Genomic DNA, 72,089 nt, shown 5'->3' with positions numbered 1-72,089 from the left:
GACAATAAACATCTTGCACTCAGCAGATGTTGCAACACTTGATAGGCCATATCAGGCTGGGCACAGAGTGGCTTGAGAGTAGCCAGGCAGAAAAGAACCTGGGAGTTTGGATTGACAGGAAGCTGAACATGAGCCAGTAGTGTGCCCAGGTGGCCAAGAAGGCCAATGGCATCCTGGTCTGTATCAGGAACAATGTGTCCAGTAAGTCCAGGGAAGAGATTCTGTGTGTAACTAGAGTTATAGTAACTAGATCAAGATCTGAAAGAAAAGTCACAGCTGTCTCCTAGGAGACTGCTTTACTACATTCCAAAAAGGTATGGAGTTGATTTGGGCATCCAAATTCTAATCTGGGTACTTTTAGTACGAATGGAGAGGGGAGAAACCTGAAGATGCCATAAATAGAATTGGCAGCTGAACAGCCTACATTTCCTGTGAAAATTGCTCTTTATGTGAAAGCAGAAGTTTCCCCACACCTGTTTTGCATTGCTGACTTATCTTTTTGGAAGCTTTTCTTCAAATTTTGTCACCGAAGTTTAAGCAGATGAACTTCTCAACTGGCTCACCAGGGTAGACATAGGTTCTTAAAGAGCTTTATTTCCCAGAATAATATCACTATATCTGTCTAGTTTTATCCATATATTGCAAGCTATTTCCACTATGATGAGTCTAAACATAAAAAAAGGAGAAAGAATTATCTGTCTGTTTATGTTTTCAGCATTTAATTGAAACAAGATATTATGATGTCTTTGAACCAAAAGTAAACTTTTGCTGCTTTGACACTGCAAAATGTAATGCCGTAAACTAACTGGATCTTTTCCAGCTCTACCTTATGTGCCTGCGTTGGCCTAGAACCAGATTTTAATGTTACTATTGGGACTACATTTTCAAAGTAATAAACAATTAAACAGTAGCAATGTGGTAGTGAGTAAATTTTTTTACTGTAAGATTTCAGTTGGCTCAGGTTTCTATTTCCAGTGCTTTTACAAGCAAACACTAAATTCCTTCTTCATTCTTTCCTTGGATGACTTACAATCAAAACAGAGCAAGAAAAGTCCAGTATCAAAATTTTATAAAATAAAGTATGTTTTATTAATGATTTAATTCTGCGATTCTCTGTCAATTGCACTGACCTAGGCTTTTTCAAATAATGGTTTCTCTACTATTATTTTTATTATACTTTCTGTTGATGGAAAGACAGGACTGAGGCTACCTACTATACCAAGTCTCAATGAACTCTAAGTTCTATTAGTTTGATTGTTATGGACTGCAATAGTCCTGGAGAAAATAATATAATAGTGAATGAGAAGAAAACTTTAAGGGAATTTTTGTAACAACTATCCAACACTGACTTTCACACTCTTGTGGGACAGGAAAACGCATATGAAAAGCTGTCGCCATCCTATAATTTTGTGCGTTCTTGGAGACTTATGTTCATACTTTCAACTCAGATTTTCTCTCTCCTGTATCTCAAATGGAAAGCTCTATGCTGTCCAATATAATAAAATGACTGTAGGAATGTTCTGTGTAAGTGCCACATAGTGTCTGTGCTCAAGAAGTAGTATCTGAACTTCAACCTTGTGGTGTGCTAAATTTAATGATAACTTAATATCCAGTCTGAATAATCGATGGGCTCACTTGTAGAGAGAAACTTTTAATTCAAAACTCCTGAAGGACAAACATAAGAGCAAAAAGACAGAGACAAATATAAAAACAAAAGAGAAAAAAATCCAAATTTCATTGGCAAGAAAAACCTTACCATCTCAAAGGTCTCATCCTATACTTTGGATACACTGTTTATTATCAGTGGAAATGTTAGACAGTGCTGGACAGAAATCTGTAAATCCTGAGAAGTGGTGATTTTTTTTCTGGTTGTTAATTTCTTTGATCTTCACAGGTTTCAGCAGCGTGGGCCTCAAGACACACATGGTGTACCAGTGTGCTCCCAAATCTGTGGTACATAGGTTGCTGTTCTGAGCTCCAGAATGGGCTCAGACAGTGCCTCTACCTCAGCAGAGATCACAGACATAGAATCATAGCATCATAGAATCATCTGGGTTGGAAAAGACCTCTGAGATCATCAAGTCCAACCCTTGATCCAACACCACCATGGTTACTAGACCATGGCACTAAGTGCCACATCCAGTCTCAGCTTAAAAACCTCCAGGGATGGTGAATCCACCACTTCCCCGGGCAGCCCATTCCAATGCCTGATTACCCTCTCTGTAAAGAATTTCTTCCTAATATCCAACCTAAATCTCCCCGGCACAGCTTAAGACCGTGCCCTCTTGTCCTACTGCTGGTTGCCTGGGACAAGAGACCAACCCCCACCTGGCTACAACCTCCTTTCAGGTAGTCGTAGAGAGTGATGAGGTCTCCCCTGAGCCTTCTCTTCTCCAGGCTAAAGAGCCCCAGCTCCCTCAGCCTCTCCTCACAGGACTTGTGCTCGAGTTCCTTCCCCAGCCTTGTTGCTCTCCTCTAGACCTGCTCCAGCACCTCAATATCCTTCCTGAACTGAGGGGCCCAGAACTGGACACAGTACTCAAGGTGTGGCCTCACCAGCACTAAATACAGTGGAAGAATATATAGCTGCTTTCAGGTGTCCTCCTGTAATTACAACACTGGTGAATATTACGCAAGGTATTTTATTTCCTGTTCTAACCCTTTCTTACACTTGATCCAGTGCCACAAACTTTCAGTAAGCTTCATTCTTGCGCAGATGAAATAAAGCAATGCACAACTGAGATCAAGACTGTCCCACAGGTAAAAATGGTATAAGATAATCCAGGAAGCCCTTTCCCTCCTCACTTTTAAGTAGGCCTTTTTTTTGTGTACTTCTTTCCCAAACATTTTTTCAAAGCATCCAGCTCTAGTGTTACATTTTAAATCCTTGCACAGTTGATGTTCTTTCCACTGACTTTAAAGAGCTTTAGAACAGGCCCTAAGTAAATAATGAGAATTTGTTCCACCTTAATTTATGTTTAATTTCCAAACTAAGCAGTTATGTCTTTCATCTTTATTCTTTATATTTTTTCATGTTTCTTCTTGTTATTTTAACGAAGTGGTAATATATACAGCATCTATATACACAGACTGCAATATAAGTATACTCTCTGAAATCCAGTGGATTGTCTTTGTGAAGGAATATAACTATAAGAAGCTCTTTAGAGTTCATCCAAAATGCATAGTTGCTCGTTACATTGTAGCCTGGATTCAGTCAAAGGTATATTTAATAATAATTTAAGATTTTTTTTTTTACCAGTGCAAACCATGATAAATGGTTTAGAAAAGATGCATATTCTGGGAGAACAAAAGCACTCTGTTAGTATCCAGCTTGCTGCTTAAGCCTGCAAATATAAGGAAATGTAAATACATGTTCAATAGCAAGTTAAAAAATAAAGCCAGTTATCTTGTCTACTGCCCAATGCAAAGTTGTTCCCAACTGTACATTTTCTAGTGTTCAGTCCCAAAACTAAGTGTTTTTAATTCCATTCCTGTGCATGTGCGCATTTGTGAGGGCCTTTCAGTACAAAATCACATCACACTAGAAATATTGGCTTCTCCCTTCCAGTTTTCAAATTAACTGTTGTCTACAAATGATATCATCACTGGCATGCTGTCTGTTGGCTGTTTTTGTCATGACATGATGTGGTTTGCATCATACTGTACATTTGATCACACGCTAGCTTTCATGTTCATTTCTTAGTAGAAGGATAAATATTGTCTTTGGAAAGAGTGGCAGCAGAGGAAAGAGAGCACCACACATCAGAGATTATTGTGGTTGTCATGCCTCAGCAAAGAGTCCTGTGAGATGTCAGTCTGGATGCACCTCACTGCCCCGTGAAGGTGGAAATTAAGTCCTTCATTTGAAGTAACCTTAGTTGAGACAATGTTACCTTAACTTTGAGGCTCACAACTGATAGAAATCTCCAGAGGCAAAATTGTGTTCCAGATGCCTCTCCCCACTGCTGGTGGAGAGGGTAACAGATACCTCAGGGCCTATGTTTAGCTGATGTTTTGGCAAGGTTGGATGTATCAGAATTTTGTGTTACTGAGAGGAGCAATAACAATTTCAGGGAAAAAATAGTATCTAGCTATCATCCATGTAAATGTGACCAAGGCATATTTATGGGATACCTATGAGAATCAGAGGAGGGACTGTTACTTTGGTACATAAAATCTTAAGTATATAGATCTTTTGACTATAAGGCTTAATGCTTTCTTTCATGTCTGTACTAAATTTACTTTTGGAATAAATTAGGACAACTTGTTAGCCTTTCCACTTCTTTCAGTGACATGCTGAAGTGGTACTTGATGCCCTTTTTCAGAATGTTGTTTGGTTGAGTTCTCTTCAACTCATAAATATTTTAGTAACATTTTATTATGCCGCTTATGTGTTTTCCTAGTACCAGCAAAGCAAATAAGAAGATCAAGGACTAGAAAATCCAGAGGACACAGGAACAAATGATGGTTGAAATACGTTCTTTGGATTTGAAATATGGCTCTTTGGGAGAGGAAGAGCAGGAAATAGAAAATACTGCCGAGTGTACCAACTCCCTGGAAAGTAGGAAACGGGGGGTATTAGCTTTTTAATTTAATTAGTATTAGCTTTTAACATGAGATCTGTACTGTCTGCTCATATGCTATCCTCTTTGTACAGACCTCAAGAATTCAAATTGAGTCACGTGGGGTTTATTTAAGAAAGGAATGAGACAAAAAAATCCCTCCTGGATTTGTAAGAAAGTGTTTAACTTCAACAATCTTTAAAATAAGGAGCAGAGGAAACAACCAGAACAAAAAACCCTGATAGATACTCTGAATCAAGAGTGCACAGCAGCCTCTCTCCAGATGTGCCACTGTGCAGAACCAGACTGGAAAAAAAACTTCACTTGAATCCTCTTTGGTCAGTTTTGGGCTACAATTTTATTTCAAAAAATAAACCAAATTAACAGGCGACTCTGCTCAAGCACCCGGTGTTTAAATATTCCCCTTCAGATTTCACTGTGGTCTTTCTATGGGTAGGCTTCATGGCTTTTATGTTCACTTAAGAATACTAATGAGTGAATAGTTTCAGTTTGTGCATGAATTGACTGGGAAATACTTTGTTGCTACTGCAGCAACTACCTGTTCTCATGGTCCTGCTGAAATACAGACTTAATTCTATGCAGCTGTTGTTGCAGGCCAATATGTACTTTTAAAACAGCGGCCCTGTGGCTCTAATGAGTTCCAGTATTTGCTTTTCTGCTGATAGTACTTTACTAAGACATCTCATTTAACCAACCAGTGAACATATCCATATCATGCTATTAAGTTCTGGCTAGCTATAACTGTATAAACAATTCTTTATGCAAAATAATTGAAAATTAACATGGCCAGTGACTTAGTGAGAACATCCAGGCATCAGGTTTGAACTGCAAAAGAATTCAGTTGATCTGTTTCAATGTAGAATATTTATTAATCTACTCTTTTTTCTGTTATAAACCCAGAAGCCGGTGTGGCCTTCAGATTCAACATGTGTATGTCCATTTCTGATCATTCAGTGAAAGTAACTGAAAAATAGCAGACACTGTAAACAGTTATTTGAGATTTGTCTGAACACTAAACCTGTACCTAACTTTTTTAGACAATAGAGACATAGATCCTTGAAGTCATGCCCTATAATATCTATTTCTTTTATTCAGTGTAAAAGATAACCAGACAACAGCTTTTGATGCAAATGTAACTGTGAACACATAACAAGTATTTAAATCTGATCAGACAAATCCCTTCTGGATAAGTTAAATTAATAAAATACAACACACAAACAACATTTTTTGTTGTAACAAGGAGTCTGAGAGGGTTTATGTGTATTTTAAAACTGAAGAATTATAGATGATTTGAGGTAATGAGCTTCAGGTGGAAAGTATCTTGTCTGCAGGATAGCAAAACAGCAAGGATTAATTTGTCATGCCCCAAGAACAGACATGTTTGGGTTTCTGGAGCGTATACCTGTAGCTGTCAAAAATGAATTTTACTGATGGGTGGGGTCACTGGAAAAATGTTTCCTATCCTTTTATTTGAACTGTTGCTGGACATGCAGGTAACTGCCTGTAACTCAGGTATGGATCAGCAAAAAAGACTTCATAATTATTAATAGTAAGGTCTAAATAAATCTGCAAAGTACTCCATTAAGCTGGATGTGAGTGAGGCAGGTGAAATTGGGTATAAAAACATGAAATTCATAGCTTTGCATTCAAAACTGGGCTGGAAAACCTGCCTCTGTCTAATGCTTAAGCATACAATCAATGCAGAAGACAAAAAAATGCAGTATTATGATTTCATCAAATAATATAGGAATTCTGTTGCAAATCTAATGCAGGATCATAGAACTAAAGCTGCATAAAAGTGCTCTTGCATGAAGAGGCAACTAATGTAGGTAGATCACATGACTTCAGGCAATATTATTCTGGCATTTCCAAAGAAGCCACCAGCCTTTGTGTTTGTTAGGTATCCTCTGTATTTGTTAGGTATACAGCGTTTACTCATTTTGTACAAAGTGTTGTGAAGAGTTGGCTTTGCTTTTACCTATAATAGTTTGAATATTTAGATTCAGGAAAGGAAGGGTGATTTCAAGTAGAAGCTGATGCACATGATAAGAACTCCATCATTCCTTGGCATCCTTTGGTTATAATTAATCATTTTGCAGTTCTGTTAGAGATTATCTGCATCTAAATGCATAAAATATTTGTTAATGTTGAAATGTATGATACTACTATTAACACTCATTGAACAAATGTATAGACCTTTGAAATATTTAACTATCCTTGTATTGTACTAGACCAGAAACTCATAATATACTGTTTGGGTCCTTTAAATTCCACTTTTGCACAGACTAGATACTGAATCTGAGACATTTGATACTAATAGGAAATAAACGGCAAAGCCTGAATCAGGAAAGCATCTGAGTGTCTCTGAAAACCAACTCCAACCACATTCTAGCTTCTTTTGAAAGAAGGATCCTCCCAATCCCTCTTACTTCTGTGACCTAGGAAGGGAAAACCTATACACAGAATTCAGATGAGAGCTACATCTTTCTTCTAGTCTTCCCTTTCAGATGAACAGGGGGACCTTACTGTCAACTCCCACATACTACTCTAAACATATGTTACTATATCTGGTGTGACTCTTGTGAAATCTTGTAAAGGAAATTAGGGAAACTGTTTGTTTCCTATTTACCAGAATAAATGATTAATAGTCCATATGCACAGGGGAGGTGTGTTGTTCTTTATTTGTATTCTTGTAGTGCCTTAATTCTAGATGTTGGCCATGAGACATTGCAAAAGAGGATACTGCGTAAAACTACAGCACTTGAGCCAACTAATATACTATGAACTTGAAAATCATGCGGTTTCTTTGAGGTTGCACTTTTGAGAGTGATGCTTAAGTTCTTCCCTACAGAAAATTTAGCAATTCATTTTGTCACTTTAGAAATACCATATTTGCATAGAGAAAAGGTTGAATTACTCTGAAATGTGCACGAAGTGCTTTCCTGCATATGGTTTTGGCACATGATATGGTAAGTAAGTATAACACTACTGTTGTCTTGATTCTGTACCCTGGTGAAGTCAATAGAAAGCTTTTATAGTTACGCAGTGCCTCAGGATTTGTATCAAAGTTTTCAAAATTTATCCTGAGAAAATTAAATATATGGGTGTACAAATAAAACTTAGAGAACTGTGGATAGCAATATCTGTGTAAATCCAGACTGTGTTTCACCTCTTTCAGTTTCATTTCCATGCACAGTGTACACAGTATACTCCTTGATAGTCACACACATAGTGTGGCCTGTTAAATTTACTGGTATCATTTTTACTTTCTCATAAACATGAGTTTTTTTCATGAAAGTAATTAATGAAAGTGAGATTACTTTGCAGAATCTTAGCTGGCGAAGAGATAAGAAAAAAGCTGCAAGATAAATATGTCAATATCATTCCTGAAGCAGAACGAAAATCTGAACTTCGGCAATGTCAACAAAAACATGTTTCTCTTCAGATTTAATTTCCATGAGAAACTATGTTAAATTAAAACCTTCTAGTGCAGTGTCCTTCCATTTTTCGCATTTTTACTACCTAGAGATCAAACAGTTTGACACAGCAAAAATTCTAGTGAGTTAGGAAGAAATGCTGATTGGTTTGTTGGCTGGTAGCCGGGGGAATGTTATGACCGAGTAATTATGTGTTCTGGACAGATGTATTAACCAGGCTTCGAGCTGGAGCCACTGGATATTATTTTAGTCATAAGACTAGAGGAACTGAATCATTTTCAAAGACTTGGCTGGCTGACACTGCTTTAGTGATGCCTGTTCCAATGATTCTTTGGCAACAACTTCCAATGCTGCACTTATGACACAGTAAACAAAAACTACATTAAAGGTTTGTTTTTTAATCATAGAGAAGTTAAACATTTCCACTGAGCTTTTTTTGCTATTTATCAAGAAGCACTGAAGGTTATTGTAAAGCTCCCATCCTTGTTTCTCTTACCAAAGAAGGGGAGCCATTTAGCAAAACCATTTTAGATTTGGTGATAGTAAGAATACTTCAAAACACAAGGTTTTTATCAATTAGTTGTCTTCTTATCTCTAAACCTGCTGTGTCATGTTCGTTAAATCACTGACTTTGTGAGGTAACAATGGGGTTTTTTTTATTGGACTGATGGGAGTAGGATGAGGAAGGCTTTCATTGTCAGCCTCAAGTTAAGAGATGGTGAGATTTCTCCTGTTCTGGTAAGTAATAACATTATTTTGCAAGATCCTGGAGTATTATATTGATAGATGAAGAAAGAAATTGGAAGGAAAAGAAATCTGTTCTAAATGCAGTCTTTGATGAAAAAAAAAAAGTAACTTTGACAAATAAAAAAAGGCATAATGTGTGCATATATCAATATTTAATATGTTCTAAATGTGATTTGAGACACTTCAGCTAGATTTGTCACCTGATAATCAAGTATTAAAAGGCCTTTGAGTATTGGAGAAAAATTGTTTTATCAATTTTTAAGCCACTTGATTTTTGCGTTTTGTAAATGCGCATTGCCAAGATGCAACTAATTTGCAAATGCACATTGTCAAGGGGTTTTCTGGAGGCGGGGGTGTTCTGTGTTTTTCGTAGTTCTAAACTGACTTCATTACTGCTTCTTTCCCAAGGACACAACATAGAACAAGAGCAGCTCTTCATAATGAAGCGGGAAAGAGTCTGTTGTTTTGATTTCCCCGTGCAGTGATGGATTATGAATGTAAACTGTTATGTAAGGTCATTTTGAACACTGCCCTGAAGGCAGTATGTCAAAGAAAGCACAGCAAACAAGTCAAAGATTCTCTTTCTTGGAATTGCAATGGATTTAAATGAAGAAGGTTCTTTTCTGCCCTCAGATTCTAAGGGCACAATATGTGACTGGGAAAACACAGATCTATACCTAGAGCCCGAGAAGCTGCCTTGAGAAGAAGTTTTATTTTTAGGTCTCCTACTTGCTCCTTTGACTGTGGTAAATGGCAGACTCTCTGTGTTTTCAGGTTCACCTTTTGTAAAGCACAGGTGATAAATGACAGCTAGCATAGTACTAAATGTGTGAGGCTTGTGCTTTGTTTGGTTTGGGGCTGCTATGAATAAATGAATAGTAAAAAAACATGACAGAAAGTGTGCACTATGGCAAAATGTAAAAGAGAGATCAAAACTCTCCCTTCAGATTTGTGCAGGGGTAAATTAACCCTGTCCCTGGTGATTCATGGTGTCTTTTAGTGGTGTGTGCATGCTGGAGTGCCTTATAATTTGTATACCCTGACAATTACTAAGGATCAAGTTGGCCTGCATGTTTGTCTTACTCCCAACTCCTGTTGGCAAAAGAGGGGCTTGTCTGCAAACTTCCTTCCCATATACCTCAGCTGCCAACACTCCAGAGTCAGCTTGCTAAGCTGACTGAAAACGTATTTGTTCTCTTTCTTCATCAGAGCAGTACAATGTTTCAGAAAAGCATAATGTTTCTCCCTGAAAAAATACAAAAGAGGGAAAGATACAGTAACTGGGCTCCTGTACAAATACATGTTCTATAGTTGCTCTGTTTTCTTAATATTTTAATAAGCCATAACTTGTTGCTAGTGCAACATCAAATATTACAAATTTCTATGGATTTTCTAGCTCGATAGAAACTTAACAAACAGCAGACAAACAGATGCTTCTTTAACATGTAACCACTGAAGGAAGACTCAAGGGATACCTACATACTTCCATTTCATTGTCAGTTCAGTCATGAATTCGGTCATTGCTCTGATTTGGGTCTCTGAAGAATCTTTTTTGTCCTGAGACTTGAAAGAAAGCAAATATTTTTTTCCTTTTCAGGGTCATAAAAGGGAATCAGAAAAGCATACACTTAATTTTCTAAGTAAGTCTTCATGCTCTACATCTTTGTGTATGTATGTGCATCTGTCTAGGTGTGTGCATAAATGATTCAGATGATAATCTGAAAGCCATTCAGTGGAAGACTAACAGAAAAAAATTAAAGCCTTAAGTGGCGCTTAAACTTTGTTCAAAATTCCCAATGTGTCTGGATCTGCCTGAGACAAAGTCTGAAAAGGTCTTCAAGACCTGTTTTCTTCAATAAGCCAAACCCAAAACACCTTAAGCCAATAGGAGACTCTCCCTTTGCTTTTGTCTGATTTGGAATGGGCCCAATGGATCCAGCAGGTTGATGTAATGAGAAGCTAAGTGATTGTATATGCAATAAATAAAATCCTACTGTCTTACATGTCTAAATTATGCTAATTTAAATCCCCAGAATGCATCTGAGTGCTCAACAGTTATTAATTCCTTTTCTGCCATAATGAGCTTAAATTGTGAGCTGAGGTCCCTGGAAGATTTATGTAAGTTTCTTCTTTTCCTTAATTGGAAGAATTTGGCTTTTTTTTTTTTTTTAAGACTAAAAATAAAACAAATCTTTCTGATTTAGTCATGATTTGTTTTCTTGTAGTTACATCCAAGATGTTAACACTAAAGTGTACAGCCTAGACACTGAAGTCTCATGAGGCAAATATGGTAATGGTTTATAGATTACAATAGTTATTACCCCATTTACTCTGGGAACAAGCTATGAGATCCAAAAAATGAACAGCATAATGAATAAATATACTGTAACCTAGACCAAAAGTTGTTTTCTAAAGATGAAAAGTGGAAGGTCACGGGACTTCAGGCTGGCACTATTTTAATAATTCGTGATGACAATTGTGTCAGTTTGCTATAATCCTTAGACTATACTATGCATTATCGTACAAATTGCTGTAAATGGAAATAAACAATGGTGCTCAGGGGGACTGGCTCAGCCTACGCAGAGTAAAATAACCCACTGACACTGCAAGAGAAGATCATAACTTTTTTTCCTTCCGTTAAATGCTTTAAAGTGTGTGTATACTACTAAGTCTATGAAAAAAAAATTGAAATGTATTCTCCATTGGATATATGGGTGCACACACAGAAATGGGATGGATAAATGCCCTCAAGCATTAGGACCAGAAATCCATGATTGTTGTGATTTTGAATGGTAAATGGTCCACTGGCATAATTCTAGGAGCTGAGAACCAACAGCATATTTAGAGAGTGTTTACCAAGAAGTGACATTTCACTGCTTCTTTGATATTTGGAAGTCAGCAGGAGGGAGAAAATGCTACCTTGAGAGAAATTAAATCCTGCTCATCTGCAAGTTGGTGACATCTTTATTCCTTCAATCACAACAACTCTTGAATCCTGGTTGGCTTATGATTTTAGTTTAAAAAATGTAATGAATACAACATTCAATACCACCCTTAAAAGCCAAAGCATTTTCATCCTGTGCACAACACGCAGTTGAAGCCAAGTGCCACCTCTGCTCGCCCTGCTGTGTGCTCTAGCTGTAACACACATTAGTCTGGCTCTGGGCTGCTGCGTTGCTTTTGAGGGATTAGACTAAGTGTGTGATTTAGAGGCTGATTTGCTTTGCCCTGCTATCTTACAAACTAAAACACTTTTTTTGGTGTACTGGCAAAACTCCTGATACAGGTGTGTTATGGATACAAAGGAAAGCAGATGTGAATTAAGATGTTTTGTTTTCAAAACAAAGAAAAAATATGAATCTTGGTTTAGGGATGAGGATGTTTACAGGGTAATTTGAGTGGGGACAAAAACAAAAGGAATGTTTTCATCCTTTTTGATTAACAGATGTTTGTACAGCACCATGAAGATGAGAGGCATGTTAAGTGTTATTAATTAATATTATTTCAATATATTTATAAAATATTTACAATATTTATGTATTTATGACAACAAAAACATTTCAATATCAAAGTGAATTATCCCAGAAAAAATGCCAAGCTTTTGATCTACTTATACTTAAGGTCACTGCAAACCTTTTCCTTTCAACCTAGAGTTACATTCAAAAGCAGAAAGATATACAGCTGACGTTTCAAACTGAACGACACTACGATAAACTAGGGTTTCTCTAGAAGATAAAATACATCATAAATCGGCGTAACACTTACCTCATTTTAAATATTACTGTCTCCTTTTATCAGGTAACACTATATAACCTCCCTTTACCTCCTTTCTTCCCATATTTTATTTGGTATATTAATTCTGAACAATGATCACAACCAGAATTTTTTTTTAATTAAATTCAAATATATGGCTTTGGAGGCTTAGGTTATCTGATAAAAATATTTTAATTAAAAAGATACCAATTCTTTTGGCTCCCTGATGAATTGATAATAATTGAAACGTACAGTGTTAATTTTAATCTGCAGCCAGTTGTTCAAAGAAATAATTCTTACCCTTTTTCAAAGTCAAAAATAAATAAGTGAAAAGAAATCCCTTAAGGGGAAGAGGAAACTCTTGGTCTTTTTATTGCAGATTGTCAAGAAATTACCCATCATTGGATAGAGCTTATTACATTTACTTATAAAGTTATTTTATTTTATTTTATTTAGTTATTTAGTTATTTATTTTATTTTTCTAAGGATAAAGACATAGTTATCTGACTACAGTTACCGAGTTGTTTCCACTTTCATTTCACTCTACCTCTAGAGGAGCTTTATATGTCTTGCAAATATACTTTCTTTACAAAATGATGATTCCATTGTGATCAACTGGGAAAGATACTTCACTGAAGTGAAGATTCACCCCTGGGCCTTGCCCCAAGGAGTATGCACGTAGCAAGGACAAATTTCAAACTGAGAAAACTATCTGTATGACAGGAACGCAGGTATTGTGTAGCAGCTCTGCAATATCCGATTAGAGAAATGTGGTTTGACGATAGGAAATAGCATTCTAAGACTTAAAGAAAAAATCAAGGTCATATAAAAACCAAGACAGAGAAAGGAAATGCCGATTTTAAAATATTTTTATTTATTTATTTATACTGTAAACTGCTATCAGAACAACTTTTTTCAGGTATTTTTGGGAACTTCTGGGTCAAAATTCTATATGAAAATTGATTCTAGTACAAGCTTTTTAAGGTGGATCAGAAGTTTAGAAGTGGTTAATTACTATTTTAAGTGGACATACAGTGCAACACGAATCCGAAAGTTGGGACTGAAGCAAAAATATAGCTCTTGATTGGCAGCTACTATATAAGAGGTTCTATATAAGAAAAGTTGGAAAGGATGGATACATGTGCATAAGTAACTAAAGTTTTTTCTTTCCTTTTGAGATTGTTGAACTTAATTAGATACTAATTCCGGGTGGGATGTTTCCTGGAATTCTTTCATTTACAATGATTGATTTTTAAGATCTAATCCATTTTTATAAATCACTGTATGAGCATGACTCCATTCAGAACAGTGATTTAATTCTGTTGTGACTGTTCTGACCTTAGATATTAAGCTAATATGGGATAGTCAGTAAAAGCTATTATGGAATATTCTTTTAAATAAACAAATAAAATAATTTAAATTTTTACAGAAATTTCAAGTGTCTTTATTTTCTAAGGCTGCTGCTGATTACTCAGAATCAACTAACCACAATCAAAGTCAACTGAATCCAAATAAGCTATCATGTTTCGTTTAGGTTTCTAATGTATCAACTTAGGTTGATCTACACATTAAAATGAAGCAATAATAATAAAAGTCTTGCAAACAGAGAGAATCTGTGTATGCCACTGAACACCACAGAAGAATGAAAACTGTTATGGGGCTACCCACAGAAATAATAGCATCAAGTATTCACAGTAGCAGACCAAGTACACTGAAAGTGTGTGCGCCAAGTATCAGGATATGGGGGGTTACTTTCTCCATTTATTGTGCCTTCTGCCTAGTCAAGCACCTTATTTAGGTAGTTTAATAAGTATTGCAATTTTCAGAAGTGCGGGACACTTTCCACTAATATTAGTGGAAATTAGTTCATTAGGGGGCTAAATAAGATCCTGAGGGTCCAATCGTGGGCATATATCTCTAACGATTTTGTTCTGCAGCTTTAACTTTCAAAATTTAGTCACCTCTGTGTAGTTGATTACTGTCATTCTTTCCAGGTCTTGCATATATCCCTGGAGTCAAGCTTATTTATGTGAGTTCAGTAGATAGCAGTTAAATATTTTCTCATGTATCAGTTTTTACTTTGCACATGTTTTGCCGTGATCCTGTAGTAGGGAAAGGAGGAAGATTTTTTTTATGCATTCTATGGCTTATTTATATGGTATTTCTGCAAAAGTTTCATATGTTTTAACAAGATTTGTAATTTTTTAATATTTCCTGAACATGTAAGAGTAGTGTACGAGAGAGGATGAAACTTGAGTTGGCAAATCAATGAAATCAGAAAAGAGAATTTTAAAAACAGGTAACTAACTGATTTTAATTCCTTGACATTAAACTAAAAACTCTAGGTTTCTGAAGTGGTTGTGTTGTTTTCTCATCATTTAATGTTACAACTTGACACTTTTGCCTTCCTTACATATACCTAATTACCATTAGGTAACCATAATAATGGAATTAAGGAGGCATTCTGCATAGATCTTTTAAATCAACACTAATCCTTGGTGAATGGTATTCTTTCTTTGGGGTAAAATGCATTTGCTATCAGCTCTTCAAAAAGCATATTCAGTTGGTGCTTTTTAGTCCTTCTTAGCTCTGTAGTAGGAACAAATAAATGCAAATCAGTGTAGAAAGCTTGCCTCCACTAGGTCAAAGGCATGATTTAGAAACAGGTTTGTGGCAACCAGATATCAAATGGCTTTTACTTGTTTTTTATCTCATATCTATACTGTTTGCTCCGTAAGACAACAGTAAGAGACAATATGAAGAAATTTGGGCAGCTTAAATGTTATGTCAGCCTGTGCTTTTCTTGAGTAGCTTAAAACAACACATTTTTTCTCTCCTCTGTTTGTGGTGTTTTTTTTTTTCCTTTTTAAAGAATCAGTCTTTTATTATCTTCCTTCACAGAAGGGTAACATTTGTTTCTTTATTTTTGTATATGAATTTACTACAACAGATAACAGGATATTGCAGTCTTTGTGATGATTTAGAAGCAAGGGGGGGTTCTTTCTTTTTCCTTTTTTTTTATGTGCTGTTTCTTTACCTCCTTTGCTTTTGGTTTTGCTCATGTTGGATTGACCTGCACATGTGCCGTAGACAGTCTTCTGGCTTGCATGCATGCACGCACATGTGGTGCATATACCAATAGGCCCCACCATGAGAGTCTGCATGTATTCCTGCAATTATAACTGCTCTCTTTTGAAAAGAGGGCTTATTGACACGTGTCACTACAAACAAACAAAAAACCCACCAACCTCAAATTCAGCATATCCTGAGAGAGGAATGCTCAAAAGCAATGCTAATATCTGGGAGAGCGGTCTGGTTTTGTGTCTGCTTTTCACTTCCTGTTTCTCTACAGGAGAAATCCTAGTACTGTGTGGGATAGTCTTTCAGCTTTGAAAAACACAGTGATCGCACCCTGAATACGTGCTTACTGCATATTTTGATGATGAATCAATACGTGTTGTTAAGACCTTTTTTGGTTTTCTGATATAGAAGCAGAAATAATCATATGGATCAGAGAAAAACAGTATTTCTAAAAATTTACATATTCACCAGTTAAAATGGCAGTGGAATAGTCTGCTAAATGAGTACACTGGACTGTTTATTCTTAATTTCTGTACATCCTTTTATTGTATTGGAAAAATGTCTTAAAAAATTTCAGAGGAAAATCATACGAATTCTTTCGAGATAACATTGATCTTATGTAGGTTATATGTAGAAAAAAATGAAAACTCATTAAGTTATGCCTGAGTAAATATTTTGTTCAGAAATTAGTTGAACTAATGAAATAGTCTTTTTCTTAAGCAGGAAAAAAAGAACTCTTAAATACTACAAATATTGCCACCAAGCTTTGCATTCTATAAGTCTCTATCTTTCTTTACATAATTTTACTCCCTCATCAAAAAACAAAAAAAAAAGATCCACTTCTACTGTGCTTTACTCCTAAAGGTAAGAATTTTTTTAAAAAAAGAAGTATAGCATCAATTTACTGTTAAATGTATTACAGAAGCAAAATGTTGAAATGGTGCAATGGTATGTTGGAAGCATTTAATTTTGATAGGCATGATGTATAGCTAGGGAAGTAAATGTACTCAAATAATTATGTTGTCTTTGAAAGACTAGGTAATTTAAAAGTAGATTATCCAATGAGACTGAAGTAGCAGTTTTCAAATTTTCAGGAAGTAATTAAACAAGCAGAGGGTCTCTCTTTTTTACTGGCCGTTTCTGGATTACATAGGGATTATGAAGAGAGACAAGAAAAATGACAGAGCAGGCTAAATAGCACATCAAACTTCCCTTGAAGAAAGCTTTTTTTTTTCCCCCCCTTAGTGGCTTTCTGAATCACAAATAAGCTAGGTAATGTTTTGTGATATTTTTGGTGCAGGTATCTGAGAAAACATGCCCTTTAGAAAAGCAGGAGACACCATAGGCAACTTATTTTTTTAATGCCTCTCAATGAAATATGTGTTACCTCAAAAGACTACTTCCCTGTTTAGAGTTTAGGATTTTTTTTCCCCTTTTTGTTGTTGTTGGTGGTGGTAGTTTGATTTGGTTTACTATAAGGTTTTTGTTTAGACCTCGGCTCCTCTGGTTGGCTGCCACCTGGCACTCTGCCTTTTCTTTCCAAAAGTAGGGCCATGATTGCTTCTCCAGGTGCTGTTGATGCTGCCTGAGACTTCAGACAGCTCCACACCCCTCGCAGAGCACCTCAGTCTTTGTCTGATGAGCCCCACTTCATAGTGCTCTGTTTTTTTCAATTTCCATACTGCAACATGAAATAGCTACCTCTGGGTTTCTCAGCAATAATACGTCAGGTAATGAGCTTCGGTCTCAGTTTCCCTGGCTAAGATATTTCAGTGTCTGCCCTTTGGAGCAGAAAGAAAGAGTCCGGAGTGGGGATGCAGTTAGATGACCAAAAAATACCCACGGAACAGTGGAAACAGGGAGGGCAGGGCTGTGTCTTTTTGTTTTGTAAATTCTTATGTAGCCATCTTAGGAATCAGCCCTCTAGTATCTAGGTAATAAGTGCTGTATCAAATCAAGAGGTTTTCTGACTTCAGGAAGATGAGAAAAATGAGTGTCCAGCCATTAAAATGGCTTTCATGCTTATTCTCAAATTTTCATCTGTCTTTCTTTATGTATTTCAGTAGAACAAATGCGAGAGGAGAAATCACAACAGTAGCATCCCAGAAGGTGAGAAAGTAGATCAGATCACTGCAGCAGGTTTCTTGGAGAAATAGGCAGTAAAAACCACTCCTGACCTTGCATGAGACTTTGGGAAACCTCCCGTAGTGCCCTGTGTCCAGATTCACCAACACAAAGCAGTAAGGGACCACCTGGGACCACTTGAGGCCAATCTGACTGGCTCTCAGAAAAATGGGAGAGAAATCTAAGTATTTTGCATAGCCAGACTGACACTACAATTGCCTACAAGTAGTCACTTCTCTCTTGACTTTTTCCTGAGGCATGAAATTTCTCCTGTGAGCATTCTGCTGATCTTGCCCTTTTCAGTTGCCTAAAGAGTTAATTCTCACCCACACCAATCAGTGTTTCAGCCACTGTTTCCCCTAGTGCTAGGGCTAGTGTGGAAACTTTCCATATTGACAACAGAGTCATAATGCAAGATTTCTCTCTAAGACATAAGGATTTATATGTGTTTACCTTCCCCGTTCACTGCTTTAAACTGCAGGATGTAGACTCCTGATTAATGTTGCTAATTACTGAACAACTGCTGCTGTGCTCCCTTAGGAGGACTGAAAGTCACTGTTGGGATCTCTCAGAGTCTACAGTTGCCTGTGCAGCAAATAATCTGATAACATTTCCATAACTAAACTTTATAAGTTAACTGTAAATTAAATTTACACTTTCATTTTAAAAGGGAGAATTTGAGAAATTGAGTAAGAATAATATTTTTTCAGTTTTTTTTAACAGTCACCTTAAATATTTTTGGCTCCACACCTCATGAATGGTTACATTTTTATTTAAATTACCTTTTTTATTATTATTTTATCAGCTTTGTATTTCTACATGAAAACCGCATTTTCAGAACACTGTATCTGGAGCTGGAAAATGGAGATAGTAGGAAATTATGACAGTAGATGAATGTGATAGTTATTTTTCTTAAGACTCTACAGTCACAGATGCAATGGCCTGGAGTAATCTGAGAGGCCATTGCTTTTCTGCAGTTACTCCGTCTGATTAGCAGAGTATGCATGACACTAAATAGTGTTGATGACACTAAACAGGGCCTTTTCAATCTCTCCATTCCTGGTAAAACCAGATATGCACCTGCACATCAAGAATATTGCAGACCAGTTTTAAGACACTTCTGACTGCATCCATAATGTACAGGACAGGTATTAGAAAAAGTACTGATATTTGTTAGATATGTGCATATATGTGCACATTAATTGAGTTTTAGGACAGATCTGTTATAACAGACTGCTTTTTTTTCTTAACTGAAACAGCTGAATGGAAATGATTGTACTCTCTCTGGAGTTATCAGACAGAAGGTTTTTGGGGAAATGATGTCGGAATCAGTGTCCAGTGAGAGGCTGACTTGTGGAGAGGCTGAATTGTTGCAAACGAGTTTGGGACCAGTGGGGAAAGTATCCTCTTGATATCCTGGAGAGGGGTACCTGAAAGGTCACATTTGAAAAAAGAAATGGTTGAGAGTTGTTCTGCATATAGTAGTAACACTGAAAACTGCATACTGTAGATCATCAGTACACTTTCATGTGGAGAGCACTATAAGACATTAAATTGAAGTTGTTAATCGCAGTTGTTATTAATTACTGTGGGTGAACAAAGAATAAGGTTGATTTGCAGTCTGAAAGCATGTGTCCAGAGTGTCCTTCGGTACTACGCACCTTCTCAAGTAAAAAAGACCTAAATTCTTCAAACAAGTGCAGTGTGAGTAAGTTCACAGTTCCAAGATGCATTATCCTCTACATTTGGGGAATTATTGGGCATGATTATAAATGTAGGGAGAAAAGCTTGTGGGCATATATGAGACACCAAAAAGCCTTCTCTTGAGATTCGTTTTCAGTTCATTCTCATGTTAGGTCAAAATCACAAAGTATCAGATTTGTCCCCAAATAATTAAATATAACTTATTTTGGAGACCCCATTTGATCCTTTGGCTTCTAGGCACAGAAACGTGTACGAATACCCTTGCAAAGTCACTTAGTTTTAAAAAAAAATCCAAAACGCGAAACCCCGTCAAACCATTTTTTTAGCCCGCTAAAAAGCTGTGTTCCTTTGTTAGTCCCGTTGCGTTCCTGCAGCAGCACAGACTATTTGCAGATGGGAGGGGGCGTCGAAAAGTGTTATTTCTTTTAATTGTGTTTTATTTACACCTTTCCAGCCTTGTTGCCCGTTTGCCACTGGTGCTGCAGGAGCGGCTCGCTCCCAAGCCTCCTCACCGCCAGAGGTAATCCCCAACTTCACTCCCCGCAGCGGGGGCAGCTCTCCGTGCCGCTCAGCCTGTCGCCCCTGTTACTGGGCTTTTTTTTTTTTTTTTTTTTTTTTTTTCCCAGAGGAGACGGCCGGGTAAAGGTAAATCTCCCGTCGCCAGCAGGGGCAAGAGGAGCCCCTGAGTTCCCCCCGTGTTCTGGCTTTCCTCTCCTTGAAGCCCTGTGTACACAAAGGGCTCGCTTCTGCCTTTCAATTAGGTAACCGAGATTTATTTACTTTTACTCTTTCTCCCATCCCTACATGTATTTAGTGTCTGTAACTCCTGTCAGCTTCAGGATTGGGTGTTCTTTTAAATTTTTTTCCCCTCCTCCCGATTAAGTTATTTATTTGCATTTCCCCGGAGGCAGATTTAAATCAAACGTCCGTGTGAGGGAGGACTCCATCCAGCCTGAAACCTACAACCAGGAGACAGACGGGGCCGGCCGCAGTGTGCGGGCGGCGGGCAGCTGAGCACTCCGGCTGAGCGCCTCATCTCGCCTCACGGGGCTGGGGCTCCCGCGGCTCTGGAGGTTCCCGAGGAGCCCCAGCTGGGTGGGAGGCTTCTTCTCAGCATGTCTGAGGGGGTCGCTGAGATCAACCTCAGTGCATACCCTCAGGGAAAAAAACAACAACCAAAAAACCCCAACACCACAGAACACAAAAAACCCACTAGGGTGTTGCTGGAGAAGGAGGGTTTCCCCGTGCTTAAGGACTAAACCGGCAGGGACAGCGCTTGGCACTGGCGGGTCCTGCGGAGCTTTCCCAAAGCGCCTTATATGGCGGGGGGAGGGGGGCGCCCCGGGCACGGCTGCGAGCGCCGATCCCAAACCCAGGGGAGTGTGTGCGTGGGGGGTCTCTTTGTGTTACACACGCTTGTGTCATTCTAGGGAACAGAGAGAGAGGCCGCCGGAGGAGACGGGGGATCTCCCAGGATAGACAGTCCCGCCAGAAGGAAGAGCGATAGCATCCTTTCCGGCCACAACAGGTAAATCGTATTTGGCCACTACAGGTTGAAGTTGTGTTGTTGTTGTTGTTGGTTTGAGCTTTTTGTTTGGATTTATGGTCTGTTTTAGGGTGGGTTTTTTTGTGTCTTTGTGGGAGGTTTTAGTACAATTTTTTTTTCATTCTCCCTCTTTTTCCCTCCTCTCGGCGTTTTCTGAATGGCATGGACCTGACCAAGGGGAGGCGGTTATTGGCAGCCCGGGGAGCGCCGCCGCCCTGTCCCCAAGCCAGCTGTCTGTCCCACAACGGGGGGATGGAGAAAACCCGGAGACGCGGAGTGCGCGTCCCGCCCGCTGCCCCTCCCTCGTCCCTCGCGCAGCTCTGCCGCAGCCCCGCGGAACTCTGCGGGCCCTTCGCTGCCAGCCACCGCGGGAAATGCCACGGGAGAAGACACTTCCCCTCTGAAGAACTGTGCGCGACTTCCATGAAGAAATGGAAGGGAGTAAAGCCGAGGGTTTGTCTATTTGGCATTAAAACGGGGGGGGGGGGGAAAAACCCGCGCGGTTCGGTCACCTGCTCCGCGCCCGGACCGCATGAGAGCTGAGCCCGGCCCGTCCCTGGGGCGCGGTGGCGCGGCCCCGAGCGAGGCCTGCGGGAGCTTTTATTGCTCATAAAGGGTACTGGGGGAACGGCCAGTAATGCGATCAGGAAGGGAGGTATTAGGCAGAACAGCGCTCAGGCACTAAAAGCGCCCAAAAGTGTGCTCTCAAAGGACACTTCGGGCCGAGCAGCAGTAAAGGTTTTATTGGTAACTGAGAAGCGCCTCGCAGCCGCAGGTTTGCCATTAATGACCGCTTCGGTGGGTAAGAATTACACTGCCGGGCTGATGGCGAGACCCAGCGGGCAAAGGGCACTACGCGGTAATAGCAAGTATTTACTAAAGGAGTTACTGCCAAATGAATGCCGGGATTCAGGCTTCGACTTGCCGGATAAACTTTTTAGTAACTATGAAAGGAGGCCAATAACATTTATAGAGGAAAGAAAAATATTTGAAGTCAGAAACTTCTCTAGTAGCTGAAAATTAACTTCCGACAACAAGCTGGATTCCCCTCCTCGTTAAATCTAAGAAACTCTGTCCTTAAATTTCACCCTAAAAGATCTACTATTATAAAAATAACAGCACCCCGCAAGGCAATTTTCCAGCTGTAGAAGAACCTTTAAAACCAAACCAAGTGCTGCCTGTGGGCAGACGTGTATGCTTAGAGCAGTGAAAGCCGAGCATCCACAATATTTTTGTTAGGATTTTCAGGTATGCAGGGAGCACACAAATGTTATATTTTCTTTTTGATCTGCTTGTTGTCAAGTAATTAGTAAAAGGAATTACCCGCTCTGGCGCTGTGCCTTCGGGTAGCAAAGGCATTAGAACTTTAAACTTCGCATTTTCTGAAAGTCTCTGGCTAGACTGCCTCCTCCCTCAGCACCAGTCCTTTCAGGGGGGGTTAAAATTTTAATTCAGTTCGTTGTGATTATGAAGGGGTGGGTTATGTCGCTGCCTCTGCCCATTTGAAGTTAATAGACTGATTCCAGTGACTTTGCTTCTCCGGGCAAAGGCGGGGGAGAACTTTGTGGAGAAGCGCCTGTTCTGTACCCCCCGCTGCCTCCCGGCCAGCTCTGCGGCAGGGCTGGCACGCATCGTGACACAGGTAGATAAATCAGATGGGGCGATAATCAGCGCAGCCTCCACTGTCTTTGGGAAGGCTCTCTCCTTTTGTCTTCGAAAATCTGCCACGCGAATTTCCCCAGTGGACTCCTGCATTTTAATACGCTATGTAATGTTAACTCTACCTTAAAAACAAAAACAAAAACACAAACCCAAAACAAACAAACAAACAAAAAACAACAAAAAAACAAAGGGAGAGAAGACGGTGAAGGCGCTTGCAATTAACTAATCCTTTTACCTTTTCTCAAACACGGATTTAAGCTCTAAATTTTATCCGTGCAAACGAAAACAGTAAATATTGAGGTACAGGTTCATAAAGATACCTAAATGAACACATAGCTTTAGTGTGCATATGTATATAAGCAGTTTTGTCATTTGTTCAGTGCACTTTCACTGAAAAAGAAGAGAGGCTGATGAAATGATTATCCTTTCATCAGATTAAAGTCCGTCTGTTATTTTTAAATCTTTAAATCCTTTCGTCAGGACTATGGCTTTATTCGAAATGATGAAATAGAGGATTTTTGCTTGTAATAGGAAAAAAAAACAAATAAAGAAACAAACTACCCCATCCCCAAAAGATTTTCTCCACCTTCCCGCCTCCAAAACAACAACAAAACACCAGAGCATCCGAGAATTTTTTAGTTTTATTTTGCTTGTATATTCAACGCAGAGACTTAACAATTACAGGCTAGAAAACCCATTTGAAAACAGTAGGGCCACGTTACGACAAAGGTCTGGCCAGCATTAATTTAGTGTTTGGAAAACAGTTGACAGCTGCGAAGGTTTCCCCCTTTCCTTCCTTTCCTTTAAAAATAAACCCCTTCAAATCCCAGACCCCATCTCGGTTTCTCTGGGTAGAGTCCCTTCTCTCTCTCTTTCCAGTTGCATGAAGGGGTGAATTGAAAAATCATTTAATTATTTTCATTCTAATCGCCTTAATCCCCCTTATACTAGGAGCAAATGATGATAATGGGATCCACATGGAAAAGACCCCCGGGAGAGGGGGATTAGGGCAGAATATTCTCCCGGCCCTGCACCCCGGCAGGTGGAGACCGGCGGGGCGGGGCTCGCCTCGGCACAGTACGGCACGGCACAGCTCGGCTCGGCTCGGCTCTGCTCGACTCCGGCGGGGTTGGGGGTTTTAACATGCAAAAAAATATTGGAGTAAGCCTTCTCAATCTGTGGGTAGCTTGTTTTTTACTATTTCATTTTTGCTCCAGGTGACACAGCTGTAAAGTGACTCGGTTGTCACTCTGGGGAGACAGGGGACTCTCCTGAAACAGAGGAAGAAAAAACAAGACACCGCTCCTCCCCCCCTCCCGCGATCCCCCCGTCTCTTCGGAGCCTGAGCAACGACAAACTGATTAATCTTCCCAGGTCGCCCTCGCAATCCCCGAGGGCCGCTCCGCTTAGCCGCCATCCGCGGTCCGCGAACGTGCAAATCCCCCGACTGCGGGGGCTCCGCTGTAGCCCAGGGAGTAGGAGGAAGGGCAGGTCGCCGGCGGCACTGTTTAGAACCACCGCCGCAACACTACTCCCATTTGAGGCTGCAGGAACAGAGCCAAGAGGGAGATCACCGGGCGCTTGGTTTTCTTTGGGTGTTTTCAGATCTGTACAAACACTGGGCCTGCCGGTTTTTATAAACAACTTTTGGGACGCAGTCAATCAATCATACTGGCAAGCAAACAGACCAGGAGCCTAGGATACATACAAGGCATAAACATATACATATAAACTTTGTCTTCTTTGGAGTAGTTGGATTTTTTTTTCTATAAGCCTTTCTAAGAGAAACCCTATCTATAAAGATTCTGACAAAGTCAGGAAATCACAGTGAAAGAGTAGGAGGTATTGTTAGGCAGTTATGTTACATTGTATGCTTTAATACCAGCAAGGAAAATATTGGAAAAGAGAAAGAAAAAAGCATCTAATCAACTTGAAAACTTAAAAAAAAATTATGCTTACAGTCAGAGAGACAATTTCAAGAGTACGTGGCCGAAAAACATGAAACGTGGTAATTTTAAAATACAATGCAATAGATACATCTGGAAAAGACATGAGTTTACCAGATTTGCTAGTCAGCAAAGTATTCTTTATGTTGCAGTCATTTCTAGCCTTACTTTTTAATTTGAAACATATTTGTATCCAGGAATAGGTTCTTGGGAATGCACTGTGTTGTTTTGGTTTGGTTTTTTAAATGATCTTTTGATAATAAGAGCCCTGCCCAGCATGGAGTTTGTGCCCTCTCTTTCTGAGTCTTTCGCTTGCAAAAGGATACGAGCGAACGAGGAATCCATAGCACAAAGAATGCAATAGATCTGAACATCCCAGTAATGCAGAAAGAATAGTTAGGGTAGGAAAAGCTGATCAAGTGTCAGGATTTAGAAGAGCTTATTCTGTGCTGATTAACAGATTAACAGATCTGGTTGGTGCTGCAGAAACAGTGTGTTGTTCTTAATCTACCCTGCCATGATCTGAAACTGTGGCCCTTTCTGGATAGCGAGGTTGAGGAAAGCCTAGGGAATGATGCTCAGAGAGGAGAAGCTGTGTTCTGGCAGAGAGCATCAAGAGAAGCTTTTCCCAACTGGTGAAACCTTCCAAACAAGCTTTTATAATTGAGGACCAGTGTCGGATTTGTTTAGGAAAGACTTTGTGACTGCATCGCTTCTATGGAACCATCGAAAAGAATAATTTTCTCTTTTTGAACTTATTGCATTTGTTGTGCAAGTTTTCCTACCAAGAATAAACTTGGTATTTGGTAATTTCACTCCATGGTTGTCATCTGTTAAAACAAATCCTATAAGGGGCCTAAGCCAAATACTACTCGTGTCAGGAAAGTGGGTTTTGGTGCTGTCCTTCCAAGCTGACTGGGTCTTAGAGACATAAATAGTAGGGAAGTTGTTTCATTGGCTTCTCAGAAAGATGTGTATGGTCAGCAGAATAGGGACTGGGCTTACATCTAAGATCCCCCTTTTAACGACCTGTGTTTAAAACGGATTGGATTACTTGCTTGCTTAAAGGCAGTTCCATTTTCATATAACAATTTATACTTATCATCATGTAAGTGAAAGCTTTAGCAATCCAAGCTTTATTCTTGCGGACCTGAGGTATTATTTTCCACAGAAATGTATTATGGAGTCCTTTCACAGAAACTTGTCTTGATTTGTGATGTATAAGACTGACACAATGAGTGATAAATGTATTAAATGACAATTTCCAGTTAAAATAGTACATGAAATACATAGTCATTAAAATAGTATCTGAAGACTCTGCAAATACCTAATAATTTTGATGTAAGTGATTTTAATGTTATGGAAAAACTGAAAGCTCACATACATTTTTATCCTCGAAGATTCAGTCTTTCCCCCTTTTCCCCCAAGAGAAATTATTATTAAGACTGATATAAGCAAGCTTTTCTGGAAAGAAAGAAAATGAAAAAGGAGGAAAGGGGAGAGAATTATACAATACACATACCTAACAGTATAAACAACTCCACCCCTCATCCTCCAACCTGGCTTTCTTCAGCCTTTTGAGCATTTTTTCTAAAATTTGTGATATGGCAAGTGACAAATGTCTTTCCGGAAGATCTGACAATGCTACTGACTCACCAAAGACTGTTTGCAAGAAGTGCTGGCCAGAGCAGACAGGTTACTATTCATCAGCCTCTTAAAACACAAATTCTCCTTTGCTACATTATGTGGTACATCTATACACTGAAAACTGGCTATGAAGGGAGTGAAACCAAATGGACACTTCAATCATTGCTTGAGAAGATTAGATTTTACTAAAACTGAGATGCCTTTTCTTTTAGATCAATATTCTGCCATACCTATACAGGTGGGACTCTGCTTTTTGTTTTACAGATCTCCTATGCATCACGGGCATTGAATTTTACAATTTCTCTTTTTTCTCAGGTTAAATGCTTTCTGGCACTACTTGTATTAAGTATGACTTACACTACTTGTAGTAAGCATAAACACTCCAAAGAGTCAACCTGCTTTTGCTTCTCTTCTTTATTGAGAATAGATTATCCCAAAAGATTTGAGAATACTGCTATGTTTCAGTTGATAACACAGTGACGTTTATCAGCTTAAACAGTGTGTTGAGACAATGGATCTGTGAGAAGGTGAGGCATTAAAGATAATTCTAAGCTTTTGCTTCTTCCAAATCTCAATAACATCCTGACTCTACTCCTTTGAGTTACTGATTTGCTTTTGAAAGCAGTGGGACAACAATTTTACTAGGGTGTAACCTGTTAGCTGTCTTGTAAGGATAATGCAGATAAGCTTCTCCAAGTACTATCTCATATTCTGTGTAAAATTCTTCTTAGTTCAAGTATGTAGCGAACAACTTCTAAAATGGACTAAAGATCATCAATCAGCATTCATTAAATTAATTTGAGGATGATTTTGGAATGGATTGACATAAAACTATGATTGGCAACATGGGCTTCCTTTTCTGTTCCTTTTGTATAATAGAACAACTGTCTGTTCTTAGAAAATATTGATACTGAGAATACATTTTAACTGCTAATTTCTCTTTTATCCGTTATTTAACCACTGTTAAGAAATTACAGAGAACACTTTATATTTTAAAAATAACAAAACTACATGCAGTCTATTTACTAATTTGGTGGAAGAGGAGTAGACTGCAATGGAATACTGCTCAGCCTCCCTGTGGACAGCTGTGGAGAGGTGAAGAGGTGTTGGGCAGGGCAGGAAGGCTGTTATGTTACTGCAGGAAAGAGGGAGGATGAGGTCTGAACAAGTCTGGGACCAGGTATCCTCTTACAAAAACCACTAATCTCACCTCTTTAAAACGTCTGTCTTCATCTGCATTAAAACCAACAACATTTTAGTTTTAATGAAAAATCTTATCAAAGAACATTTCTTCCCTTGGTTCTTTCCGTTTTACTAACTTGAATCTTTAGACTCAGATCATAAATCTTGATTTATGTTCGACAATTTATGATTTTAAATGAAATCTATCTTATACAGGAAATCAGAACGTCAGTCTATGTACCATTAAAAAATCCAAATTAGGCTTGTAAGTGCTGTGATTTTCAGTATACGTCATGCAGCACTATGTACACTGTGAACACTTAATAGCAAGAAAGGGAAATCATATACTAATGTATATACTTTTAAAAAGTTGAAAAAGAATTAAACAAAAGCTGATTACTAATCATGTGACTTCCATATTTTATTACATATCTAAACCTTATATATAGGGAAAAAAGATTCAAGCATTTTTATTATATTTTTGCAGTGATAAATGAGCGTTGAGTATTTATTCTAAATTTCTCTGCTATGCCAAGGGAAAAACCAAACCAAACCAAAAAAAGTCCAGCTTTTGCTAGTACAAAATCAGAAATGGCACTGTTAGACTTGACAGCATGGAGCAGTAGCAAATACATTTACTGATATAAATTCCTAAGTGGAATATAGAAACAAGAATTACACTTAATGTAAAAAAATACATCATCTTGATTTTGACTAAGAAGCACACTGAGAGGTGCACTTCTCCAGCACTGCTAATGCAGTTCTGTGATTTTCTTGCTTGTTTTTTTACGCAGGTGATTTATGCTGCCTGAAGGCAAGTAAACTTCAGAAGTTCTCCAGTTATAAAAATATATTTCAATTCAATTGTGTTGCATGTAATGAAGACAATTAGTCTGAATTCTGGATAGGAAGACAGGGAAACTGCAGTTGTGAAAATAGTTTTTTTAACACACAAGAAATAGCTAAGATAAAAGTCATGCAAAGAATAAGCGTGCCATTGTGGTTCATAAGGAATATGTTCTGCCTAGTGTAGTAGAGCAGTACCAAGTCTTTTTCACCATCTACATCACTGTGAAGCCTCACAGGATTTTTGGCCCGCTGAGTTAATTGATAGAACTGGTGTATAAAGGGGTCCACAGGAGCGAATGCAAGGTCAGTTTGTTGATACAGCGTTATGTGACTGCAGAAAGACTTTTGCAGCACAGGCAGGAATGTGTTTCCTTGGAAGGGGAAGGCTGCTTTTGAAATTAAAATAGTCCTTTCAGTTTTTGTGTATTTCATGTGTTAAGGAGAACATAATGCTCAAGCTGTAGACCAACAGAACAAATTTCCACAAGGAAAGCAAAAAAGGCAAATTGTAAATAATTTTCAATATCTACCTTACCTTTCAAAATAATTACTCATTTTCTTATGTTATGGTCCTGTATGAAAAGTATTGTGAACTTTTCAGATTCTGGTACACATGTGAACACAGATGCATTTGCCTCGAGTCCAACAGAGCATTCCTAGCAACCTATTGGCATGTAGTGCTCAAAGGATGAGATCCTCCTAATGAAATGTAGATGGTCTTTCTCCAGAAAAACTTAGCTAAACAAGTTTTGATATATATTTTTCACTGTTAAAGAATTTCTCCTCTGCATGGATTATAGTATTTTCCATAAGGTTAATAATAAAGGCTGTGCTTGCTCTGAAAACTTCAGTTTACACTGGTATTCACTGTCAAAAACAGACTATTGAAGTAATGAATGAGGTTCACTTCCTCAGAATGTGTAAATGTCCCAACTTACAGTTAAACTTTCAACAGCTGAAAGACAATACCATTGACATGTATCTGGCACTAGTTACTCAGGTTTATTTTTTCCTGGAAAGCAGTTTAGGGCGACAGAGTGGCGTCCGGGTTTCCCAGGTTGTTGTGCTGACAAACTGCAGTGGTGGTAAAGGCAGGGAGTCTGACAAAATCTCATTAATCATTTTAAATTAAATCCAACATTCCTCTCCAACACTGCCAAGAAGAAAGCTAACTTTTACAAATGAATACTCTCTCTGAAAAGAACTGTTATCCTGACCATGTTGCTTTCACATAAATAAGCTTGATTTTTTTTTAGGTACACATACTCTATTAATAAGCAGCATTTTTAAGCTTAAAGAATCATGCATTTGTTGCATTATTAGGAATCTGAAAAATACTTTTTGCTCATTTTCTGTATTAGATACTATGAGTGAACCACATAGCTGAAAATTAGAGCCTCTTCCTTCTTTCAATGAATTACAGTTTTTTGCTTTTGTAAAATTGTAAATACAGAAAGTTCCTTTTTAATTTAAGTAAATTTTACACATGAAACGGAAATATTCTGTGTAAAGATTTTCTAATCCATTTTTTCTCTAAGCCTATTTACATGAATAAGAAAGGAAAACTGCAAATCTACTAACATTATGCCAGCAAAAACAGAGATGATGAAGGAGCAATGTGATCTCTTTAAAGTTTTTTACATACACATTTCTGAAACCAATCCTAGCTATTTGGGTATGATTTAATTGTGCATATTGTATTGCAAGTCTGAACTTAAACATCTAATAAATAATATCAGAATATCATCTAAAACTTTATCCTATTAAAATCATTATTACATGTAGATTATAAAAGTTTGGATATTATTTCTCTTTAAGGCAAAATGAAACCATAATGTGCCTATGGGAGACACAGGAAATACTTTAAGTCTGTTCTTTTTCCATTTTAATAGTGCTTTTGAGCTTTGTTACTCAAAAGGGCAGATCTTACAATGGCAGAGAACAAGTCATCAGCCTTAATGTTTATGAGATCTGATACAACCATGAAATACTTGAAAAAAATCCCCATCCAATAGAAGTCAAGTAAATTCGACTTTTCTAAATACTTATTATTGTTATTTTGACATTTTAACATGATCAAGTAGGTATACCTCAATTTTAAGTACTTAAAATAATTTAATACTTGTTTTCCAAAAACAGAAATATAAACAAATAGTGAACAATGACATCCTTACACAGAAAACAAAATTATTACCACTTCAAAAAAGAGCAATTCCTGTTGGCAATTTTTATCTAAAGAACATTAATAAGCTGCAGAATACTGAAGAGGAAACAGTAACATTTATTTGCCCAGCTAGTCAGTTTATTTTCCTAAAGCTGTATTTTTGAACTGTTTACAGTTTTTCTTTTTCCAATGTGGAGGGTGAAAGCGAAGAACAAATCGAACAAATCGAAACAGAACAAATCGAAACTTTTTTCCTGAATGCGATATTCTTGCTCACTTCAAAATTGACAGACATATCTCTAAGTTACATTTGTTTGGGCTTTTGTATGTTGAAGTTTAAATTTAATTTAAATTTTAAAAAGTCAAAGCTGTATAAACGTGTTGTTTAGAGTTTGAATGGAAAGTATTCTAGACCCAAATAGAGTCTGAGAAAATGTATATCAGATACTGCCTATAACTACCATATGAATATGCAATATATGCCATATTCCTTCAATAAATGCAATGAGAGTCTGAGAATTTAATACATGCAACAATGAGCTCTATTTGCGTGACACTTTACATGGACACAGGTAGACACACTTCCCCTACATGAACATAGAACAGTTGTCCTTCTGTCACATCTGTATATACTGAAGTTAGCAAAATTTCAGAAATGGCTATTCAGAATGATTCCAGTGTCTTTTAGGACCAGAATAGCCAGTGTTTGCAGGGCAGTGGGCTGCAGGCTCATTTCTTCCTTCGGTGCTGTGTACAGTCTGTACACTTAGCATTAAGGCAACACCACATGGCCAAAGTTCAAAGGACATGCAGTGGTGGAATCACAATAGCTTGGGAATCTTTGCAGTTATAGGTTGATCGTGCTCATGTAATCAGGCTTGGAATCCTCTACCTAAGTCTTCTGAAGTGTTTGATCAAGTAGCTATTTCCACATCAAATCATTTACTGACACCTGGATCAATTAAGTATCTATCATTATTTTCTTTTGCAATGTGCATTGAAGAAGACACTGCCCAAAACTCAGTTTTGTAAAGGGTTTTTGGAGGATGACTAAGAGAATTTTTCTCACTTTGTAAGAGTACTATTACACCTGCTTATGACTATTTTTAACTTTTAAGACAGAAAATTGCCTAATTTCACATAAGGTTCAGATTATTACAATGCAAAAAATTACTTCTGAGCCACTCTGGAAAAAGAGTCAAACTGGAAAGAAAAAAAAAAAAGGACAGAAGAAATATCTATATTCATTCTTTGTTTCTTGGTTGCCTCTGAGGGAATTCACACTTCGCATGCTGTGTTTGCTACTTCCTGTTCAGCTCTGAGCTAGAAACATAATGTACAACACGAGTTGGGCACTAATCATCTAACACTGTTCGAAATCCTGTTGGGAAGATCAGATGTGGTTATCTGATGCCATTACGGTTTTGTTTCCTTTTCCCTTGGACTCGTCCTATGGAAATTTTAATCATATCATCCTGTTTCTAATTTATCTTTTTGGCTGCTACACTGGCCTTGAAGCTTTCTAAACCTTGCTAATAGACGCATTCATCTACTCCAGAAAAATAACATGTTCTATCTACCTGGAGGCTTTGTTTTGTATCAGGGTAAATGGAAATTAAGAGAAATGCAGACTAACAATTCATGCTCTCTTATCAGTGCAAAATCAAAACCAGTATCACTAATGCCAACTTAAATACAAGTCAGAAGAGAATTAAGCCTTCCTCTGCATTTATGGTTTGAGAAGAAAACATTTCCTAATAAAAATAGTTCTAACTTCAAAATTCACTGCATTCTTCTTATTACATGTATAACTTCTGAGGCGTGTTTTCTAGAAAACTGTATTCTGCAGTGTCCACTTAAGATCACTTTAAGGAGCCCAGGAGCTCAGACACACACTCTTTATTTGTGTTTAAGATTGACTGACCACTGCAGAACACATCCTTGGACTTCTTGAAATACATGAAACAAAACAGGGTGAAGAGTATTTATCCTGAGAGAGGCAAGTGATACTGTAAACCTGTCTGGAAGACAGCTGCTATACTGCTGGCTCCTGGCTTTGTGTGTGTGTGCTACATAAATACAAATGGCATTTACACTTGACTAAAGGTAATATAATAAAAAAGTACAACTTTTTCTGTGTGCATTTTTATATGTGGACCAGAGCTATAAACAAAATGTACTAAACACTTGAAATAGCAGCAATAGCTACATTTTTTCTTCCTGTCATTTAGGCAGCCCTTATGTGGACTGTCATTGCCATGATTATTCTCACTTCTAAATAAAATATAACACTCCCTATGTACCAAATGGAAAGCAGCAGCGTAGACAAAGTGTGTGCCTACGAGGAGTATGCATTCAGTTCCTGGCTCTGCCATGGGCTTTCTACATAGAAGATCAGATTAATCTGATTAATTAACGAACTAAGAATGCCTTCCCACCTCACCTCATGGTGTGGTAGGGAAAAAGAATAAATGTACTTCTTGCCATGATGAATCCAGATGCTACTGATAGCTGAATATTATGTAAACAAACCTAATGAAGAACAGCTCTTATTTTAACTATGTTATGTCAATTTAAGAAAAGCACTGCTCTGTGAGTTGTCTGAACAAACACCAGGCAAAACCTCATTCAATTCCTGCACATGCATAGCAGTTGCACTGCTAATATTCTACATACTTCAGACACAACCTGACCTAAGTAATTTTTGAAGTATTTCCATAAATCTAGAACTGTTTAAAAAGCTAGCTATATGACTGATTTCAAAAGTAACTCAGTATCTGACTCTGAAACGGCTCTTGAATTCTGCACAGTCACTGCTCTAATCTTGCACAGTCAGTTTTTAACAGCTTTAGCAATGAGTCATCTGGTATGTATTTGCCCAGGCATTTCCATCATTGACACTTCTAGACTGAGGGAACCAGCTGAAAGCAGCAATACGTTAGTAGCCCCCACTACTTTTCCTGTTTGGATTTTTCCTTGCTTACTGTGCTGAATAAGTGATTGTAGTTGCCCTGTTTCCCAAAAACTAGTGTCTGCAAAATAGGTTATATATGTAAATTATGTAAAACTCTCTGTACACTGCATTATTTCCCTTGGCAATCCCTGTATGACATCAGGGTTCATCTAAAATAGAGCCTGTAATCTTTAAAACTGAATGAATAGCAGATTGGCAATATGCTAATTCAAGTTAGTAAATATAGTATAAAATACCAGCCTAGATGTTTTACAAGTGTTGTCATCTCCTAGAATAAACTTTATTGTAGTACTCAGACTAATGTTTCTCTAAGTTATGCATCTGAGGTAGTCAGCATTGTAAAAAAAAAATGCAAACAAAAGTACAACACTATTTTAAGAGATAAGAGGAGAAATTTTAGTTAAAATATTTCACAATAAAATAATTATGCTTATAAATCTCTTCAGTTAAATATATACACATTACACAGTATCCTAAAAAGAACGAACTTATTAAAGTTTCAAGCAGATCTAACGCACAAATTCACCACTTTGTCAGCTTAGACTGTAATGTCAGTTTAACATTCGTAAATGGCTGTGTCAGACTAATGGCATTGTTTTGTGCAAAACTGAAAAAAATTATGAAAACCAAGTCCTTCCATTCCCATAGTAAATAGATAGAAAAGGTAGTTTACACATACACACACTTACACACACAAACTTTGATTGCATACAGAGGTTAGAATGACCAGCACTAAAATAACCCCCATCTCTACAAAATAATTAATGTCTTGAATTGACGTAATATTTGAAAATTACAAATTTTAAGTGCTAGCAAATTGTGCTTTTAGGCAGCCACATGGCCAATAAGGTAGATGTTGTCATAAAGGTGCCCTACAAAATCTTCACTAATATTCTGTGCAGCTCGTCGCGTATTTCGGATGAATTCCCTCTTTGACATTTTGTTCTTCACGTGAGGGCTTGTTAGATCAATTGAAAGTAGAATCAAAGAGTAACACAGTACATAAACTGCATCTAGACAAGAGAGAATAAATAAAAAAAAGTTTAAACAAGAAATTGTGATCATTAAAAATATTGTTTCCTCTCTAAGAACCTTATGGTCTTCATCATCTGGGCTCATTAATTTTGTTTACATATATGTATGTATATATATACATATATAACAACTCAAAGGGGTATCCCAGTGAAATGAAATTGAATACAGAAACTTTCAAAGTAATAATGTCAGCAGGTTGCCAAATGAGAATTCACAAATCTCTTAATATTTCTACATAATCCAAAACTCACTAAGGGCTTTATTCATGTTCATTTAAACAGCTTCTTGAAGGTTTTGTGAACTAAAGTCAATATCCTGCAAAAGCTTATCTTTAAAAAAGTAAGCAGTTCCACTGCTGAAAACTGCTTTCCCCCAACAAATTAGAAATGCTTGTTAACTTCTTTGAGGCCCAAAATTCCCTTTCATTTCTGTGAGACTATCCACAAGGTAAAATGCTAAGGGTGTAAGACTTTGCAAGAGGAAATTCAGAGACAGTAAAAAACTCAATTAAAAAGCTGAAGCACAGACAAAAGTGAAGGAAAGATAACATGGAAATAAACTCTATTAATCAGCTAAAAAAAGAATCTGTATATTTGGGTTTTATTGTTGTTTTTTTTTTTAAACCCAACTGGAATTATGACTATATACTGAACCATGTTTGTACTTTCAGAAATACGTGTTTAGGTGCTGATTTTAAAGCTATCAGAAACAGTAGTATCATCCAGAAACAAAAAGACTGATCCACAAAATCAAAGCTCATTTTTGCTTACCAGGACTAAGGCCAAGTTCTCTCATCAAATCAGGATTACAAGCACAGAATCTGTGAGAGAATTTTGTTATGAGAGTTTCAAGGTACTCCCCACGCTCCTCAGGAGCATGAATGTGTCTGAAGAACTCTCTCAGTGCATTTGGCAAGAACTGATTTCTGAAGTTGTGCAGCGTCACAAGGTCATCCAAAACATCTCGCCTGGTAGAATGAAAACTCACATTATTAGAGAAGTTTCTTTTAACTGTTAAAATATGAAAATGTAGGTTTTAAAAAAAAAACCTGAAAGCTTTAGAACAGTAGGATCTTTGTTTTCTGCTGAAAGGCAAAATGATCACTAACAGCACAAAGATAATATCTACACATGTTTTTCACTTATATAGCAGCCAAATACTATAAAAATATACATTAATCAGAACTCAAAGTTTCTTTATATGTATATTCAATCAGTCTATATGAAGGCTTTGCTTCCTTTAAACTGTGACAAAGCCATTAAAAAAGACAGTAAAGGGAATAAATTCACGTGTCACACATTTGGGTGCCTAAGTAGAAGCTGCTATAGGAGTGTCTTGTTAAAATCAGACTTCAGCTAGACGTTTCAGTACTAAGATGGGAGTTTCAACATTAGAAAACTGGTTTTTATTTTTAATGTCTGAATACACTGTTTATGAAGGGAAGATGAATGGCAGTAGTTGCTAACATTAACTTGCAATCTCATCCACTAAATGGTTTTGTGTATTTTCTATTGACTAAAAGATTGATAATCTGAAGTTTTACAGCACAGGACTGTCAGTGGTGACAACACTACAGAATAACTCCTTTTATTCCTTTAGTAGTACAATTTCAAGAGGATGACAAGCAGGAGGGGATTCCTGCTAGGAAGAACAGAAGGACAGCAGCATTTCTATTTAGATGCCTTTATTATTCTCCTTCTCTTTCAACTTCTGTTGAAAGTGCTGGTGCTCCTCTTTCCTCATACCGTCCCACTCCAACCTGATGGCATAAGAAAGCACTGTAGAGACAGAAGAGCACACTACAGCAGGGAGACTGTTCCTTACTGCAGCTCATGATGCCTCTAAGAGGATGCACCACTGCATCTTAGGAGGTGTTTGTGACTTGCAGTTGAGAAATATCAGACAATCAAATAATGGTTAGGTGATTCAAAATTAGTTAAAAATCTATCAACCCTTGGTAAAGTGATAACTAATTTTTCTGATTAATATCCATACTAGATAGGGAAAAAAAACGCCTCAAGTCAAAAAAAGCAGCAAAATATCTATAAAATCTGAATGTTAAACAGTGCAAAGACTATCCTGCGCAGTTTAAATGCTCACCATAACTTCAAAACAATTTATGCCCAGAACTGCAAAAATGCAGGAAAATCCCAGGATATGAGACTAATTGTTATAGGTGGTATTTTTGAGGGTTCTTATAACGTGTTACGGTCACAAAAATACTTAAACTGAGTAACTGTTCAGATTTAGCAGCATCATTTAGTTGCATTTTCTTGCCTTTTTACACCTTTAAAATTGCATACTACAAACAAAATATTGTTGAATGGTGCTATACGTTGAAAATTCATAGAAAATGTTTTAAGAGAAATTCAAATTACCTTTCATCAAGGTAGATTCTCAGCTTCTTCCAATTTAGTGTTCTCGTGCAAAAGATAAACTTAGCTATTTCTTTTGGTGAATCGTCTAATATGCCTTTGGACATAAAGTAGTTGACTCCCTGAGATAAAATACATGTACATATAAATTTGTTTAATCTTCATAATGTATTTGGGAACAAGTATTGTACTTCACAATGTAGGAATGTCATCCTACTAATTAGTTGGGTTGTTTTTCAGAATGATCCCTCCTCCTCTAAATCACATTTCAACATGCACAATACACTCTAAAATTATAAATCAAATGCAGAGAAACAATTTATTGTTATGGTTGAGATTTTACATTCAGTCTTAGTAGGAAATTTTAAATTATGAACCCTATAATGAGAATGATGGTTATTTAATAATTTCTTTACAGTGTAGATGAGTATTTTTACTTTCATACTTTGTTATAGTATTTAAAATGCTGCAGGGACCATAACGTTAATTTCATAACTTTTGTAAATAAGAAAATCTTAGCCATAATGTGTTTAGTCTTTAATATCTTTCATTAAAACAGTAATGTTCTCACATGTATACGATGTATCACATTCAAATAGATGCATTAAATGCATTTGTTTAAATGTGTAATAATGCAAATAAACACAAGCACGCTGATTTCAAAGCATAGGTAAATACCAACATATATAAATATGCATACACATAAATAAGAACACTATGCCTAACATAAAAATAGTTTAAAAACACAGAATTGTATATATTTTGTATTCATATTATGATTTCCACAATCTTACACTTTTACAAGCACACATTTCTTGCAGAATAAACATGCCAAATTTAATTTTAAAGTATTTCAGTGATATTCAGGATTCTTTCTGGTCATTGAAATATCCCAAAGCATAAAAATATTTCCCTTATCATCTCAGAAACCAAAACCCAATTAATGGATTTAAAAAACATTCACATTTTTCAATAACAAAAATCTAAACCTGAGAATAACTAACCAACTTGTTCCAATTCAGTTTGGTAGGGGCTGAGAGCGGTTCTGAGCATTTGTTACAAGACTTAAGTACAATATATGTTGACTGTAGAATAACATTGAAATGCAGAACATGTAGGACAGTGCATTTCTGCACAGAACAGTGTACCAAGGGCACAACCTAAATCACCTTTAAAATACTTCTGAAATATTTTTTCATAAATCCGCTGATATCAGGCTTCCAAATACTTTGCAAGTTTGCCCTTTTAGTTTACATTACATCTATAAAGACGTAGGGGCAACCTGTCATTCAGTGCGTAAGCTAAACTTCCCAGTACTCTTCAATTTTGTGTCAAAAAGAAATAAAGGGCTGAGTGCAGATTTGGAGCATTTTAAGAAGCAGATTAGTAAAGCAAAGCCTCAGTTGCATCAAGCAAAAAAAAAAAAAAGTAATTAGAAAATATGTTTAAGAACAAAAGTGAAAAGCCAAGAAACACCTGTAATATTAACTAGCTATTTTTACCAGTCCATAATTTTTGCTTATATATTTATAGAAAATATCTGTTAATTGGTATATATTTATTTCATTTAAAAAATGGTTTATAAAAATAAATCTTGCAATGTTAGGACCCAATTTTAAAAGAATCTGTATTTAGGACTGTAATGAAGCATGTATTGCACTATAAATTCACATTTCAGTCCAAATTAGATCATATTTTTGTCCATAACATGGATGGACAACATAACGTTAAGTACTCTTTTGAATTAGAGCTAAATAAGAAACTAAAAATGGGAGATTAAAATGAACAACTGTGTATTAATTCTTCAAGAATTTTGGCAATTTATGTAAGAGGAGCAGCAGAACATCTTTACATATATCCCGACTTAAAGAGATTTACACTTTTGCTTCAGTAACAGGTATTTGCTTAAGGTAGTACCAACTGAAGCCTGGTGAGGAAGTCTGAGTAGCATTCCTGCCACAACGAACAAACAGTTCTGCAACACTTCCAGGAAATACCTGGCATGTCATAGATGAGGCAGAATGAAAATAACACCTTCTTTAAGACAGACAATGGGTTGGTTTCTCTGTGACAGTAAATGCTGTAACTTCTTTCTCGTGCACTAGCTTGCAACTCAACATCCAATCTTCACCTGATAAGCTACGAGGTGTTTGCACAGCATTTTTATTCCCTGTCTCTAGTTCCCTCTTTCTCCCCCCACCATACTTAATTCTTGATAATATCTTTCTCTGTGAATGCAGTCTCATTCATTTTCCTCAACTCCTTCACAAGTAAACAGAGTATAAATGATATTTACCACATGCCATCATTTTTAGTTGCTTTTTATTTCATTCTAAGCTATCAAAAACACTTTGCAACAGCAGAGACATGATTTCTCTGTTAAGTTCTTAAATTTTGTCTCCCAGCAAATGAAGTTCATTTACAAGATTTACAGCATGTCATTGAATCTGCTTTTTGTAGCACTGCAAATACTGCCTGGAAACTCTCTCAGAAACCACACTTCAAATAGATCTCTTTTGGTAGCTAGGGTGGTCACTTGTGGCACACAGACTAGCTGAAATAAGTAGTTCTACACACTATTAAAACCTACGCTAAGATTATTTATCAGTCAGCTGGCGATTCCCTTAGGAAACATTTGACTGCAGTCAGGTAGGCAGATCTGTGCCACTCTCTGGCGGGTCTGAAGAGGCCTTTTTAACACTTCGGAGACATTGTGGGATGAGCACATACAGTATGTTCTTTTAATTCTGATTCAGAGCACTATAATGTTCTTAGCATTAGAGAATTAGGAGAGATGCCTCAAGGATACCTTGCCTCTGTGGCAAGAATATTACCACTGAATTTCAGACAGCTCTGGATAAAATATCAACGTATGGAAGCGTTGATTTAAATTACATATGCAAATAACAATCATAATTATAGACTAATAGTAACAACAAAAGCCATTTGTTGTATTTCAGTATGTTATTTTTTACAGTTGCTCCTTTTTTTCCATGCACACAATGCTTGTTTTCCCAACCTATTCTACTACAGCACTGATGCTCCTTGCTTGCTTTTCTGCCTGTTTCCAAGAGCCTTTGCATTCGTTTATATCCATATAGGATACCTAAAATGGAAAACTTTTATTTTTCAGTATTGGCTTCATTTCTGCATTTATTTTCTTCGCTGCTAGGAGCACTTTCAGAACTCTTCAGTACAGCAGTCAACATTAAAACTTTTGTAGTTGCTTTTGACACCTCTGTTTACATATGCATACAAAACAAAGTAGACATATTCTAAGTTAATGGCACAGAAATTTTGGAATCAGTGTTTTTCTACATATATAAATAATTTCTCTTTTTCATATTCAAATGGAATTGTTTGCGAAGTCAGAGTCGGGAAACAATGAAGCTTTTTATCTAATGCCTACTTAAAGGTAGTGCAGGAAAATATATGACAAATACATTTGTCAATAAAGACAAATTTCACTTAATATTTCAAATTTCACATAAATGGTTTTACACATGCTGTATTTGTTTAGCTTAAGAGTTTTTAAAGGTGACTAAGGAAAACACTAGTAGCATCTTTACATAAACATTTTTAGATGATTTATATTACTGCAAGTTATAAGTTTTTACATTTTGGTAGGATTTCAGAAGTATCAACGAAGTGCTAATTTCTTTCTAGTCTGTACTGTATTTAAAAAAGGTGATTTTGATCACCAACAAAATTAAAACGTTTTTAAAGAAAAGCTGAGAAAATATATGAATTCAAGTTTAAATAATAGCTTAATTATTTAGTTAAATTCTTTGAAGATAGTGGCTATCATTTTATTCTGTATATAGATTATCTAGCATAGTAGGGTGCCAATTTCTTATTGGGGATTCTAGGTAACAGTAACATTAGTAGTAAATAATAATTAGACATGTATGGTATTATTGCTCCCATTTTTCTAGGGAAATGCAGTATCTTTATATAGTTCATGGTGCATCTTCTGGAAAATATGCACAGTACAGATGAGATATTTTCTACTAGAAATTTTTAAGATTCTTTTACTAAGTAATGAATCAAGTAATTTGGTGACAAACGTGGACACAATATATAACATACATTTCAGTGTCACTTTCACTGTATGTCTTTAAAATACAGTTTCAGTGATACAAACTTATGATGGCAGAAATTGCAAGTAGAACACAGAAATATTTTCCACATTACACAGAATCCATAACTAATAATTTACAAGATTAAACCTCTCTGACTTTAATGTAGAGTTTTCAAAAGGTTTGAGCTGTATGTTCCTTTCCAACTTTTTTGAGAAATCACACAAAAGAACTTCTTCCCCCTATAGCATACACATAATTCTGGTAGTCTTCAAACAGATAAATCAAAGCATCTAAAAATTGGCTTGCTTAGTAAATGATAATGAAATAGGATAAGTTTCAAAAAAACCTGCTTAGAAATATACAGCATTGTAAACACTCCACCATCTACACACTATAATTAAAGTCTGGTAAGGTAGCTATATACAAGTGGCAAATCATTTAAAATGATTTGGTCAGAAAAAACTGACCTCCCTGACAAAAACTAAGGGCAGTTGATAGTGAAGAAGACAATCAGAAGAGTGGAAAGCCAGGCTTAGCATAAGCACTGTCTTACTGAACTTTATTATTATGCTATATAAAGGAAATCACAACCTCATTAAAGACTGACAGGATGAAAAAAAAATAGATCTTTCCTGACCAAAAGATTTTATTTTGTACCTTCAGTTTCAATTTTAACTACATAGCATAGCTCCACATACTAAACAATATATTTTGTAGGAAGTTAGAAACTGGATACAAAACAGTGGGAAATAACTTCTGGTTGCTTACAAATTCTGAGTCATAAGCACATGAGATGAAATGAACACTGCATGAGAAATACTTCACATACACCATACACTCCCCTTAAAATAAAATACAGCAGAGACCATATAGGCAGATTAAACAACGTAATATTCATACTCATGTGTTAATACTGACACTAAATTTCCCCCTCTCCAAAGAAACAACAAAAAACCAGGTTCCAAAATCTTGGCTACAATGGTGGCGCCATATGAAAAAAAACAACAAAACCAATCAACCAACCAAACAAAAAAAACCCCAACCCAAACATGCACTGGAGGGGTTTTTTATGTGTAATGTGATTAGGCACATCCTTTCAGCTGAATGTGAGCACTTGCTATGAATTATGCAAGCTCATGCACACAATCAACACATTAAATTACAGCAGATATCACAACACCATGCACACAACAATGGCTAACCAGAGAATCCTACCACAAAGTGTGTAGATGCTCTTCCCTACCCCGTGAGCCACCGCTAGCTCTGGAGCTGTTGCTGTGGAGCCTGGTTACCCACTTTCATGACATGGGCGGTGTCCTTTGGAGAATCTTGCTCCTGTGGCTGTAAGTATTCCTATTTTTATAGTAATTTGATCAGGTCTGTTATCAAATGTAAAGCAGAGTTTGGCAGGAAATTCGGAGACACAATTTGTAATAGTGGAACCTCACATCATATAGTCCAGTCACAGTGTCCTTATAGTAATAATTCTGCCAATATCACAGTGGTAAACGATAAAAGCAATTGTTGAAACTCAGGCCCTGAATGGTTCCTACCAGGCTATGGTGCTCCACAGGGAGAGAGGAACAGAGCCCTTAGGAGATACCCTGAGGTTCTCATCTCTCATTGAAGCAGACTGTTTGTACTACTATTGTACAATAAAACCATAATGAACCCATAAGAAGCAAGAGGAGCATAATAAAGTTAATACCTAACTTAGGTATACTATAAGTTAGCTCTAATCTGCAGATCTTAATTTCCTTTAAAAATAATGGATTTTTTTATTAAGTGCCTTTTGTGAAGGCTCCACATGCTTTAAACATATGAAGATTACTTTATATAGGGTTGAAATATAACAGCACATTATAAACTCACATAGTTAAGTGAAAAATTATGTTAAACTGAAATACAAAGAAAAATTTGGATGGACAAAGTTGCTACCAATTAAAACTTGATATATTACTGAAAACATTTAAGTCACCTAAATACTGCATTTCATTTGAAAACCTTTATATTTTTTACTAAATTTATGAAAATTCTGCTGAAAATCAATATTAATCACTCAAGTGGCAAGGGTGCTGATATCTCAACACTGTGTATCAGAATTCAAGGCAGAGTTCTATGAGAGAAATTACAAAATACTCCAATTTTTGATAAAAGTAGTGGTCTCTTGATCAAGCAGAATATGAGATAAAGCAAGAACTTAAGCAAAATCATATTATTGTAATGATTTATACCACTGCTTTATTTATTTCACCCTGTGGTAACAAGTTCATGTTTTCTGTATCATATCTGCAGAGTGCAATTTGCTTCTAGAAGTATATCTTTTCATATCTCTTAGTCCTTTTCCTACTCTGGATTTATTCAATTACCACTCCTTGCATATGCATAATTATATGCAGGAAGTTAATGCTACTTTTGTTCAGTATTGCATTGTGTACCCTCCTTTCCTACAAAACATTAAGCAGGAGTCTGGCTTTGTCACTTGGGCTCTAATTGCATATCTTCCAGGCAAAAGTTGTCTACTTTCATACTCTTTTCTTCTTTGAAAGGTGATGGACTGAAAGAAGAAACTGACTGTTCCAGTTAGTTACATGAATTAATAAATGCAAACCTTTCACAATTTGACATGGGGTATTTTTTTTGAAGATAAATTTATATTTTTCTATACTATAAAGATTATGCAATACAAACATCCACAGAAATCAAATCAAACTGAACTTCAGAATAGTTCAGCAGTATATCTTTCCCATAATACTTCAAGATTTGCCGCTTCATAGTGGAAATTATCGCTTACAAAAAAGTCGCTTACAACAAAACATAATTGTCATAGAAGTAGTCAGACTTAATACCTCATTCTACTTTACCTGAAGTGGAACCAAACTCATACTCTGTAGAAGCATTTTAGTATTTTAATTTATGGAAGTGTATTATTATCCTTTAAAAATTCACCGCTGTCTCTTCAGTTAGGATATGTGCCTCGTGGTTATGGATTTCTGGCATCCATAGGTCAGACTGGTGTACAGAGTACTTGGTACTCTGTAAATGTACATGTAAATGGTGTGCACAGCTACAATACTCAAAAAAAGACCAGAATAGGGCTGTAGCTTAATATTAACCACCCCTACAGTAAAACAAACACTTATTAAAACTTGTTTTTTATAAAGCTATAGTTATAAAACAACAATCACAATTATTTTAACTGTGTATTACTGTCATCAACAGTTCACTTACCTCATCAGGGTTGGCATTAAAGGTGAGACTTCCCTCATCTAGCTGCATATACAATTTTCTAAAAGAAAATCCTAGAGGCGGATTCTTATTGTATATAGAACAGTGACCCCAAGTGGATTTGCACAACCTATGAAAACAGAATTAGTCTATTATAAAAATTCTTTTCTGAATTTCATATATTTTACAGAAGCAAAATGTAATCAACACTGCAATGCTAAATACTCAAACTATAGGAAAAGTTAGAAATAGGTTATTAATTCTTTCAGTTATTAATTCTTTTGCATGCATGTTGCCACAATCTTCAATTATATGATCATTGTTTTCTTCTCACAGAGGTTTTGGTGTATTTGAGTGCAAACTTGAAACATATCCCAGTAGGTGGCATCATAAGGAAATCTACACAGTGGAGACCTCTGGCCCTGGCAGTATCTGAACGAGAACTGTGAGGAGTTGTTCTCCTGCAGTATTATGACAAATAAAACACTGTGTTTCTTTTCTTGTGCGGTGAATGGGACACCACATCTGCACAAAATGATGCCATTAACTCACCACTTTCCCCACCTTTTCCACCAGAATCTTCTTTTTCATGTCTTGGCCAGTCCTAATTACTAGATCTAGCCCCATCCCTCCGTATCTTCTATAACTTCTCAGTTTCTTTCCCTTCCATCCCAGCTTGACTCTGTATCTCAGTTTCATCGGTTTCTGTCCTTCCTCTCAGTCTTCTTGATGACACCATCTGAAACCCCCTTTAACTTTCATTTTCTATGCTCTCTAGATTCCTTATTGAACTGGTAGTTTTGCTTCAACACACCTGCTTTGTAACTAATTAGGCACAATGTTTAGGACCAGCAAGGAGGACATGGCACAGACTTTGTTTTCAGTTCAGACCTGGGACTTATTTGGACTGAGTCTGGAACCGCAGCCACAGGACTTGCCAAACCTTAAATGCATCCAATACATGTGGAATGTTGAAGATCTGTAGATGTCTACAGAGATTATGCAAATTGAGATTCTTATTAATCTGCTAAATCAGGACACATTTTCATTACCAAAGGGCATACTTTGAATATGACCATTATTTGGAAAGATTTCACTAGAAATGATTGAACTATTTTCCAGAACGAACTTTGAGGAAAATACATTGGAGTTTTTTTTGCCCCTGTATGTTAAGAATATATACTGCATACAACAAAGAAGCTCTAGTATCTTCAAGCTTTAGCCTAGGGAATTTATTTGTACTTAAGGTGGGTACTTGGTGGGCACCAAGAAGTGAGCACAGTACAATGTGTACTGATAAACTTAGAAGGTTACTGGTATCCTTCACTGGAATTTCTATTTCCTGTCAATACAACAATCCCCAACAGCAGAACAATTGTGACTAAGAAATTATATTGCATTATCCTACTGCTAGGTTCATAAAGCAGGATAGGAAGGGAAGCTGCTTAATTCAAACACAGAGGGGCAAGGAAATACACAAGGAAAGGAAGAGATGTAGAGCACAATGAAAGCAAAAGAAACAACCTGGACAAAACCCTAACTATTACAGATATAGTACCGTTGGTTAAGGGGTAAGAAAATGTGAAAGAAGTTACAAGTTTTGCTAACCATCTACTCTGAAGATAAGTATGACTTCATGAGTCTTTCCTAGTGTTGTAAAATTTAAAATATCAAAGAAAATTTTGTTAATTACATTTTGATATTACGGTATTTTGTATGAAAGAATGTTCCTAGACATACAAGCTCTGCACATGTTTTACATAAATGTGTTTAAATCTAGACTGCAGACATTTCACTTGAGAAAAACCAGCCTTTTTTTTTCCCACCTCCATAACTGTCTTCCAAAAAAACATACACCTAAGTTGCTCTAAGACAAATATAGTAGATGAGTTATCCTGTCTTTTCATTTGGAAGTTTGCCTAAATAGCATTCCTCGCTCAAGCTAGACACTGGTTTGAAGTTCAGAGAAATAATACAAACATTTGAGATGTGCTTTGAGCTAATACCAAAGTGAAAACAAGTCCTGTTTATTTTCCCCATAATATGCCAAACAATAGGTGTGTAATAATACACTTGGGCCAAATACACTTGTGTACGTAGTAATCTCCAAAAATACCCAATAGTAATTAGAAATCCAGAATAACACATTTTTAAACTATATATGCTTCCTCTATGTCAAAACTCATTTAACTTAAGAATCCTTCGCTAAGGTCAGAGTGCCAAAAAGCACTTACTGAGACAAATTTAAAAGTTAATTATTTTTATAATGTCCAGGTCACACTTTTTTGTTCATGCTTACCCTTGCCAGAGGAGCTCATCATTAGCAAGATCCTGCCAGACACATGAAGCTAGACAGAGGTCAGTTGCATTCAGGTATGACAAAATGGTAAAACTAAGCTCTGGTGGCAGCATTTCCAGGTTAATGAATCCTTCTTGTTCTTTGGATTTTCTTGTCTTCAACAGGTGGTAGATGTCAATGCCTCCTTGGGCTTGTTTGCGATGGCTTGTATTGGAAACGTTAGCAGCTACCCTCCTACCATGCTCTCTGGTAAGATAGCCTGGTCCACCGTATCCTTGCTGTTGCAATTGCTGGTTCCTAGCAACTCTCCAGAGTCCCTGACCCATCTGCGAGCCTGCTGGACATAAAATCCAAATTAAATGTTGACGGCTATTAATAAACATTTCTAAGACAGACTCAGCACACACTGCAAAATAAAATTGTAGGACTGATCTGAATAGATAAAAAGTGAGTTTTGTCAAAATTATGGTGACCATGTCACCTGTCTTCATAAAGCAACTGAAAAAATACTGAAAACAAAACCCATAATACAGCCTAGATTTTTTCGAAAATTTCCATGCTTGAAGAGTTACAAAATTAACAATAAGCATCTGCAAAGAGTACCAGATATTATCTATATCCTATGCAAGTTAGGAAGCCTCAAGCTTCAGAACATTTGGAATCTTTAGACTTCCTTTAAAATTTAATAAAAATATCCCATTTAGCATCGATGAAGCACTATAAAATACAAAGAAAAACAAAATTGCCCTGAGTATTGGGTAGCACACAAGATGAGGTTGTGACTGACACTGAAACAAAGTTTCATGACTTCAAGGATAATGCAGTAAAGATTTTGGGTGCTTAGAAACAAGAGAATGAGTATCTTTTCAAGCTTTCTTGCCTAGTGTCCTAACACAAATCCTTCAGAATAATGTACTCACATACTTAAAAAGAGGACATCACTGCAGAAATAGTATAAAACCCCTTTTTGTAATGTAAAAAAAGACTAAAAAATACATTCGCTACTTTAAGGATCAACTGAAAAAATTTTAGAGAAGAAACAAAGCGGGACACAATTTAAACCATTCTAGAACCAGCTGCTGGAAATCCACAAGGCTCCAATATCCGTGTAGCTATTCAGCAGCTTATATGCTAGTTGTTAGAACACATATAATCTTCCTCATCATGTAATTACTTTCAGCTCTGTAGTAATTCAGGAAAAACGCTTTCAGAACTCACTCGTAACACAAGATGAGCAATCCCATTGTTATAATAAAGTCTTTTAAGTAATGGTATCCAGAAATACATTTTTAAATTATTTTGAACATATATTTTCAATCTCCAGATTCAACAGGCCACTCATATGTATGTTTTCAAACTTCCAATGATGTAACTTTATCTAGGAATTCAAACCTTGACAGCCTGGCTGTAAAAAATATCACAGTAAAAATAACCAAGCTTGTTTCTAAATTGCTGATCTTTTCCGGCTCTGTCTGGTATCTATCAAAGGCTGATTTAAATTCTAATTGCGCCTTTTTCATGTTACTTTGCTACTACATAATAAATTCTTTAGCAGTGTTGACAAGCACGATAGGATACTAAAGGCAATCTTGATTAATGATGCATTAGCACCGGCTTCTACTTCGTTAAATAAAAACCAACACGCACTCTTGATCTAAATGCTCTCCGCTTTATGGCAATTGAGCCCTGTGGCTGCCGTTTTGCAGCCACAATCATCCCCACAGGAGAACGTCCCTTCCTTCGTAACCGAGGCCCGTAACCGTGCGAGTCCTAAAGGGCTTCAAACTGACTCCGGGCAACCAGGCTGGCGGGCGGAGGCACAGCCCGTCCCGCAGGCCCAAAGCCACCCCGCGCCTCCAGGAGCTCCGCAGCCGCGCTACTCGCCCCCGCCGCGGGCCGCGCCCCTCCCCACACAGGGGCTCCTGGAGCCCGGCCGGGCAGGGCAGGGCGGGCAGGGAAAGGCCGCTCCGCTCCCGGCGATGCCGCGCCAGGGCCCCATTGGGCCGCCCCCAAGGCCCCGCTCCCCATTGGCCAGGCCGCCCGCCCGCCCGCCCGCCCCCCCGGGGCACCGCGGGCCGTACCTGAGCCAGCCCGGGTCCCACCGCCGCCGCGACGAGCCCGGCCCGCGTCCGTGCGAGAGCCGCGCCGGGCGGGAAGGGGCTGAGCGGCCCCGGGGAAAGGCGGGGGCAGCCGGAGGGGCGCAGGGAGGGAGCCTGGGCTGGGAAGGAGCCTCGGCAGGAGGACGCGCCCACCGCCCCGTGTCCCCACTGGGCCGCTCTGACGGCTGCTGTTGTTGCTGGAAGTGACGTCACCGGGGGGCGGGGGAAGCGGAAGTGGCCGTTGGGCTCGCGGCGGCAGATTCAGAGTGTGCCCGGCTCGGCTCCCAGAGGGAACAGCGGCGCTTCCGGCGGGAACTGCGGGGTTCCCACGGGGGGTGCGCCTGGCGCGGGTGAGCGTCAGGATCCCTCCCGGGGAAGGGGTTTGTCCCAGCCGTGCGGGCTGGCTCCAAGCGCAGGGTTCTGCCTCCCCCCGGGGCCGGCGAGCCCCAGGCGGGGAAGGCCCGGCCTCCGACCTGTCCAAGAGTGAGGGAGGGCGGATGTGGAACCGGCCCCAGTCCCACTCTGGCGAGTTCGCCTCAGCGCACTGCGCCGTGTCCTGGCGGGGACACGCGTTTTTCCCGCTGGAGTTGCGGTGGCGCCCAGGGCAGCCAGCCAGTGACACGCAATTCCTTGTGCGGTTCGCTCCTGTGCGAGTTGCCTGTGTGCTCCAAGTGCGACGGTGGTATCTGGCACGATAGCGAAATCCACTGTTTGTCGGTGACGTTTTTGCATCTCTGCGTAATGGTGCTATTTTCCCTCAGTTCCCCACCCCATGCAAGAGGACTGGCTAGATAAAATAGATAAAAATAGAAGAAATCAGAAACCTATTTTATTAGGCATTTCAAAGACAATGCTTACAGTGTTGAGATACTTGGTAACCTGCATGGGGTAGCTATTGTTTTGTTTTGTTTTGTTTTTTTTTTGTTTTGTTTTACATTGATTCTTTGAATACTATGTGCAGTTTTCAAGAATTGTTGTTTGATCCACTTGCAGTTCTGTGTTATCATATGTTAAAACTTTGTTGTATCGATTTTATTCTGGACAGCCAATGTTATGTAGGTGTTCCATCATGAGTTTCTACAGGCATAAGCTATGTGCCACTTTTTACTGTGTTGTAAGATTTTCTGCCAACTTCACTGTTATTTTTATGACTTCAAGCTATTTTGTTTTGTAGTAGTAATAGCAGGTTTTTTTGTTTTATTGTAACAGCAGTTGCTGGTTTTACATCCAGAGGTCCAGTGTAAAAAGGATTGTAAATACTTTTGGGAAATGGCCTGTATGATTAGACAAATTCCTGTGAGAGTATCTTCTGTGAGTATTTGCATTGCAGGTTAGAGCTCCATTTTTATATCAGACTCCTTGAGACTTGTCTTAATATGTAGTTAAACTGGCAAAACCATAGGATGGATCACTTTGTAAGGTAATGCAGGAAGAATAGCTGCCTCAGTTTCCAAACAAATTGGTTAAATTGTCCCAAACATTCAACAGCAAGTGTTGTGTACTTACATTTAGCACAACTAATAACTGAGAACCTAATGATTAAATTGAAAGAACCCCATAATTAAATAGGAAGAAAATACTTTAAGAAGGGCAGACCACATGCAAAGAGCTTGATCTAGAGGATTGCTGATTAAACACCATAGAAGCACAAGAAGAAAAACACCCTCAACAAACCCGGACCATTAATACAAGCCTTAGCTGTCTCTTGAGACCATTGCTTCGTTTATAGGTTGTCTGTCAATGCCCCTTCACTGCTTGGACTGGTAGGCTTCAAAGTACTTGTTATCTGGCAAGAAAAGAAATTCAGTGGAGACAGTGGCAAGCAATTATCTCCCAGGTTCTAGCAGGAAGTTGAACAGTGATTTTCTATTCTAAGGCTTAATAACTGAAGTCATTACTCTTTAACTGAGGCTTTTGTGGCAAGTACTGTAGAAGATTAAGCCAGTCACAAGCAGATCTTGAGGATGTGAGGAAGAATGTTCTTTGAGAGATGTCAGCTTTCAAATTTTAGGCTTTTTTTAATCTCCTCTAAACGATTCAAAAAACACTGACTTTGATAGTTTGCTGATAGGCTTTCTCAAGTTCTGTCAGTCTATCCAGGTTGTTAAGATGCAAGCATTTGTTTTCAGTTGTGACTTTGGAGCTGGTCTATGATCCAGTCTGTGCTCTTAAAGTTTTGTATTGGAGAAGAGCTAATATTGGTTACATATAAACAAATGGTTGCAAGGTACAGTACTTTTAGGCTGTCTCTAAATATAAATTTATTTTCAAGGATAATTATTAGTACTGATACTTGAAGGTACTGCTTCAGGTGTTTCATTTTACTATATGCCAGCCAGGCAGAATTGCCAGTACTTTTAGATCTCTTATGACAATTTTTAATTTCTTTTTTTTTTTTCTTGTTTTCTCCCCAGTCTTCTCTTCTTTCATTTGACAATTTATTAATCAGTTCTGTTTGGTACATACTAAAAGTGGGTGCTTCCTGTATTTAATTATGCCTTCGATAGATCTAAAAACTGATTTAGATGTTGGTAGTTTCATGCTTTGCTGATTCTCTTTTTTATTTTTTTTTTTCAGTCTTCAGTTTCCTTGTGGAATAGTACTTCAGGAAAAGAACTTTTTGTAGTTTGCACCAAGTCCTTAGATTCTAAAGTTTCTTTCTTCTGCAAAGCAAAGCTTACAATAAATTAAAAGTGGATTCTCAAGTTGTATGTTACAATGCAGAGGTTAAACAAGGACTTTTTGGTTATCATCCCAATAAACTATTTTGCCTAAATATCTAACCACTCTGTTACCCCCTCCCCCTTAACAATTTTAAGTGTATTTAACGAATTGTCCAGATAGAGAAATATTATCTGTGATGAGTTGCTAGTCCTGTCTTCTGATGTCTACAAAGCCAAACATTGCTCTTTTGGCCAGTGAGCTTAGGGCCAGGTGGAGAAAAGAAGCATTCTAAACTGAAGAATGCAGAAGCTTTTCACTACTTGTGGAACTTCTGCTCCTTTGAAACAACCAAGAAACTTGTTTTCATTCAGTTTTAGTGGATTTAGCCAACACAAAATTCTTAATTCTTATGTTTTCAGATACCTTTAAAACTCTTTGGTAGTTGATCACATTGAGGATTACTGCTTGATCCTCTTTTGAATGAAAGAAGATAATACCTGGTATTAATTGGTATTGAGCTGTAGTTCTGTGCTGTATTGTAATGCTTTGGAAATAGTAGTGTTTAGAAGGGGGAGCAAAACTCTTTGAATTTCAGTGGTAATTCTATTGCATTTTGTAATTTTTGTGTATATTATTTTTTTAAAGGGGATGTACTTTTTTACATTTATTCCATACTGAAAGAAGAATAGCATTCAGGATAATGGCAACAGGAGACCTAAATGGAAGTTTAAGAAAACTAGAACAAGGACTTCGCTTGTTAAGTTATCCCAGAGATGTGGATTATACAGTGTAAGTGGCAGTGTGAAAATTCGAGCTAATACACGATGACAGTAAGATGTGTAAACAAGCTATGTGTAAATATTAGCATTACACATAGTGATGAGTAAGCAGAGCATATGTCTGCGGGAAGCTGGGGTTTGGTGAATGAGAAGTGGAATACAAAAGGGTGCAATTTTCCTCCTCTGACCAGTCCTTAGAATAATCCTGAAGTATATCACTGTATTGCTCTTCTGCTGTTCTCTTTTCTTCAGTTAATCTCTCACCTTTGTAATTTCTTTGTAAGTGCTTGCAAAACTTCATTCAGGAAGTTTCATCCTGTAAAGATTAAAAAAAGGTGTTGAATGTTGAGCTGAAAATGCTGGTGGGCTTTAGACCTGTCAAGGTTTAAATTATATAAAGATCACAAGAACTTTTTTTTTTTTTGAGCATTATACAGATAACAGTAAAAACTGCTGAATGAGATATGCCTGAACAAAAAAACCTTAAAATGAAAGAGAGACTTGGATATAACTTGCTGGCTGTATTAATGCCTTTCAAGTTAAATGTTTGAATTCATGTAATGAAAGGCTTTTGTTATCTTCTGTTGTGTAAAATACTCTTGTTTCTTAATAGGTTAGTAAAGGGTGATCCAGCTGCATTTTTACCTATCATCAACTATTGTTTTACTTCTTTTTCAACCTGCATAGCAGAGCTTTTGGTAAAGTGTGATGTGGAACTGACAGCAAAGAGTGACTTGCGTTTTATTGAAGCTGTTTATAAGGTATCTGTCTTTGTGATCTTTGCAGAAGAAATGCAGTTTTGAGTATAGCCTGACAAAAATTAAACATCTACTATGAGTTTTATTAGAAAGTGAAAATTTCTGGCAACAAACGTGAACTGTAGCTCTGTTAGGAGTTAAAATGAGTAATAAGTCACTGTGTGGCAAGGGTTTAGGTTTTCATGAAAATAAGGATGGGTGATGTTAGCCAACGGTCTCTCTATTTTGAGATAGTTGCAGAAACAGTAATATGGTTTTTTGTTTTAAAGAATACCAAAATATTTATTACCTAACAAGGTTTATAGAAGTGACCTTGGAAGAAATCATACCACCAAAAAAACCCCCACATAAAACTTAAAAAACTGTAATGAAAGCGCAATTAAGAAATATGGCTATTTTAAAACGCTATGCCATTTTAATCTATGAACTCGAATACTTAACACTTTATAAGTTGGAATCAAGTTCTTAACTGATTGAAAATAACTTTAAACTATCCTTAAAATATCGATAAGCATGTTTTTAGAAAAGGTGGCTTGATGTATTAACAAATGGTGGCTAATTCAGACTAGTCCTCCATCTGAGGAGGACAGAGACTGCTTTACAGAAAGGTTCTGGGGCAGCTTTACGTAGCCCTCTGACGCATTTGCTGAGATTGAAACAACTTTTTGTTGCACAGTCACTTTGGAAAATCTTTGTTTTAAATTTTTTAGTATTAATTACTACAGTCATTTATTTCATGAATCTTAAGACTGTGGGTTAAACTTTGAAGAGTGATGCAAATGAAATGTTTCTAGAAGAGGAGGTATGTTTAAAGCCTAGTTAAAAGAAACAGCTATATATGCATTTATATATGTATAAATAATCAAATGAGAAAAGGTTTAACTGTTGAAGTGCAGAATGAAAGAAAAGATTGTAGTAAAACAAGAATATGACCATGCCAGTTCTACAGCAAATTGTGTGGTGATTTTGAAAGTGAAGTAAACTCCTGTTTTGTTGCAGTTTCTTCGAGATCAGTTTCAGTATAAACCAATTTTAACAAAAGAGCAATTTCTTCAGTTTGGCTTTGCGGAAAGAAAAATGCAAATTGTTTGTGATATTATCAACTGTGTGGTGAAAAAACATAAGGAATTGAGTAACTCTAATAAGGTACTGATTAAAAGGTTACTTTTATTATAAGTTTCTTTTGACATGCTTGATGTTGCAGGTAGAAACCGAAGACCAGTTTATTTAAAATGCAGCATCGCTGATGGACAAAACAATGGATAATTAGTATGAATTTCCATTGTTAGATGCTTGAATGCTGTCATTCAAGACATGAAGCTGCCAATTCTTTGAAGTATAAATGGAAAAAATATTAGAATGAAGATATATCTAGTACTTGGTGTCTTTACAGTGATATATTTGTTTCTCAAATCTTGTTTACATTAAGGCATTATTTTTATCAGTGTATGTTGTGTATCAGTCTGTGCTTTAATGTAAAGAATTTTTAGTCTTCCTATTTTACAGGATTTTGTTTCCTTTGAGTTTATAACAGTCTTCAGGGCTTCTGTATATTTAATTTGCTACTTTTGGGAACATAACTACAATTTTTTCTATTTGTTCACATTTCAACTCTGGTGCAAGTTGTCTTTTCTATTTTACAATCACCTTTGATGCAACTTTGCATAGGCATTAATGAGCGTACAAATATGGCATGCACTTGTGCATCTGCATTCTCTGTAAATTTGGATAATTTTTCTTTAGACATTATGGTACTACAGAGGTTTACATGTGTTTGTGTGTGCGCGCCATGAAATATTTCTGACTATCAGTGATGGTAAAAAGTGGGGTGTGTAACCCTGGAAAATTTTCCTATCTTATTTTCTTCTGTTCACTTTGGAGGTTAAATCCCAAACAAGGAAAAAACTCAGACCTTTTAAATATGAAATATGGTCAAATTGTGGTAAAGGCCTTGCTGATCCTAGTGGCAGCGCTCCGAATTCCAAACAGGTATGAAAATAACTTTTATGTTTTATGTCTAAAGGTTAATCTCATTTTTAGCATTTCACACTCTTGATGGAATTTGTGATTTTATTTAGATTTTACCACTTAATCAAACCAGTTTTGAGGTGGCCTGGTGTTTGTTTGTTTGTTTTTCCCCGAAGTGTGGTTGACAGAAATAATGGCTGAAATACAGAGGATGTTGCCTCTTTTACTGAGTAGCTGATCTCAAAGTCTTGGTGGTAATAATCTAGTGCTGTTGTTTGTCCTTTGAATTGTATCAAATGGAGGGACAGCAATGAAAAAAAGGTAAAATCAGAAAAAGAAGCTACATTGTGTTTGGAGAATGAAGTGTACTTGGCCTAATGCATGTGTTGTCAACTCAGCTTTCAGACCACTTTTTGCTTTTTGTTTGAATCTGTTCAGCAAAGATTTCTTAATGTCTCCTGGCTTTGGTTTTACAAGAGTAAAATTATTATGATTTGAGTAAAAATGATTCTGCTTTATGCTACTCTTGACATGGGGAGGAGGCAGCTTTCTTAATATTTTCTGCTAAAGGGGTGCAAAATAAAGTTTTACAAAACTTTTAGGACTATGACTGCCCAAAGTTGGTGATTTCTATTTAGAAGGAAAATACTGCTTTTATCAGTGTGGAAAACTTCACAAAGAAAGTATTTGAAATGGCTTCTCTTCTGGTTGTTTAATGGTAGAAATGAGTGGGGATATATAGTGCATATTAAGAATTCCCTAGAAGAGGAGCATTTCAGCTTCACTAAAACATCTAGGAATCTGTATGTGTCAAGATGGTGCACAAAAGTAGTACTTGTGCATTCTTAATGATTAAGAATTTTATTTTGTTTTGTGGCAGGATCAAAGGACTTAATCCACCTAGAAGGAATTGCAAAATTTTTCTCTTACTTTTTCTCTAAGAGAAGCCTTCAAAGGAAACTAAATTTGTAGCTTGTAGGGCTATTTTGGTGACAGTTGTCAAGAAAGAGAGAATTCTGAGCTTCCTAGTTAAACTTTTGTTTTTTCTGAATCTTTTAGTCATGGTTTTGATGTTGGAACTGTCTATGAATCTCACTAGATGTATTAACATACCTCCCAATCCACACTTAGAAATCTAACAACCCTTACATTATGAAAGGAGATTGCATTTCATTCATTACTGTTTGTGGAAGGGAAACAAGGTACACAGTGTATATGATAAAGTGTGTGCATATTTGTTTTACGGTTCTTTCAAGTCTGTATGATTTTTTTAAAATCAAACTGCCTGCTCTTGCTTTCTGTATTTTGTAACCAGTTGGGATAAGATTGCCATATTTAAATAAATACTAAAATGATAGATCTTATGTGTCATTAGTTGGCTAATAAATTGAAATGTTCTTGTAATGAATAATGCCAGCAGTCTGTTGGGGTTTTTTCTTTGTTTTTTAACATACTGAAAAGAAGCCTCTGGTAGAGCGACACTCAGGAAATGAAGTTAGTGGTGACGTTCATCCACTACCCCTTCCAGCACAGAGGGGTAACGAGGAGGAATTGTGCCTAGATCATGATATTGTGGAAGTTAAATGTGACCAAGTAAGAACTTTTATTTTAAGATGCTCTCTGCATGTATTCTTAATTTTTTTTACAGGCTTTTTCTAAAGGGATAAAGGTTTTTACGTTATAGCTGGATGTTCTTTAAGTATAACTAATAGTTCTACAATAAATATATTGAAACAATTGGAAAAAAGAAAAGTCATTTAAATTGTACTGACCTTTCAAGAGACAGTTCTGTCAACAGTTTCTTTTAAAAGCTGAGTTCCATGGATAGGCGTATTATGACAATTCTTAAAGGAAAATATTTTTCTAGTGTAGCAGGATGCAGTTACTGAACTTGAGGAAGATTGCACTTAATTTGATTGATTAAATGATGAATTATATATGTTTTGAAATTAGAAATTAGATGTTCTTATCCATACTTTCAGGTCATAGAAGGTAATTCTGAGATTGAGTTTTTAAAGAGTCAACTTGCTGATTGCCAGGAAAAGCTTCATAAGCTAGATTGGATAGAAGATAAACTACAAGTTTTAGAAGAGAAACTGCAAGGAAAGGTGATAATAGATGAGAAGGATTGGAATAACTTGTTGAATCGAGTTTTGCTTCTTGAAACAGAACTGCTGTTACAATCCAAAAAGGTATGTTAACTTCTATTTTAATGCTATAACAAAAATTGCCCAGACTCAGCATTGTTGGTCTGTTTCTGCTCTTTCTGCCTCCTGTATGTGCCTTTTACTGGTTTTAAAGACATAATTTGAATGGAAGTGCTGTTTATGGAGTTGGTGGTGATTTTTTTTTTAATTGTTAAGTTCTGTTGTGCTATCATGCTCTATGAACAAAGCTCTCCATTGGGAACTGTTTTTTTGCAGGAATAGCTAAGCCTGTTTTCATTAGTTATGCTTCAGTGTGTTTTTATTTACTAGTGGAGTTATAGAAGGAAGTTTTTGAAGACTTTTGAATGTGCAGTCTTCATTCTATACAACTGACATTGACAAAAATAGATGGCATGTGCAATGGAAAATGCGGGGTTAATTAAAGAGTTAATTCTTATTTTAGTCTTTTTTTTTAATTTGTGGCTCCTTGAAATTTCTAGTCTAATTGATGTTTTTTTACTCCTGTTTACACCCTCTTCCCCCACTTCCTATTTCTTGTCTATGATGTTTGTTGCAGTTTTAAATGTGTGAAAGTGCTACAGTTGTGATGTAGCTACATTTGGCATAGCAAATCAAGTCTTATGTTGCATTAAGACTCTGGGTTATTTTTCATGCTGTTGAAAGGTCCTTGTGTGCACATTATATAATTTCATTTAAATACACATGTAAGTATTTCGAGATGCAGTGAGCCATAGCATAAATTTTTTGATCACATGTTTAAATTCAAAGCGTATTTGCATATGCATCTCATGTGTATCCTTCACATACTGTCAGATGCTGTCCAGAAGTTGAAAACTCTTGTGGAAAATAGTTGGATTTTTCTCCACAGATGTAAAAATGCTAAATTTATTCGTAACCGGGAGCTTTGTGTGTGTTGCTGAACCCGCAAATTTGAAAATGTTGCTAATATTTGTATACAAGACATTTTTTACTGTGTGCCTTGAAAGTGTGCTAGTTATGCAAAGTCTTGAAACGGATAAGTGTTCAGACTGATCACAAGATTATTGCTAAAGGCTGTGGCTCAAATAGAAAGGATCGATGTTCTCAGTCACATTTTTAAACAGTTTAATGTCAGCAATGGCTCAGGTGATTTACCATCTGAAATCAGTTTCTTATGGATATTGGAATTTAAGTATCAGTAGACATATGCCCAAATAACATCACCAATGACAGTGGTTTCTTTTGCTAGCAGTCTCAGGAGGCCTTCAGGTGAACAGCCATAGACAGTTTTGGTCCTGTTTCAAATACATTCTTTTCAAGAGATTGTTGTAGCAGCCCAGGAAAGTTTGTGTTTCAGACTAGACTTGTTCTTTTTTTTCTGTAAATTTGATTTATTATTATTTAAGTGACATGTTTATTTCAGTTGTTCCCATGGTTGGAATAGTGTTTGGAAAATAGTCTCAAAAATATCACTGAAAAATTTTTGAGTGAGGTAATTATATTTCTATACTACATGTTACTGAAAGAATTCACCCTCAGGAACAAATTCAAATGTAGTTACTGTGTGACATTGTTGCTGGTCTTTTTTCAAAGCAAAATAAGCTAATTCTATATATATATGTAAGACCACATACATATATACATATATATACATGTGTATGTGTATATGTATATATATATGTATGTATGTATGTATATCTATATTTATATAGTCTTCAAAACCCTGTTTCCCAGTAGGCTTTTGAAAACTGCCAAGAAATAATCCTTTGGGTCACAGAATTGCTGCTTCTTTGTTTGATGAAATTGCATCCAAATTGTGCTTCACATACACAGAAACAATTCAGAATTACTTCTTTAATCTTACTCTTGCACTTTTTGGGGAATTTTTGGAATCTAGCCAACACAGCAGAAACACTCTAAGATCTGTCTCTTGCTGTTGCAAAAGTAGCAGCAGCTGTGCATTTAGCTCTGGGAAAGTGTGAAAGATACCAAATCCCTTTCAATGAAAGGAATTAAACGTAGACAGTGGAGATATCTATTTTTGTATTTTTTAAGAGATATCCATTATTACAGGTTTTTCCAGCATCTTCCCACACCATATGTACTATTTCTCACTCATTCACTTATTTGGGTATAATATTCCCCTGTTAACTGATATAGACTTCAGTATATAAAACGATATGTTTTAAAGGCTGAGATGTCAAATCATAATGATAACTCATTGGCAAAAAAATAGTCTAGATGTTGTTTGAGTGTTGTGGTTTTTAACTTTGAAATTAGAAAAGTACACTCAAAAGCATTTAATGTTTCCTTGCTTATGAACAACCTTTTTAAATTAGATTGACTTAAACTGAGAACCTTTCTTAAAAGAGCACTCTCATTTAGGAGTCTGGGAAACTAGCTTAGGATAGACTTCAGAGTTCTAAGCATTTAAGTGGAAAGAGGTTCATTTAATCTACAGGCTATTTTTTTAGTACTGAGGACTGCATTTCTGAATATCAACCAGCAGTGGAAGGTACACTTGCTTTGTTAAGCTAATGGCAGCCAATGTCAAGATAAAATGATTAGCATGCTAAGAACTAAGGTTACTTGTTCTACTCATACCTAAGTTATATGAACTATGTTTTAGCCTGTTTTTGACCTGTTTACAAACAGCAATATTGATATTAAAAAAACCTCTATGAAATAGACTACTTTTTAAATGAAGTGTATGTATGGAAATGTTGGATTTTTTTAATCCTGTAAAGACATTTGTGCAGTGCCAACTTGACTGGATGGTGCAAATGCATATGTAGTTAGTACTTAAATATAATTTTCTTCAGTCAAAATATGATTTAAACAGGGTGTATGGCTAAAATGCAGTAAACTTGTATTTCAGGGAGACTTACCTACAGAATCCAGCAATGTAAGCTGGACATGTACTTCTAGTAGCATTCCAGTTTCTCCTGGTGAGTATTAATGATTTTCCTTTTAATTAACATAAATATGCTAAACACTCTTTGCTGACCTTGACTAAAATACTGCTTTTAAGTAGATAATTGCAATTTAGTGACCTCTGAATTTTAAATCCGTACTGCAGATTAGAATTTAACGTCCTCATCACTTCCTGTCTGTAATTGGTTCTTCAGAAGATTTATGTACTCTAGCTTAGTAATTAATAGTTACAAATAGCTACTCAAAATATTAAAGATATAAATTTAATTGAGATGCTGTTGCTAAGGTAGTGAAAGACAATGTTATCTGGACTTTAAAGCAGTTACTGTGTTTTGAAAATACACTATTCATAAACACAGAAGGAATTATTTTTGCTATCACTGGTTTTATGATGCTGTTTTCTAGTTTTATAATGGGACTCAAGATAAATCAGAGCCTTTTTATTCATAATCTGTGTTCTTTTTCAAACCACTGCTGAACGTTGTCTATATTTCATCCCTTTGAACCAGTTAGCAGCCATCTAACTGGCATTTTTGCTAAGCTTTCTCATTTTGAAGAGGAAGACAAAATCTTTTTCTTCCATTTGCAACTTAATTTTGATAACATACAAGAAGTAAATGAAAAAACCTTAAGTGGGAAAGAAATTAAAAACATTGCCCAGGCCATAAGTAATTTTTCTGTCTTCCTCAACGATAGCTCTTTATCCCTTAGCTTGCATCATTCACTTCATTGATTTGGCCTTTTTCCCCTGTGGCAGCTGTTATTCCTGCCACCAATGTTAAGGAGGAAATGCTATTTTCCATTTTTTCTAGTGTTGGGCTGTTGCATTGTAATTAAAAGGGAATCTCAGAATTTTCCATGGAAATTAGGAAGGCAGTTTCTTGGTTATGTCAAGGTTTGTTTTTATTTTGTAGTCTCAGAAATGGGACCCTCCTTTTACAGGAAAGCTTGCACCATGTATACTTCGTTTTGTTAGTTTAGTGTTTTGTTAGTGACACTTGAGGACTTCATATCAGTAAACAAACAGATGGTCTTTAAAAGAGAATTTTCATATTTTCAAACTTCTTGAGTTCTTCTGATTTTGTTACTCCCATTTTTCTAAAATTCAAGAAATTTTAGGCATACAAGTTATGGGGCCAATCTTAACTTTTTTATCTGAGATGTACAGTGCAGGAATGCTTTCGTGCTCTTTGTGGTTGTAGTGCTCTTCAGAAATCACAGCTGTACAGAAGAAACAATTTTTAATTTTAATTGCTTAAAATTAGTTGATATGATTTTTAGACACAGTAGTGTAGCTAAGCATGTTCCAAAGGTATGATGCATTGATGGTGACATTACTAAAAATAAGGACATGGGAACACTTTTTCCTAGATACTAAGTTCTCTTCCCTCACGAATTTTAGTAATCTGAAATTGCAAAGAATAACACAACCTTCCCAGTATAACAGAAAAAAAAGTCTGTTTCTGCTGAATGGTTACTGCAGTTGTCCCAAGGGGAGGAAAGCCAGAAAACGGCAAGAACTTGATACAAATTTTAAGCTAAGTAAGAAGGTGATAATTTTCTATAATGTTTCTGCTACTTATAAGACAGGTTACTTAGCACAAATTAAAGATGTGTTTGAACAGGCAGTTTACAATAAAAATAATGTAAACTATATGGAATTACTATTAAAAGTTGACACTGTAATCAGATGTTCATAAGTTTTGATTTTGCTGGAATCAGGATGAAGTAATCTTCCTAGTAATCTTTTTGGAATTTGCTTTGTGTATATTATACATAGTAATACTACATTTATCTTGTTTTAAAAAGATTAGAAACCTATTTTGGACTCTTATAGTAGCTTTTCCTTTTCCCGCTCTAAACAATGCATTCTCTTCTGTTATTACATACTGTAAATCAAGTTTTTTGATAGCTGACCTTGCAAAAGGGAGCAAAAAGGCAAAGGTGACACAAAACTGAGTATTTCTCTATAGATACAGAGAGGAATGAGGAGATGCCAGAGAGTCATCTTCAGTCCTCTGGATGCAGTTCACTGTTATCCACAAACCCATCTCCCAAAGCCATGACCATTAATTCTCATGATCTGACAGACATTTCAAAGGTAAGTAAAACTGGGGAATGCTCGGTTGATTTCCTTTCTGAGGTCAAGAGAACAAGTAAGCATTGGTTTTAGTTGTATATACTACTAGTGAAAAACAAGGAAACTAAGCAAAACTACATCTAGGTCTGTCTCATAAAAATACTTTTGATATGTAAACAGTGCTTAAAGTCACATTTTCTCTGAATCTTTAAGTTGAAAGTCCATCTGAAGAATGTCAGCTTTGAAGAGTTCACTAACTTTGTTGCTTTTAAATTGTAGGAGACAATAAGACAAAGAATGGAAAAGATAAGTAAAATGTAAGTAATAGGAAAGGGCAGCAGGAATTTATTTCCCAGGAGGGATTTGTACTGGACTAAGGCATATAGAGAATGTACATGTGTGTTCCAAACCTCAAAGGTCTCTACATCAGGTGTGGCATTTCCTTATGACTCCACTGGATAATAAATCCACTTACAGTTCTGTATTTGTGGGATGAGTCACTGTTTTGGTTTCTAAAAAGCAATAGAAAGCATTCTTAATAGTATTAAATAGAGATTAAAGAGTGTTTAGAATTTGGTTGACAAAAATTAGGAATAGTATTTATCTTCTGATAAGAATTTCCTGGTACTTGCAGCTTTTCTCCTGAAAAATAACTACATATCTTAACTCTGCTTTTTATTATTTAAGGAAAAGTAAAACCAATCTCAGCTTAAGAATTATGATAACTTATTAAGATGTATTTGATTCTGATCCTGAGATCTGTAATAAAATTGTTTGGTAAGAAATACTTTTATTATACTTGAGGAGAAATGCATTTCTGTATAATATTTCTTTAGCAAGAAATTTCTGTAAGTGGCTGGCCTGTAAAAATGTCTGGCCTTTTCTGTGATTTTGATTGTGTTGTTTGGGTTGCCTTTTTCTTTATGTGTATGTGAGGTTTATGATATGTGGTAGGCATTTAAAATACAAACCAATTGCAGAGGAAATGGGAGGATGAGAGAAAACTTTTGGTTTCATGCTGCTTATTAGTATTTTGGATAATTAAAAAGTTAAAGGCAAGACAGTAATTTCTTACCTGATTATAATAAGCATATGTAAACAAAATTTATTTTCAGAATTGAAGAAACCTTCAAATTGTTGAAAACGTCAAGCCCACCTCTGAGAATACCTGAAAGCACAGGTCGTGAGATCTGGTCTCTGCAGACTTATGGATACCAGGAGTAATATGTATGTTTATACAGCATTAAATTTTTAAAATATCGAATTTGTAATGATCACTAGTGCTTTTATTTCTTTGAATAAATATTTTTCTGATGTATCTGTGTATTGATTTCCCTTCCCCTGACCCCAATTTTTTGTTTTAAAAACTGCTCAAATAGCTTCTCCCACCCTCCCTGCACTTCTGTAAATTGAAGTCATTACAGCAGTGTATTCTTGTGTTGACATTTGTTAGCAGTGTGCTAAGTAATATGTTTTTTAAAGTGCAAGCTTGAGGACCGTGGTTTACATCCTGTTGGAAACATTCCAGCTGGAACTTGCACGTTACACCCAAGAGGCATTCTTACATACCATCTTACCATCTGTGCTATTGAATAAATCTTAATAAAAAACTTATATACACAGTTTCAAATAGGTACCTTTTCTGCTGGGTATTTTTTTTTAAATATAAGTTTTCATGCTGAGCTGGAGAGCACCAACACTTTACGACTTACATTAACACTGACAAAGTGGGGTTCAGTTTGATCCTAAACACTAAAATGTGCAAGTAAGCCACAGACTTTGACTGCAAGAGATGTGCTGAGTGTTTTAGTGCTTTTACCCAACACATTTTAAGACCAGCAGCACAGATGGAGACCAGCCAGTGTACAAAGAAACACAACATTTTCATTATTTGAAGCCATACTAAGATTTCTGTTTAGAGACATAAGTAGATGTAAGACTTCCATAAACATAATCAGGCCAAAGATGTGTGAGCTTTGGTAAGATTTTTTTATTTGTTTGTTACTCTTTGTAAATTGGTAGCCTATCATATCAAGGTTTCTTTGTACTTTAATACTTCACTTGAAAGGATTTTTGGAGTTTAATATTACAAAACCACAAATACTTTTTTTTTTTGCAGAGTTTTCAGATAAAGACAGAAGCAGCTGTTTGACATGCTGTAAAAATGATTTATATGTTTTAACAATAGTAATTATTTTTTTTCTATAACCATTAGGAATATAAATTGACTTTATTTTATATACAAACAGAATAACTTAGTGATCCATTATGTTATATAAAATGTAGTTCTGCAACTTTTTTGGTTGTTAAAAAAAGAAGAAATAAAAAAGATTGGAAATTAGATGATATGAATGTGTTTTGCTCCTTATTTGAAAACAGACCTTGCGAATCACTCTTCATTATTCTAAAATGAAATTAAATGGAGTCTTCTAAATGTTAGAGCAGTTCATGTTTTTAACATAGGACTACAGCACCATCTTGTGGAAATCTTTATACAAATTAATTATCAAAGGAGTAAAAATTAATATTCCTACAGTAGTGATCAAATATTGTGAATTATTATCTCTCTTATTTTTCCTCTTTGCCTTGAAGTCAGAGGGGCTTTTATGTTAAGTAAGATATTTATTCTCTATGAAATTTGATAATATTTCTGGCAAGAACCAGAGGAATGAATCTGTTGTTTGTCGATGTCATGGCAAAAATGAGAAGTGGTAGTCGGTATAATTGATTCAAGTTACAGTGCTTTATCACTGAAGGCCTCTGGGGAATGCAGCAAGTGCTAGGTCTTTCTGTATGTGTGCAATTCAATATCATCTCTGTTTAGTGCTACAGAATTGAAAATCCAGAGCTTCTTCCAGCAGCTTAAATGCTTAAACAGTAATGAAAAGCTGAAATCAAGAATATGGACAAACTGAAGTTTGAGAAGTGCATTATTGTCTTGTAAAGGTTAATTTTTCTGAAAAAAAGAAAAGATGGTAAAAATATGTGAGAAGCTACTGGTATTTGTGGAATTTATATAGTAACTTTTTATTAGAGATGCTTAAAATTCATTACTAGTCATTAGTGAACAGGGTTTTAAAACAGCTTTTTCTATCAGCTTCTTGTTTTGACACCGGAAGTTAGCCATGATTTTGAACAGTCGCAGTTGTAATGTATTCTAGCTCAAAATTATTTATTTGTGAATTATTTACAGTTATCTTTCCAAACACTTTATGCCACCTGTAGTTCCTGTTCAGTTTTTTTCTAGGATCTTTAACTCTGTGGTAAAAATATCTTGGTTCAGTTATAACAGACAGCAAACTGTTTCTTCAGGAGAAGAAATTGCAAAAATTGTTTAATGATAGTATGCTGCTTCTGTGTTATCTAGGCCGATTTCTGTGTGATAGAGGTCTGTGTTGTGGTCTCTGTAGGGTACTTAGGATGATGCACTCTGCCAGTGATGTCAGATGAGCAGTTAATACAAGGGTACTAACTAAAACACTTCTAACTTGAGTGTTCCAAATGGGTAAAAGGAGTCATACCAAAACTATGATATGCCTTCACCTGAGCATCCTACAGCTTGTTTAATGTGGGGTAGTAAACTTAGTAGCTCTGTTTAGGCAATGTGACCTTATCTGAGAGAAAGATGCTGTATTGGTCATTGTAAGACTTATTCTTTATAGATTATCAAGAGCAGATGCTTGATTTGGAGGTAGTGAGGCTTTTTACTCTCTGGGAGCAAACTGCTCTAGTTATAGATTAACAACAATTAGCAGTAGTGTAGAGCGCTGATGCTCTAATACAGCACTGTCTGTTGGGTTTCCCTTCACCTTTCCTTTTGCAGTTATTGTAAAGAAAACTTATGCTGTAAAGCAAAATCACTTGATGATAGGCTCCAGAATCAACAGAAATATAATTTTGCTAATGTTAGGTTTATAATGATTAATTTTTAGCATAAGCAATGTCAAGAATATCATGCCTCAGGGTATTTGAATAAAAGATGCAATTATATTTCTAAAACATACTGCAAGGTTTTCATAAAGTTTCACGTTTGCCTGTCTGTTCTCTTCTTACCTAGTGTTGCTTCACTGCAGTGCATGTTGAAATATGAACTGGGATTAAGAAAACTGCAGTTAGAGAGCCTTGAATACTTTCCATGAATGCTGAGAATAGTTTCACAAAGCTGAAGTTTTTGGCAGCTTAGGGGATTTCCTCCCAGTGCTGCTCATTCCCATCTGTCTATGTTATGAACTGTGTTTTGTAACTGATGTGACTTAAGTATACACTTCTGAAAATACATAGCAAGGGGTATTGGCTGGTTTTTTGGGGTGGTCTTGGGGTTTTTTTGTTTTTGTTTTTTTTTTTTCTGATTCACATCAGTTCCATGTTCCAGCTTATGACATTGCATACACACATTTGTGCCTGAACTTTCGGTTGGAGCAGCACGCTGTGCTGTCAGCAAGTAACGAGGCAGCAGAAGAAAGAATGGATCAAGTTGGTGTTTTACTGCTGAAGGGTTTTTTCTCTGAGCCTGTAGTGAGCTAGAAGTGAAGAAGTTCCTATGCAAACTCCCAGTGTACATACTCATGAAAACTTGTTTATTTTTGAATTGACTAAATGAAAGAGCAAACGTGTGAGAAAAATGTGGAAAATAGGATTAAAGGGAATGTAAATCTACAGTTTGGGATTGGGTCAGTTTTCAGGTGTTAAAATAGCTCTTTTTATTACATGTGCTTGTGATTTTTCTTTCTTTTTTCCCCTGGCCAGTTTTTGTGGATTTAGTCATATCTTTCATATATTCAGAAAAAAAAACCAAAAAGCTTCTGTCCTGTTGCTGTGTAAAAGGACCGTAAAATATACAGGCAAATGCAAATACAATTCTTGGGGAATATTTTTTGAAACCTTTCATATTGTGGAATAAACATGTATGAATGTGTAATGCATTTAAAATAATTTCACATAGACTATCACACTGTATTATAAAAATATGAAACAAATACTCCTTTCAACCTTAGTTTAACTGTGATAAGCTAGATAATATAGTTAATGGAGTTTGAAGCATTTCATTGCTAACAATTTAAGGAAATTTTAATATACATGATTACTCTCCAGTTATTTTTAGCTCTGCATGTTGGTTTGCTTCATAGGTGATCAAGTAGAACACACTATGCCTTTCCTGTCGTACTGATGTAGTCTGGGATTGCATAGTCTTTAGGTCATTGCATAAATAATTTGTAGTAATTTTGCTTTCTCCAACTGTAAAATTAAGTGATTCCCCTTGTTCTTCTCCTGAGAGTATTATGTGGTTTGGTTCATTGTTTATGTCCACTTTAAGAATTACTTAGGAAAAAAGCTAATGGAAAAAAAAGGTGGTCTGGTTTTAAGAGTTCTTTTAATTGAAACCATTCCATTGGAACCTATTGAAGGAACTAAGAGTAAATTCATGAACTTGAGCTTGTGTATTAGTGTTAACTTAAACTCCAACTTCTTGTAGTTATAAAAGTGACAATTGACAGCTGTGACAATTTCAGATAAAGTAGTTGTGCTTTTGTGTGAACTACGGAAAATTCGGTGCTGATGTGGTAGGAAGTAAGTAGCCTGAATATCAAGTTCCATTTTAAGCTGAGATATAACAATTTAGGACCAGTGTCTCAAATTTTCTGTAGGTTTTTTTTCATATATCACTGTTGAAACATTTCTGTGTTTTCTATATTACATATAACCATTTCATGAAGACATACCAGCAAACAATTTATTGCTGTAAGTATGATGATCAAAGGCATAAGACAATTGAATGGCTCTTTTCATGACCCAGACAGTATGATTAGAGCTTAATCTCCAAATGTGATGTGCAGAAAGAGAGGAGATGGTTCAGACTCATGTATTCCTCAGAAGTTCAGCAAACTTTCCACCCAGGAATGCCTCTGAAACTAGGAGCGTGGGGAACAGTGATGTAAATAAGAATATGTTTGACGTAATTCTGGTTTGCACATGAAGGAAAAAAATGAGACTATATTCCTTTGGAGAGAGGTAATTGGACTTGGAATCTGAATTGGTGTTTGTTGTTGTTCTTCCAGGATTTAGGTAATCACCTCTGCATTCTCCATGTTTTCATCAGAACACTTTTAACTCTGTTAAAATAAGAATATCAAACTCTCATGCTTCAGAACGTGTCATCAAGGTGAAAGAGGAATTCATGTCCAGTGCGTGTGTATTTGGTGAGGTGTATACAGAGCTTGTGGAGAACAGAATAGGATTTTTGTTTGTCTAAAAAAAAATATGGTCCAATGTTCATTGCTAATATTACTTCATGCTAATATTTACAAATTTAATGCAAATTTTAATATAGATTCTGTATTGGTATGTTTATTGACAATCCTAAGCACAAATACAGGCTAGGCAGAAAATGGATTGAGAGCAGCAATGAGAAGGAATTGGGGGTGTTGGTGGATAAGAAGCTTGACATGAGCCAGCAATGTGCACTTGCAGCCCAGAGGGCCAGGTGTACCCTGGGCTGCATCAAAAGAAGTGTGATTAGCAGGTCACACTCTCTACTCCATTTCTGTGAAACCTCACTGGAGTACTGTATCCAAATCTGGGGCCACCAACTACAAAGGACATGGACCTGTTGGAGGAAGTCCAGAGGAGGGCCACTAAGATAATTAAGAGGGCTGGAGCACCTCTCCTATGGTTGAGAGAGCTAGGGTTGTTCAGCTTGGAGGAGACTCCAGAGGCCTCAATAGCAACCTTCCAGTACTTAAAGGGAGTTGGACGTCTTGAGAGGGCATGGAGTGAAGGGACAAGGGGGAATGGCTTCAAGCTGAGAGTGTGGGTTTACATTAAATATTAGGAAGAAATTCTTCCTTGTGAGGATGGTGAGTCACCTGGAACAGGTTTCCCAGAGAAGCTGTGGATGCCCCATCCCTGGAAGTGTAGATTTTTTTAGCAACTTCGTCTAGTGGAAGGTGTCCCTGCCCGTGGCAGGGGCATTGGAACTGGATGGTCTTTTAAGGTTCCTTCCAACCCAAAGCATGCTGTGATTCTATGATAATGGCTTTAGCTATGAGGAAACAGTGCACACATAACAGTGTGAAACTGGTCACTTCAGCTGGGGAGAGACCAGATGCAAGAGAGGAGCAGATTTCAGTCAAACTGAATTGGCTTGATACAAAGTCAAGGCAACACCACCAGAAGGCAAGACAGGAGTATGCAGCTGGGGCTGGGGGTGGATATCCTCATTGGCAGTTACTGCCTGTGATATTGTTGCATTACAGTATTTATATCACATTACCTTCAGTTTTCTGGGGACTAAAAATCCCTTCACTACTAAGGATTTTATTGCTATTAGATTGCCTGCACAGCTCAATTTGCCTCTTTTATGATTTATGGTGTGAGTGGATACTTTGGTACTTTGCTGTTATAGCACCTCCTCAGAAAGGCTCGTTCCAGCCTTCTTTAGGTCTGCTGTGGTGATTTTTGAGTACTGTAACATTTTAGGATATATATGAGGTGGGGCCTAGTATCACAGATATAAAAGTCACCTTGAATACAATGAAAACCAAGGCAGTGGTGGGGAGTTGGTCGGTTTGTTTGGGGAGATTTTCTTTGGGGCTTGTTTGAGTTGTTTTGGGATTTTTTTAAGGTGTTGCTGGCCAGCCAGAGTTGTATATGTCTATACTTTTCCTTAAAAAGATAGCCATGGCTGCATAGCTGTGTAAAAATAAAAATTTGTATAGTAGCTGTAACAATTGATATTGTTCCTAGCTCTGTAAAGCACACAAAACACTTTCCTTTCACTGCAGCTTCTCAGTGAACCGTTGTGTCTTCTCATTATCACATACTGTTGCTTGTGTCCTTTATTTCTCTCCAATCTTATCTACTATGTAAGTATCTTTCTGTATTTTGTTCCAGGTTTTAAAGTACTACAGGTTATTTAACATATACTGTCCCAGTACTAGTACAGTGTCGTGGTTTAGAAATGGTACTCCCCAACTCAGTGTTCCCACCAACCAAAACCACACTGCTGCTCTCTCTTGCTCCCTGCCCTCATTTTCCCCTTTCTGCTGTGGTGGGATGCAGTTGAGAGTGGGAGGCACAAAAGGCAAAGATCACAGATTGAGATAAGAACAATTTATTGGAAACAGCAATGAGATAAGAAAACCAACAATAACAGCAGCAATATTAATAACAAGAGTGTACAAAAGACAGTGATTCACATGCAAAATGCTCACTGAGCCCAACCTGACCACAGCTGGCACCACCCCACCACTCTCTGGCTTGGTACTGGTGCCACACTACCCCAACCACTCTCTCCACCACGTTTTCTTGAGCATAAGGAACCCCTTCTCCTCAGAAGAAAGAGTCCCTTTCCCCTGCCCCTGGCAAGGACATGAGGGGTATGGAATAACTGCTGTGTTCTAATCATGCCCCCTCCCCACTACTGCAAAAAAGTTACCCCTGTCCTGGCTGGAACCAGGACAGACAGCAGTATTGCTTCAGCAAATGATTTCATAGACCTTAGTCAAGGTGAAGATGGAATGTGAGAGTATCTTGAATCTTGTACAAATCACAGACCTGTAAATGAGAAAACTTAATTTGACAGTTTATTTAAAATGGCATAGATGTCAGACAGGGTTTTCAAGCTTTAGGTAATAATGCTTTCAGACTTAAACTGACTGACCTCAGCAGCACACTTCAGCACATAGCTAGCTAGCTTTAAAATATCCACTGAGGTTAAGTTGTCTTGATTACTCATTTAGCTCTTCATTTTTAGTGTCTAAGTTATCAGTAAATTGAGTAGCTCAGGTCCTGACTTGTTACCAGGGCTGTAGTGTTGAGGTCAGTACAGGCTGCAGGACCCAGGAAGTGTGTGAATCAGAACACGCCAGTCTCTGTTGCTGTAACTGCTCTTGCTGACAACCCAGCCAATTTGGTAACTCTAGTCTTAAAGTCTTGGACAGCAGCATATACCTCAGTAACTGAATATAGGATCTAAAGTTAAATGGTGTTCTCGGCAGTTCATGTTATGCAGTTGCAACATCCCATGTATCCCACAATGATTGTTGTATATGTATTTTTTGTGGGAACAAAAGGGAAGAATATGTTTAAAAATATCTCTAAAACATTCAAAACATAATTAGTACTAGTTTTTAACATAAATGGTAAAATCAAGTAAGAAATATCTGAACTCAAGATTTCTGTTTTAAAATGGGCTCAATGCTTTCATGTTAAAAATTGAAGTTATATTTGGAGTGATTTAAGAAATAACATCCATGTAAAGTAAGCCCGTTATTCATGCAAAAATGATGATTTTAAATCTGAGTGTTAAGTCAGACAATTTGCTGAAGGATCATTCTTTTTTTGTTGCTCCAGTATTAGTCACTATACAAAATAAAAAGTTGACTCTTACTGACAAATAGACCCCAAATAAAGCATATAAAGTATCATACATGGTTTCTATTTCAGTGTAGTTTATTGGTAAATGTAGACAAACTTGTCTACTATAATATAAACAGTTTAGTCCTTAAGTTATGTTTTTTTTCATGAAAGATTGACATTTTCTGCTTTTTCCAGATAACAGTAGCTAGTGTTGTCTTATCAGGAAAAAGGTTAGCTGCAGTTCTCTAAGTCGTGGAGAAAATAAGAACAACTTTGAGTAATGGAGCAATGGTGCAACAAGGTCTTTGTGTTTGAGAAAAGATTAAAGACTAAAGAAATTCCCAATATCCTATTACAATCAGCCCTTTTCTTCCCCACATAAGAATTTCGCAATCACTTAGAAGTATGAAGATGTTAATCTATACAGGTTTTTTCAGATAAATATGTTAATCTATACAGGTTATTATAAAAAGCTTAAGTTCTTAAACTTTAAAATTAAAGCTGTCTGCAATATAGAGAATACTTCAAAATGATGTGGGATTTTTTGTAAGAGAAATTAAATTTAATATTTACTTTTTATTCTTCATGTGGGGTCTTATTTGTGACTCTGAGCCATTTTTGCAGATATAATCCCTCTAATTTAATTTTTTCAAATATCTAAGAAAAGATACCCAAGAATATGTGTTAAAATCTCTATAAAAATTGTTGAGTTGCATTTCTTGCACCTCTAAATGAGTATTTACCCCCTATCTAAGACAGATTTTCCTGATGTCAATGATGAATACATTATTGCACATAATGGTGGATAGGCCCATTTAATTCCAGCTCTCTTGCTATTATTATTAGCAAGTATGTCCCATAATCCTTATCATAAGTTCAGTTAGA

The 72,089-nt window shown here is 36.8% G+C and overlaps 2 protein-coding genes across 6 annotated transcripts; one reads left to right on the top strand and one right to left on the bottom strand.

Moving 5' to 3' along the window:
* Nucleotides 1-23,260: 23,260 nt before the first annotated feature.
* FBXO8 (F-box protein 8) lies at nucleotides 23,261-48,704 on the bottom strand. Of its 2 annotated transcripts, none has more exons than XM_027741566.2 (6): nucleotides 48,500-48,704; nucleotides 46,419-46,755; nucleotides 44,123-44,249; nucleotides 36,813-36,931; nucleotides 35,205-35,401; nucleotides 23,261-34,412 (listed from the first exon to the last, which is right to left on the bottom strand). In XM_027741566.2, exons 2-6 carry the CDS (start codon nucleotides 46,742-46,744, stop codon nucleotides 34,225-34,227), a joined length of 957 nt encoding a protein of 318 aa, XP_027597367.2. In that variant the 5' UTR covers nucleotides 46,745-46,755; nucleotides 48,500-48,704; the 3' UTR covers nucleotides 23,261-34,224. The 2 variants fall into 2 exon arrangements, with proteins under 2 accessions (XP_027597367.2, XP_027597364.2); XM_027741563.2 differs by having other exon boundaries at nucleotides 46,419-46,752; nucleotides 48,500-48,645.
* CEP44 (centrosomal protein 44) lies at nucleotides 48,689-63,165 on the top strand. 4 transcript variants are annotated; one of them, XM_027741558.2, is made up of 12 exons: nucleotides 48,692-48,867; nucleotides 49,727-49,828; nucleotides 51,827-51,970; nucleotides 52,574-52,721; nucleotides 53,718-53,864; nucleotides 54,600-54,707; nucleotides 56,148-56,279; nucleotides 56,669-56,878; nucleotides 59,712-59,781; nucleotides 61,741-61,868; nucleotides 62,127-62,164; nucleotides 62,963-63,165. In XM_027741558.2, exons 3-12 carry the CDS (start codon nucleotides 51,882-51,884, stop codon nucleotides 63,069-63,071), a joined length of 1,179 nt encoding a protein of 392 aa, XP_027597359.1. In that variant the 5' UTR covers nucleotides 48,692-48,867; nucleotides 49,727-49,828; nucleotides 51,827-51,881; the 3' UTR covers nucleotides 63,072-63,165. The 4 variants fall into 4 exon arrangements, with proteins under 4 accessions (XP_027597360.1, XP_027597361.1, XP_027597359.1 ...); XM_027741559.2 differs by lacking the exon at nucleotides 49,727-49,828 and having other exon boundaries at nucleotides 48,689-48,867; nucleotides 56,151-56,279; XM_027741557.2 differs by lacking the exon at nucleotides 49,727-49,828 and having other exon boundaries at nucleotides 48,693-48,867.
* Nucleotides 63,166-72,089: the final 8,924 nt, after the last annotated feature.

The sequence above is a fragment of the Pipra filicauda genome, unplaced genomic scaffold (genome assembly GCF_003945595.2).
Source record: "Pipra filicauda isolate LSUMZ 115617 unplaced genomic scaffold, ASM394559v2 scaffold67_size6003252_pilon, whole genome shotgun sequence".
Lineage (NCBI taxonomy): Eukaryota > Metazoa > Chordata > Aves > Passeriformes > Pipridae > Pipra > Pipra filicauda.
The sequence above is the reverse complement of the archived record's forward strand: the minus strand, read 5'-3'. Positions and strand labels throughout refer to the sequence as shown.

Excerpts from the sequence above, each read along its gene's own strand:
- FBXO8 (XM_027741566.2), bottom strand. The coding sequence starts at position 46,744 with ATGGGTCAGGGACTCTGGAGAGTTGCTAGGAACCAGCAATTGCAACAG. Across the intron at positions 44,250-46,418 it reads GATGAGCTCCTCTGGCAAGG|GTTGTGCAAATCCACTTGGG; the intron begins GTAAGCATGAAC and ends CTGTTTTCATAG. Across the intron at positions 35,402-36,812 it reads AGAATCTACCTTGATGAAAG|GCGAGATGTTTTGGATGACC; the intron begins GTAATTTGAATT and ends TCATTCTACCAG.
- CEP44 (XM_027741558.2), top strand. The coding sequence starts at position 51,882 with ATGGCAACAGGAGACCTAAATGGAAGTTTAAGAAAACTAGAACAAGGA. Across the intron at positions 59,782-61,740 it reads TAGCATTCCAGTTTCTCCTG|ATACAGAGAGGAATGAGGAG; the intron begins GTGAGTATTAAT and ends ATTTCTCTATAG. Across the intron at positions 62,165-62,962 it reads ATGGAAAAGATAAGTAAAAT|AATTGAAGAAACCTTCAAAT; the intron begins GTAAGTAATAGG and ends ATTTATTTTCAG.